The sequence below is a fragment of the Melanostigma gelatinosum genome (assembly GCF_949748355.1).
Source record: "Melanostigma gelatinosum genome assembly, chromosome: 13".
NCBI classification, from domain to species: Eukaryota; Metazoa; Chordata; class Actinopteri; order Perciformes; family Zoarcidae; genus Melanostigma; species Melanostigma gelatinosum.
In genome coordinates, this window is record NC_136646.1 from 1,495,965 (window position 1) to 1,568,053 (window position 72,089).

Consider the following 72,089-nt stretch of genomic DNA (forward strand, 5'->3'; position numbering starts at 1 on the left):
ATCAATGTCCCAGAGACCATGAATGAGTTCCTCGACATGTCCGACGATGAAGGTATGTGAAGAATGCTCAAATGACTGCTTCATTCTACGATGTTTCACACATTTAGTACTAAAGTTGCATTGATTAATACGTGCAAACCATTGCTGTGACTTCACGATTTGATTACAAAAAAGCAATGTCGATACCCTGCATGATTTCCGTACACTTGTGACTGTGCTATGTGATGTCGTTTTTCATTAACATGCGCATGTTTCACTGTATGTGTACTCAAATCACACAGTCCGGGCAAGACATTCTCAATGAGGAGTCTTTTTCAGATGTTGATGAAGGTATTTGTCACCAGTTTGCCTCCACAGCTCTGTTTGTTTGCTTCGCTTTAATAGAACACACTACAGCAGAACTCACCTGTCTCATTGAACAGCTATAGCCGCCAAGCCTTTGCTGTACTACGCTTCAGATTTTGCTGTTCATCGTCAATAGAAAGTCTCCGGGCAAAATCTGAATAGACTCAACCAACAGCCAGAGCACATACACTGTAACCGAATGCTGTGGTCATGCACTTTAGTTATTATGCACTTTATGAATACTGTTGATGTAAACATATTCTCATCCCACGAGCCAATAAGAGGGTCAGACAGCAGATATTCTACTTCTTTTGTTTTATTTACTGTCAGTGTTGCCATCGTCAGACAAAGAATGAATTCTCAGCTGTTTCAATTTGTTCAAGAAAACAGTCAACAAACTTCAACATGTTTTAGCTGTTTTAGCCTTGAATCTGTTCTTGGGTTCCTGGCAGGATTCAGTGTCCTGTTTCTTTTTCGCAAACTGACACTGCCAATGTTATTTTCGCTGCAACTTGAAAGCACATGTGTTATTTTTAACTACTCGCACATCATAGTCTCGTACTGCGTGATCGTCCTCATCGAAGACACTTTGTGAAGTGTCATCCGCTTGAAATCTCTTTGAAGGAGTTGCTGTGAAATAATGAAAACAAGGTCAATGTGACTCACTTTATGTTTTTATTCAGATGAGACAGACGATGAAAAAGGCCTGCATGCATTCAATGAAACTATCGTGTCTCACTTTATGTAAACCCTAATAAATTACATAACAATAATGATGTCAGACCGGAATATCTGCTGGACACAAGCCACAAGCCACATTGTAACAATCCACATTGTTACAAGCCACATTGTAACAAGCCACATTGTAACAAGCCACATTGTAACAAGCCACATTGTAACAAGCCACATTGTAACAAGCCACATTGTTACAAGCCACATTGTAACAAGCCACATTGTAACAAGCCACATTGTTACAAGCCACATTGTTACAAACCACATTGTTACAAGCCACATTGTTACAAGCCACATTGTTACAAGCCACATTGTAACAAGCCACATTGTAACAAGCCACATTGTTACAAGCCACATTGTAACAAGCCACATTGTAACAAGCCACATTGTTACAAGCCACATTGTAACAAGCCACATTGTAACAAGCCACATTGTAACAAGCCACATTGTTACAAGCCACATTGTAACAAGCCACATTGTAACAAGCCACATTGTAACAAGCCACATTGTTACAAGCCACATTGTTTCGGGCCGCCCACTTCAGTCGCCTGCCCTTTGTTCTGGAACCGCAGAGCCAACAGGCCTGTACAATTGATGAGCTTGTTCATGGGCTGTTGCTTAGGGGACAGTAGGAGGGGTGGGGGGGGGGGGTGTGGGGGGGGTGGAGTTTCTATGTCAGGTGATACAGCCAGAATCAACAAGTTACGTACTACACACGTATCAGGTGAAGAATGATGAGTTTGCGCCGTAGCTGCACGATGAAGATCCTCATTAGCGATACGATTCGATGTGTTATCGCTACCGCGCAGGAATTATAAATACGAGTCTCCACGGCCTCATGAACTCCACGTAAACTGTTTATACTGTGTGCATAATTCATCAGCATGGTAGTGGTGCAGCGCACACTTGGCTTTTCCACACTTGGCTAGTCCACTATCCCCAAGCTCCTGTGCTACCCACTGTTGCCAGGTCTAGATGGGACAAAGTGTGCATTCCAGGAATAGCAACACGACTCCAACCCCCAAACCCACCTGCTCCCCTCCCCCTCAGACAGGGTTTTTTGTTTTGTTTACCCATTCACCTCTGCACCTTTAACTGTGACTGTGAGGGTTCTCATGCAGTAACAGTTTTTACACAGGAAACTACATGACTCATTTACCTATGAAGCATCTTTATAACTTGTTTGCTCAGCTCAAAGATGTCCTTTTGTCTATTACCCTTGCTCATCTCTTTCCCTTCTTATGTAACAAGACAGATGCCAGAGGCGTGGCTCTGCCAGACAGACGGACATATTACAAATAATTAACACCAGCACGTTTCTCCTCCCAGTCTGGGGGCAGCACTGACACAGCTTGTCCGTCAAGCACCATTGAAGAGAGGGAATGAGCATCCAGTTGATCTCAATGCCTGAGAAAGGGGAATATTTGTGAATTATAAAATAAAGCCATCCTGAAGCTGGTAGGGGAGAAGCAAGGAGGAGCATTGGGGAGAGGATGAAGAGGGTCCTGTGCTCAGCCCCTTGGTGGACTGAACCCCTCTGTTTGCGCTTTTTTCGTCCTTGGCACACAGGGCTGCCTGTGAGGAGTGGGTCGGAAATAGGAAGTGGTTGTGTAAGGCGATCTGCAGATGCAGCACAGAGCCCCTTTTCTACGGCAGACCCCTTGGTCCTGTTCTGCACAGCGACACATCAGGTAGTCCTCCTGCTGCAGCCACAGCAAGACACAGGCCACACCCACATGGGACCAGTAGGCAGAGAGAGGCTAGAGATGAGAGGAAAAGATATGACAGGGGACAGGAAGAGGGGGGAACACAAATAATGGGAATAATGCAGAAAGGGGATGGAGTGCAAGGAGTGGGCTTCTGCTACTCTTGTCACTAATCAGATGGGAAAAGATGTTTTCAGGAGCGCTGCTGAGGTCTCTGCCAGAATTTGACATGAATCCATGAAATCCTCTACTACAAAGCAATGAATGATGAAAATGATAATGTGGTTATTATTGTGACATCAGAGAAGGAAGATACATCTACAGGTGTACAGAAGGTTGAACTGCATCTGTCTGTCACAGAAAAGCTGCTGTTTTAACGCATTCTTGATCTTAAGTAGATTGGCAGTCGGCACTCAAAGCCCCAGGAGCTGGAATCTGTCTCCTCTCTGCTTGACTTCCTTATATCTCTCCTCCCTCCCTCTTTTGGACTTTTGGATATCCCGGGTGACCGAACTGATGTAGGTGAATTGCTGATATATCTGATTTCAGATTCAGTAACTGCCCAAGGTCCCCCCCCCCCCCCCCCCCGCTATTTATAGATAGTTTTTGGAGCTGCACATAAAAAAGGGCCTCACTCACAAATGTGGCCCACTGATAAAACACTTTGTTTAATTAAACACTGAGCAGGATTATGAGGCACTCCAACTAGTCCATCACTTTCCCCTTCATTTAATTGTCTTGGTTATTTACAAATCATTACCATAAAGTGGTTTTGAGCAAGATGCATACCACCTCAACAGCTCAACTGGGCTTCACTTGGTATGAATGAGGCTTTTGTTTGAACACGCTTCATTGTTATTGTTTCAAGCACAAATTTAGGCAGAACTGAAGTGGACCAAAGATCCGGTGCCTCAAAATAGAAACTATTATTTCATGGTGTTTGTTCGGGCAGGGCTGCTTTTGTGTGCGCCCATCACTGCCCAGAGTAGGAACATCAGTATGTACTTTGACTGCACTCTAGTAATGTAGAATGTATTACTGAAACCGCAGTTGCCGTTTGTATTTGTATTGTGTTGTGATATAGATTATTAAAGTGTGATGAAGTGATCTGGTCAGATGTACGTCTCTGGCAAATCGTTTAGGTCCAGTGAACCTTTGAAGGTCTGCCCAGGCCAGGCAAAGCTTTGAGAACCAAGACACAACATAGAGGAACACAGACACAGACAGAATCCAGCTCCCTTACCATTACGCTAATAAAACCAAACAGATGAAAAGCACGCTTCCCTACCACCAAAGTCCTGCTGTTTTGTCGCTATGTATATTTTTGAACACACTGTCACGCGTTGATGCGTGCTACTTAGGAAAGCCTGAGTCGTAAGAAGGTCATTTGGACATTTCCTTGGACTATTTAAAGGGAGGCAGGCAGGGTGAATTTGGCAAATGCTGGCACTGACTCACGCACACTGTGCCTGGAATTCCCTCGTTACCATTGGCCAGGGGACTACTGATTTTGGCATTGGTGCAAATTCGACTGAAGAATTATAAAAAGGAGAGAAAAATATTGCTCAATGTTTTTATTTTCCTTTGCGACCTTTTCCACCCTTCTCTAACCGTACGTACTGGAATAGTGCTGGAGAAAGAAACTACTCGCCCCAAAACACTTAACTCCAAATAACCTCAGCTCCTGATCTTATTCTTTGAGTTAGCTGTGTTGCTCCTAGCATTACTCCATGACTGTCAATCATGCGCTCGCTCCGCTGAGGTTCATCTTAAATCTTCTACAAATGTTTTTACTTCCTCCCAGCGCTAACCCAATCCTGCCCCTCTGTTCCCGTGACCTAATGCCAAACTGAAGAGATTTCCTTTCATGCATGTGGGTTGGAGAAAGAAAAAAAGACGAAAATAACGAAAGAATGAAGGAAAAGAGTGAAGAGGCGGGATGATGCATCTGGCACTGAGGAACTTAAGAAGGTGTTGCTGATGAAGTTTTCAGGTCCTATTCTTTTCTCTGCCCCGCCCTTCTAGTTTTGTTATTGAGCTGTTTCTCTCGGCGTGCATCACATATTACCTGGTGCCAAGACTGTAGAAAATGACTCACTTCCTGTTACAAGTGTGCTCTTTGTTTGATTTAAATCTCTGTGTGCCAGAAAGACAGCAGTAAATTTGACTGGAACACTTTGATTCATCTACTCGGGTAACATTATACCCAGTACTCTATAAAAACCCACTACCAAACTGCAAGTCGGTCCCAAAATGTATGCTGAAATTCTACATGAAATCCTGCTGCACAAGCACACTCAAAACAGTTGCACGTATATACAATTATACCCAATTCAGTGTGCAAATGCATTCACGTGCACTCGTGAGTGCATTCGTGTAAAACCTGAGACTCTCTCCTCTCCTAACTCCAAACATTACTATGACTAAAGGTTCATTCAAATGTAGTGCTTTTGTATATCTGTCTGCTCTGTAGTCTCACAGGGAAATTTTGTTTCATGAAAATGAGTGAGCTTGTTACATTTGGCACTGTTATGCATTTATGTAGCCTACTTTCCTAAGGTTTAAGGAAAACCCCTTTCACAGTCACGTGTTAGAACTTGATTGTCTGGAGGTTTATGCATTGAAATCTCCCTCTAAATCTTACAAGCAAGGGTCTTACCTGAAGGTGGGAGGTTACAAGTCTAACATTCTGGTACGTTGAGTAGACTAATATTCTCTGATGCATTTTGGACACTCCCAAGCAGCCCGAGTGACACTTGTTGGGATCTAAAGGAGCGTGTTTGGGTTATCAGCATTTAAGAAACTGAATTCTTGACATCAATAGAATTATTGATGTATGTAACAATTATTAATGATTATTAATATAAACGGGGCACCACCCTGCGAACAGGGACCAATAACCAAACGATAAAACTAAGTCTCATAATTAGTAGTCACTCATAATGTCAATAGTCTGCGTATGACTATTCATTCAGTGACAGTGAAGGTTTTTGAGTTCGAGCACAGGCTACTACATACAGTCTTATCAAATACATATGCACAAGTAATCACAGACGACTGCTCCTGAAAGTATAACAGAGTTTATTGAATCAAAATAATAAATGATCAAATCAATTAATATTGCAACCAACAAACGTTATCATACAATTTTATATGCCTAAACTAAAGAATGAATAAAATGGATGAGGGTGTATGTCTGTGTGTGTATGTGTATGTGTGTGTGTGGGTCTGTGGGTGAACAGGAAGGAGTCTTACAGCTACGCTAAAGACTACAAAGATGGCGGCGTCGAGTGACGCTGGCCAAAGGGGAGGGGCCTTAAGAACTACAGCTAAAAACTACAAAGATGGCGGAGTCGAGTGACGCGGACCAAAATGGCAGTTAGGCTGCTGTATGTAATTCACGTGTGCCTGGGCAGCACGTGATGTGAGGCTCGTTTGAACGAGGTTCCCCAGGGGTAGAACTAGGAGCTGTGTGTGTGTGTGTTTCGTGAAAGGAGGAAAGAGAAAAAAGGAGCGAGAACTCGAAGTGAATCACGCTTCGGCGTGCGATGTGGTAGGGAGCCTGGTTGCTGGTTCTATCATGCATAAATATACCGCTGTCGTCTTTGAACTGCCGGTAACTTATGCCGTGATAAACCACGCACCTCAGCTCACTCACCGAGTCGAGTTAATGAAAAGAGAACTTCCACACGGAGGGGAAGACAATGAATGAAAATAATCCCAAAAGAAACAGTCATAGTTGATACACAAATACAGCGGAGCTTCTCTGCTCCGTAATGATTGCGTAATACCTCAATATCACGCGACAGTCTTAAACACACAAAAACACGGGAATATCAACATATAAATGAATGGCCTGAATTAAACTTAAGTTAATTTAAGCTAAGCTATGCCCAAATGCCAAGAATCTTACTTGTAGATGCTTCGTTGCAACGTTGAAGGGTTCGTGAGCAAAGTTGTCCTTTTTCTTCGAGAGGAAGGGGGGGGGGGTGCTTCTCAGCGCGGCGTTGAGCTGGCGCTGTTTCGGTCTGTCGTGGCGCAGCTCGCTCTGGAGCAAACGCAGACGTGATCTGTCCTCGCGGCAGGGAGGGTGATCTAACTTCGGCTGACGGCGTGGTCCGTGCGTCTTACCGGGAATCGTCGGTGAAGGAGGGAGGCGTTGTCGTCTTTCCTTCGCCGGAATGTGTGCACCAAAAGAAAAAGGAGCAAAAAGCGCTGAACTGATCGCTGAAGCAGATTCGTTATCGCGGGCTGTTTCATCCAGCGAAACGGCTTGTCAGGGTTTGAGTAGGGTTGAAGGGCCGTTGCTTCCTCGTGGCCAGCGTTGCGCTGGCGGGGAAAGTTGGTTCTTCTGTGGCCTGGACGGGGGTGTCCGAGCAAAGAGAGCGTGGTGTGCTCCCTGTTCGACGGAGGTCGACGGGAAAAAGCTGGATTCTCTGTGGCCTGGACAGGGGGGGGGGTCCGGGCGAAGAGAGCGGTGTGTGCCTCCTGTTAACCCCGGAGGGAGAGTTGGAAAAAGCATAGAAGTGGGGGCAGCAGATAGTTTTATAGAACAGAGGTCGAACCACAGGGGTCCTGGGGTCTCTTGGCTCTCGGCCAATGAGATTGCCGCGGTTACCATGGTTATTTGGGGGGGGGGAATTCACACCTGAGTGTGAAATCCCTTTGCTCTCCTCAAACTACAATTCAGGATGAGACCTTTGCTTGAAAAAGTTAAGGCCTGATTGTCTTTGTCCACAGCACATGTTTAAGCCATATGGCCAGAGCCCAACATCCCCCCTTTGTTCTGAAGAGCGAGATGTTGGCTTCGGTCTTTAGAGCAAACCAAGGGCTGGCATGTGCATCCATGTGGTGGGGAAACCTGAAGAGGTGAGACAGTCCAAGTGTTCCTGAGACCAAAAGCAGTGGTTAAAACAGGCAGTGTTCATTGTTCATAGAGTTCAAGGTTCATAGTGGTCAAGTTCATGGTGTTCAAGTTCAGAGTTCATTGGCATCTGGGCAGATGACTAAGGTGGCATCTGGGCAGATGACTTTAACTACTTCTACCTACATCTACTATCATACACAATTCAAATCACAGGTGAGCAAAACATTATTCCCAAATAATTCAATCGCTATTATGATGTTGTGATAATCTAGCATTGCGGCATAGTGTCAAAGAAAGTAACAACCCAAATAAACAAAACAAAACACAAAAGAGAGAGAAGGAAAGAATAGAAAGACAAGAAGCAGGTGAGGGGCAAACAGTGGTTACTGGTTCAACTCCTAGACAGGACTGGAGTCCGTCGGTGGAGCAGTCGTAGGTTGGCTACGTGGTGTTATGAATAGGAGGGAATCCAGTTAGTCTGTCGCTTCTGGATCTATTAGTACATGATATGTGCGTCTATCTCTCTCTCTAATCGGTAGATTTAGAGCGAGTCCTGTGTCTAAGTTTTGGAATCTATCGATATTGGAGTTGCGTTGCCAAGACTATAGGCCAGAGGTACCTGTGAGGGTTGCATAACAGTAGTGGTAGCAGATTTACAGATTTCATTAGCACGGCTAGTGTGACTAGCTAGGCTGGTCTCTCGCTGCTCCAGCTGTTGACAGCTGAGCCTTCTCGGATGAGGTCCTGGGTTAAATCTGACTGCTACGGCAGAGGTTATGTCTTCTCTGGTTACTTCTGGTAGAGTCTATAAAGCATGCAAAGGGTTCTCTATGAGAGTGGAGCATCAGTTTACAGTCGCAATGGTTTGTCAGGTCATGCAACTGTTCTGGTTGAAGTTGGATGTGTTAGCGGTTAGTGCATGTCTACAGGGTGAGTTGGAGCATGCAGTTAAACGTTAGTAGTCAATAGTAAGCGGCCATTCTGCCGGTTGGGTTCGGCACTGGCGAGATTAGAGTGTACTTCCTGTGAAGTACATCTCTCTAAGTTTCTGTTGTCAGAGATCCACCCCCCCTCGCGCTGTTCAAGTGGCGAGGGCGGATATCCCACGTTACCGTCAGCACTCAGGGAAACGTCGCGAACAGTTTCACTCTGGAGTGTGTCATGGCGGGCTGGTGATATCTCCCTCCCCCCACTCTCCTAATTAGAGATGGAGACACGTCCGGCGCACAGGTCAAGTTCAGTTACCTACGGCACTGGCGACTTGACAGGCCCGGGCGATGACTCGGCTGAAAGAAGGCGATGGCTTTGTTGAACAAGCTGGAGGTGGCTCATGATGACAGAGTAGGAGAACAAGGCTTAGTTGACGTAAGATTTTACGAGCTAGGGTGCTCGAAGGGCCTCTAAGGTTGTGGCACCCTAGAGGTGTATGCGAAAAGGTGGGGGAACACATGAGGCTCGTTTCTGACCCGGAGTTGGGTAGAGCAAGAGTGTTATGACCCCCCAGTAAGACTGACGAATATGTATAGATATATACATAACGGGCATTGCCTTTGCGAACAAGGTCGCCCAAGAAGGTTGAAGAACGAGGTGCGAGAATGGGAGTGGTCGTTTCCAGAAGTGTGCTGAGTTCTCTTCCCCCCCCCTACCACGTCGACTTGGCAGCAGGGGGAAAGGTCACTTGGCTTAGTCAGGTGGGCTGCGAGTCAGCGTTACCTGATATTGCCCTTGAGGGCGTCTTTCACCCCCCTGGTTCCGTTGGTCTTTCGACCGCCAGGGTCGTTTGTTCCTCGGGGGTGACCAGGGCTCGCTAGGCCAAGTCCTCTCGTCGTCTTCCGACGCTAGGTCGGAGTCGCTCGACTGTTGGATGCCTAAGACTATGGCGGTGTCTTCGTACCGATTTGTCGGCCGTCCGCGTGTCTCCCATGCAAGTTGCGCGTACTTCCTAATCTCTGGCATGGTGAGGTTACTCGTTCTGCAGTGCATAGTAACAGCGTATCTCACGTTGTCGTGGAGATTGTGCAGGAATAGCGACTTGAAGGCATGGTCTTCTTCTAGACCTGGGGCGTTACGTCCTTGGAAGTACGCAGATCTCAAGCGCCTGAAGTAGTCTCTCGGAGACTCTAGCCTTTCCTGGGAAATGGCAAAGGCGCCGAGGGTGGCAGAAGCTGGGTCGGTGTACAGGGAGTACTCCTCCCTAAGGGCGTGACAAAGGGATGAGTAGCAGTCGCGGATGCTCGGCTGGAGCGTTTCAATGAAAGCGTGGACGCTTCGCGCAGTGGTTTTCCACACTAGCTTTAGCTTTTCGCGCGATGAGGGGCGCGATAGGTCGAGGAGGCAGCGATCGATCTCCCTTAGGTAGTCATCGATGCTCGAGTCGTGATTATCGGGATTGAAGCGCTCTACGTCTTTTGCCAGAGACTCAATCTGTCGAGTACGCAGGCCTCCAAGGTTGATGGGGCCTGGGCCGTCCGAGTCGTCTGAGTCTCCATACTCGCGATGGTGGTAACGACTATCATCCTCCCTCCCTGAGGGGGATGGGGTCAGTTCTTGTTGTGCGCGTGAACTGCGTGGAGGATTGCGTTCGCCTGAGGTGGTTTTGAAGCCACCTGGGCTGTCTAGGACCTGGTGTTGGTCCTCTCTCCTCCTGGTTGGGGATGTCGCCTTCAAGAAATGCAAGGTGGTTCGGGTCTCGGGGAATGAGGGAGCCGAGACCAAAAAATGACTGGGCTGAAAGGCTCGGTAGGGGGTAGCAGTACCTACCGGGGTTGCTGGAACACCTTGAAGCGCTTTCAGTTTGTCATCACTCTCTGATGCTTTAGAGAGTTCTAGGTTGACCTCTCTGAGGTCACTGCGCAGGCTACTATTTTCTGACTGTAGGGCTCTACAGTCACGTGACAACTCCTGAACCTCTGTTCGGAGTGTCCAGATCTCGCGTTGCTGCTCGTCGCTCTGTGCCCGGGTTCGGGCAGCTTGCAGCTGCATTTTCTGATGGTAGATGAGCAGTATTTCGCCGATTACGTCCTGAATCAGGCGCTCTCTGTTACCTGCTGGGTTATTTACATAAGCCACCAGCTGCTCTAATTGCTCGTCGCATAGGACAGCAGTGTATTTTGCAAAGTACTCTCTTTCCTTTGCTGTGAGTCCGAGGACATCAGCCACCGCATCTCGTAATGCGGTGTCTTCTGGAGCTACAGCTCCAGGAATGGGGGATTTCTCGTCACTCATTCTCTCTAATGAGTGCTACTCCCAGTGGTTGTTAATTCCCTAGTGTTAGAACGGAAACTGTTAGTGTTTACGGTTCTCAGTGAAATGTCTAGTTCTGTAACTTAGGATTTCTACTGTTAGATGTTAATTACTGTTAGTGTTACGGTTCATGCAGGCGCACAGTGAAATGTCTAGCTCTGTGACTTACGTTTCTACTGTTGCTGCTCTGAGGTATCACTACTGCTTTGCAGCCAGAGGTGCGAAAATGCTAATGTGGTTTAGCACTTTGGGCCTGTGACAGCTGTGTGTAACTTCTTTGGAGGGATTTAAGAAAACAAGCAAGGTATTACAAATAAACGATCAAATCTACTACACAGCTGGCTGTTAGTTTAAGAAATGAAACGAATAATTAAACCTGGAAACGAAATAAAATTTCGAGAAGGGAATTAAAGATTAAGATTAAAAATCTGGATTTAAAATCAAAAATTTAATTACAATAAGACAAGATTTTGAAGATCAAAGCCTACCTATTTTGGGAAATAAGTTTCAGGAATTTGGATCATTCAAAAGAAGAAAAAAAATAATTTTTCGAAAAAAATATATTTTTGGAAAATTAATTATTCAAAAATAATTATGGATTAATGTGCATATATACTGTAACAAAACTGGAATAACGTACCCTCACACGGGGCACCATTATGTTGGGATCTAAAGGAGCGTGTTTGGGTTATCAGCATTTAAGAAACTGAATTCTTGACATCAATAGAATTATTGATGTATGTAACAATTATTAATGATTATTAATATAAACGGGGCACCACCCTGCGAACAGGGACCAATAACCAAACGATAAAACTAAGTCTCATAATTAGTAGTCACTCATAATGTCAATAGTCTGCGTATGACTATTCATTCAGTGACAGTGAAGGTTTTTGAGTTCGAGCACAGGCTACTACATACAGTCTTATCAAATACATATGCACAAGTAATCACAGACGACTGCTCCTGAAAGTATAACAGAGTTTATTGAATCAAAATAATAAATGATCAAATCAATTAATATTGCAACCAACAAACGTTATCATACAATTTTATATGCCTAAACTAAAGAATGAATAAAATGGATGAGGGTGTATGTCTGTGTGTGTATGTGTATGTGTGTGTGTGGGTCTGTGGGTGAACAGGAAGGAGTCTTACAGCTACGCTAAAGACTACAAAGATGGCGGCGTTGAGTGACGCTGGCCAAAGGGGAGGGGCCTTAAGAACTACAGCTAAAAACTACAAAGATGGCGGAGTCGAGTGACGCGGACCAAAATGGCAGTTAGGCTGCTGTATGTAATTCATGTGTGCCTGGGCAGCACGTGATGTGAGGCTCGTTTGAACGAGGTTCCCCAGGGGTAGAACTAGGAGCTGTGTGTGTGTGTGTTTCGTGAAAGGAGGAAAGAGAAAAAAGGAGCGAGAACTCGAAGTGAATCACGCTTCGGCGTGCGATGTGGTAGGGAGCCTGGTTGCTGGTTCTATCATGCATAAATATACCGCTGTCGTCTTTGAACTGCCGGTAACTTATGCCGTGATAAACCACGCACCTCAGCTCACTCACCGAGTCGAGTTAATGAAAAGAGAACTTCCACACGGAGGGGAAGACAATGAATGAAAATAATCCCAAAAGAAACAGTCATAGTTGATACACAAATACAGCGGAGCTTCTCTGCTCCGTAATGATTGCGTAATACCTCAATATCACGCGACAGTCTTAAACACACAAAAACACGGGAATATCAACATATAAATGAATGGCCTGAATTAAACTTAAGTTAATTTAAGCTAAGCTATGCCCAAATGCCAAGAATCTTACTTGTAGATGCTTCGTTGCAACGTTGAAGGGTTCGTGAGCAAAGTTGTCCTTTTTCTTCGAGAGGAAGGGGGGGGGGGGGGTGCTTCTCAGCGCGGCGTTGAGCTGGCGCTGTTTCGGTCTGTCGTGGCGCAGCTCGCTCTGGAGCAAACGCAGACGTGATCTGTCCTCGCGGCAGGGAGGGTGATCTAACTTCGGCTGACGGCGTGGTCCGTGCGTCTTACCGGGAATCGTCGGTGAAGGAGGGAGGCGTTGTCGTCTTTCCTTCGCCGGAATGTGTGCACCAAAAGAAAAAGGAGCAAAAAGCGCTGAACTGATCGCTGAAGCAGATTCGTTATCGCGGGCTGTTTCATCCAGCGAAACGGCTTGTCAGGGTTTGAGTAGGGTTGAAGGGCCGTTGCTTCCTCGTGGCCAGCGTTGCGCTGGCGGGGAAAGTTGGTTCTTCTGTGGCCTGGACGGGGGTGTCCGAGCAAAGAGAGCGTGGTGTGCTCCCTGTTCGACGGAGGTCGACGGGAAAAAGCTGGATTCTCTGTGGCCTGGACAGGGGGGGGGGTCCGGGCGAAGAGAGCGGTGTGTGCCTCCTGTTAACCCCGGAGGGAGAGTTGGAAAAAGCATAGAAGTGGGGGCAGCAGATAGTTTTATAGAACAGAGGTCGAACCACAGGGGTCCTGGGGTCTCTTGGCTCTCGGCCAATGAGATTGCCGCGGTTACCATGGTTATTTGGGGGGGGGGGAATTCACACCTGAGTGTGAAATCCCTTTGCTCTCCTCAAACTACAAGTCAGGATGAGACCTTTGCTTGAAAAAGTTAAGGCCTGATTGTCTTTGTCCACAGCACATGTTTAAGCCATATGGCCAGAGCCCAACATCCCCCCTTTGTTCTGAAGAGCGAGATGTTGGCTTCGGTCTTTAGAGCAAACCAAGGGCTGGCATGTGCATCCATGTGGTGGGGAAACCTGAAGAGGTGAGACAGTCCAAGTGTTCCTGAGACCAAAAGCAGTGGTTAAAACAGGCAGTGTTCATTGTTCATAGAGTTCAAGGTTCATAGTGGTCAAGTTCATGGTGTTCAAGTTCAGAGTTCATTGGCATCTGGGCAGATGACTAAGGTGGCATCTGGGCAGATGACTTTAACTACTTCTACCTACATCTACTATCATACACAATTCAAATCATAGGTGAGCAAAACATTATTCCCAAATAATTCAATCGCTATTATGATGTTGTGATAATCTAGCATTGCGGCATAGTGTCAAAGAAAGTAACAACCCAAATAAACAAAACAAAACACAAAAGAGAGAGAAGGAAAGAATAGAAAGACAAGAAGCAGGTGAGGGGCAAACAGTGGTTACTGGTTCAACTCCTAGACAGGACTGGAGTCCGTCGGTGGAGCAGTCGTAGGTTGGCTACGTGGTGTTATGAATAGGAGGGAATCCAGTTAGTCTGTCGCTTCTGGATCTATTAGTACATGATATGTGCGTCTATCTCTCTCTCTAATCGGTAGATTTAGAGCGAGTCCTGTGTCTAAGTTTTGGAATCTATCGATATTGGAGTTGCGTTGCCAAGACTATAGGCCAGAGGTACCTGTGAGGGTTGCATAACAGTAGTGGTAGCAGATTTACAGATTTCATTAGCACGGCTAGTGTGACTAGCTAGGCTGGTCTCTCGCTGCTCCAGCTGTTGACAGCTGAGCCTTCTCGGATGAGGTCCTGGGTTAAATCTGACTGCTACGGCAGAGGTTATGTCTTCTCTGGTTACTTCTGGTAGAGTCTATAAAGCATGCAAAGGGTTCTCTATGAGAGTGGAGCATCAGTTTACAGTCGCAATGGTTTGTCAGGTCATGCAACTGTTCTGGTTGAAGTTGGATGTGTTAGCGGTTAGTGCATGTCTACAGGGTGAGTTGGAGCATGCAGTTAAACGTTAGTAGTCAATAGTAAGCGGCCATTCTGCCGGTTGGGTTCGGCACTGGCGAGATTAGAGTGTACTTCCTGTGAAGTACATCTCTCTAAGTTTCTGTTGTCAGAGATCCACCCCCCCTCGCGCTGTTCAAGTGGCGAGGGCGGATATCCCACGTTACCGTCAGGACTCAGGGAAACGTCGCGAACAGTTTCACTCTGGAGTGTGTCATGGCGGGCTGGTGATATCTCCCTCCCCCCACTCTCCTAATTAGAGATGGAGACACGTCCGGCGCACAGGTCAAGTTCAGTTACCTACGGCACTGGCGACTTGACAGGCCCGGGCGATGACTCGGCTGAAAGAAGGCGATGGCTTTGTTGAACAAGCTGGAGGTGGCTCATGATGACAGAGCAGGAGAACAAGGCTTAGTTGACGTAAGATTTTACGAGCTAGGGTGCTCGAAGGGCCTCTAAGGTTGTGGCACCCTAGAGGTGTATGCGAAAAGGTGGGGGAACACATGAGGCTCGTTTCTGACCCGGAGTTGGGTAGAGCAAGAGTGTTATGACCCCCCAGTAAGACTGACGAATATGTATAGATATATACATAACGGGCATTGCCTTTGCGAACAAGGTCGCCCAAGAAGGTTGAAGAACGAGGTGCGAGAATGGGAGTGGTCGTTTCCAGAAGTGTGCTGAGTTCTCTTCCCCCCCCCTACCACGTCGACTTGGCAGCAGGGGGAAAGGTCACTTGGCTTAGTCAGGTGGGCTGCGAGTCAGCGTTACGTGATATTGCCCTTGAGGGCGTCTTTCACCCCCCTGGTTCCGTTGGTCTTTCGACCGCCAGGGTCGTTTGTTCCTCGGGGGTGACCAGGGCTCGCTAGGCCAAGTCCTCTCGTCGTCTTCCGACGCTAGGTCGGAGTCGCTCGACTGTTGGATGCCTAAGACTATGGCGGTGTCTTCGTACCGATTTGTCGGCCGTCCGCGTGTCTCCCATGCAAGTTGCGCGTACTTCCTAATCTCTGGCATGGTGAGGTTACTCGTTCTGCAGTGCATAGTAACAGCGTATCTCACGTTGTCGTGGAGATTGTGCAGGAATAGCGACTTGAAGGCATGGTCTTCTTCTAGACCTGGGGCGTTACGTCCTTGGAAGTACGCAGATCTCAAGCGCCTGAAGTAGTCTCTCGGAGACTCTAGCCTTTCCTGGGAAATGGCAAAGGCGCCGAGGGTGGCAGAAGCTGGGTCGGTGTACAGGGAGTACTCCTCCCTAAGGGCGTGACAAAGGGATGAGTAGCAGTCGCGGATGCTCGGCTGGAGCGTTTCAATGAAAGCGTGGACGCTTCGCGCAGTGGTTTTCCACACTAGCTTTAGCTTTTCGCGCGATGAGGGGCGCGATAGGTCGAGGAGGCAGCGATCGATCTCCCTTAGGTAGTCATCGATGCTCGAGTCGTGATTATCGGGATTGAAGCGCTCTACGTCTTTTGCCAGAGACTCAATCTGTCGAGTACGCAGGCCTCCAAGGTTGATGGGGCCTGGGCCGTCCGAGTCGTCTGAGTCTCCATACTCGCGATGGTGGTAACGACTATCATCCTCCCTCCCTGAGGGGGATGGGGTCAGTTCTTGTTGTGCGCGTGAACTGCGTGGAGGATTGCGTTCGCCTGAGGTGGTTTTGAAGCCACCTGGGCTGTCTAGGACCTGGTGTTGGTCCTCTCTCCTCCTGGTTGGGGATGTCGCCTTCAAGAAATGCAAGGTGGTTCGGGTCTCGGGGAATGAGGGAGCCGAGACCAAGAAATGACTGGGCTGAAAGGCTCGGTAGGGGGTAGCAGTACCTACCGGGGTTGCTGGAACACCTTGAAGCGCTTTCAGTTTGTCATCACTCTCTGATGCTTTAGAGAGTTCTAGGTTGACCTCTCTGAGGTCACTGCGCAGGCTACTATTTTCTGACTGTAGGGCTCTACAGTCACGTGACAACTCCTGAACCTCTGTTCGGAGTGTCCAGATCTCGCGTTGCTGCTCGTCGCTCTGTGCCCGGGTTCGGGCAGCTTGCAGCTGCATTTTCTGATGGTAGATGAGCAGTATTTCGCCGATTACGTCCTGAATCAGGCGCTCTCTGTTACCTGCTGGGTTATTTACATAAGCCACCAGCTGCTCTAATTGCTCGTCGCATAGGACAGCAGTGTATTTTGCAAAGTACTCTCTTTCCTTTGCTGTGAGTCCGAGGACATCAGCCACCGCATCTCGTAATGCGGTGTCTTCTGGAGCTACAGCTCCAGGAATGGGGGATTTCTCGTCACTCATTCTCTCTAATGAGTGCTACTCCCAGTGGTTGTTAATTCCCTAGTGTTAGAACGGAAACTGTTAGTGTTTACGGTTCTCAGTGAAATGTCTAGTTCTGTAACTTAAGATTTCTACTGTTAGATGTTAATTACTGTTAGTGTTACGGTTCATGCAGGCGCACAGTGAAATGTCTAGCTCTGTGACTTACGTTTCTACTGTTGCTGCTCTGAGGTATCACTACTGCTTTGCAGCCAGAGGTGCGAAAATGCTAATGTGGTTTAGCACTTTGGGCCTGTGACAGCTGTGTGTAACTTCTTTGGAGGGATTTAAGAAAACAAGCAAGGTATTACAAATAAACGATCAAATCTACTACACAGCTGGCTGTTAGTTTAAGAAATGAAACGAATAATTAAACCTGGAAACGAAATAAAATTTCGAGAAGGGAATTAAAGATTAAGATTAAAAATCTGGATTTAAAATCAAAAATTTAATTACAATAAGACAAGATTTTGAAGATCAAAGCCTACCTATTTTGGGAAATAAGTTTCAGGAATTTGGATCATTCAAAAGAAGAAAAAAAATAATTTTTCGAAAAAAATATTTTTTTGGAAAATTAATTATTCAAAAATAATTATGGATTAATGTGCATATATACTGTAACAAAACTGGACTAACGTACCCTCACACGGGGCACCATTATGTTGGGATCTAAAGGAGCGTGTTTGGGTTATCAGCATTTAAGAAACTGAATTCTTGACATCAATAGAATTATTGATGTATGTAACAATTATTAATGATTATTAATATAAACGGGGCACCACCCTGCGAACAGGGACCAATAACCAAACGATAAAACTAAGTCTCATAATTAGTAGTCACTCATAATGTCAATAGTCTGCGTATGACTATTCATTCAGTGACAGTGAAGGTTTTTGAGTTCGAGCACAGGCTACTACATACAGTCTTATCAAATACATATGCACAAGTAATCACAGACGACTGCTCCTGAAAGTATAACAGAGTTTATTGAATCAAAATAATAAATGATCAAATCAATTAATATTGCAACCAACAAACGTTATCATACAATTTTATATGCCTAAACTAAAGAATGAATAAAATGGATGAGGGTGTATGTCTGTGTGTGTATGTGTATGTGTGTGTGTGGGTCTGTGGGTGAACAGGAAGGAGTCTTACAGCTACGCTAAAGACTACAAAGATGGCGGCGTCGAGTGACGCTGGCCAAAGGGGAGGGGCCTTAAGAACTACAGCTAAAAACTACAAAGATGGCGGAGTCGAGTGACGCGGACCAAAATGGCAGTTCGGCTGCTGTATGTAATTCACGTGTGCCTGGGCAGCACGTGATGTGAGGCTCGTTTGAACGAGGTTCCCCAGGGGTAGAACTAGGAGCTGTGTGTGTGTGTTTCGTGAAAGGAGGAAAGAGAAAAAAGGAGCGAGAACTCGAAGTGAATCACGCTTCGGCGTGCGATGTGGTAGGGAGCCTGGTTGCTGGTTCTATCATGCATACATATACCGCTGTCGTCTTTGAACTGCCGGTAACTTATGCCGTGATAAACCACGCACCTCAGCTCACTCACCGAGTCGAGTTAATGAAAAGAGAACTTCCACACGGAGGGGAAGACAATGAATGAAAATAATCCCAAAAGAAACAGTCATAGTTGATACACAAATACAGCGGAGCTTCTCTGCTCCGTAATGATTGCGTAATACCTCAATATCACGCGACAGTCTTAAACACACAAAAACACGGGAATATCAACATATAAATGAATGGCCTGAATTAAACTTAAGTTAATTTAAGCTAAGCTATGCCCAAATGCCAAGAATCTTACTTGTAGATGCTTCGTTGCAACGTTGAAGGGTTCGTGAGCAAAGTTGTCCTTTTTCTTCGAGAGGAAGGGGGGGGGGGGTGCTTCTCAGCGCGGCGTTGAGCTGGCGCTGTTTCGGTCTGTCGTGGCGCAGCTCGCTCTGGAGCAAACGCAGACGTGATCTGTCCTCGCGGCAGGGAGGGTGATCTAACTTCGGCTGACGGCGTGGTCCGTGCGTCTTACCGGGAATCGTCGGTGAAGGAGGGAGGCGTTGTCGTCTTTCCTTCGCCGGAATGTGTGCACCAAAAGAAAAAGGAGCAAAAAGCGCTGAACTGATCGCTGAAGCAGATTCGTTATCGCGGGCTGTTTCATCCAGCGAAACGGCTTGTCAGGGTTTGAGTAGGGTTGAAGGGCCGTTGCTTCCTCGTGGCCAGCGTTGCGCTGGCGGGGAAAGTTGGTTCTTCTGTGGCCTGGACGGGGGTGTCCGAGCAAAGAGAGCGTGGTGTGCTCCCTGTTCGACGGAGGTCGACGGGAAAAAGCTGGATTCTCTGTGGCCTGGACAGGGGGGGGGGGTCCGGGCGAAGAGAGCGGTGTGTGCCTCCTGTTAACCCCGGAGGGAGAGTTGGAAAAAGCATAGAAGTGGGGGCAGCAGATAGTTTTATAGAACAGAGGTCGAACCACAGGGGTCCTGGGGTCTCTTGGCTCTCGGCCAATGAGATTGCCGCGGTTACCATGGTTATTTGGGGGGGGGGAATTCACACCTGAGTGTGAAATCCCTTTGCTCTCCTCAAACTACAAGTCAGGATGAGACCTTTGCTTGAAAAAGTTAAGGCCTGATTGTCTTTGTCCACAGCACATGTTTAAGCCATATGGCCAGAGCCCAACACACTTCATAATAATTATTTTTCAAATCACACCAGGGGCATACAGTATATATCACGAGCCTATCACTCTTTTTATTCCATACTTGCCGTAAAATAAAGTCCATCAAAAGGTGATGTTGTGGAGACTCATCAGCCCTAAAGCACAGAGTCACCGCTGTGTACATAAGAAACAAATCAAGCCAGGCTGTCACGTTTATTTGAACAATATTTTACTTTACATGGTCTGTTCTGTACTTGTAATTTATTTACAAACACATGAAATGCTTAAAATTACAAATGCTTGTAGGTTTGCATTACTATGCCGCCTTAAAAAAATCATTATCAAGCTTTTGTGACACTACGTCCTTCAGTCATGCTGTAGAAATAGGAGCATGTGTATTGCTGAATGAGTGTTTTGCCATGGATGCATTACGTATGATGATAAAGAAGCTTCTGTCAAGTGACAGGAAGACACAGTTATCTACTGCCCAGCCTGCCTCTGCATGTTTGTCTTAGGTGTGTTTGCTCATTGATTGATGGGTTTGAGTCCCCCCAGGCCACTGACACTCAGGTCTCTGAGACTCGGCCTCTGCAGGCCCAGTCTCCTCTCTAGACTTTCACCTATGTGGTAGTGGGCCTGAACTCCTCTCACTGCCTCTGGCTTCCGTGTGGTAAAGAATATGTGAATGTTAATGGAGCAAAACATGCAGTTTCTACATAAATAAAAGGCTTCCTCTGTAATGCAATCCTAAATTCATCAATGGGATCTTGTGAAGTAATGCTTGTTGAAACTACTGAATAACTGGCAAACTGTGGAACTACAACAAAACATTGATTTATTAGATGAATATGAAGTTCATACTGTATACAAAGCTAACATGCTATTGCAGCCCTTATGTGCATGAGCTCCAGGGTTGTAAAAATGAAGGTGAGAAAGGGAGAGAAAATGAAAAATAACATTCGTCATGTGCAGATAAAAATTAACTTTGTCCAGACTGTGTTTTTATGTGGCAGTAATGGCAGTAATATGCTGCTGTGTCCAGCTCATATGTGTGCGGTGCAGAGGAGCTCCCTCTTGTGTTCGCTGTCAGGTATTGCGATAACATTGTCAATTAAAGCTACACAATATCAGTTATTTCTTATCTTTTCCATTCCTTTTTTGTGGATTTCATGCTGAGACTGTTAAGTTGTTCACAGCCGATGTCGTCGAGAGCTGTGGATCTACAAGATGGCCGCCAGAGTGCATGTTACATCACCTGAGACGTGCACCTAGCACAGGATGCCCCTACCAGTGCGTTTCTACTGCGCAGCCATAATAAATGAGCAGGGAGTAGGGCGGGACACTGTTGAGGGATTAATAATGAATGAACAGAGACAGACAGAAAGACGGAAAAAGATCACTGGAATCTTTCGCACACACACACACACACAACCATATACAAGCCCAGTTTCCATAACCGATCGAAATGCAATTTACACCTGCTACACACTGCTGCTTGAAACAAAGTACTGTCAGATACCCAGTCACACCCACATTAATGGATCATATGTCACACCTGCGTTGAAATGATTTGCTGCTCAGCATTTAACTTATATTATTTTATTGCGTGTCAGGTAAAGTACCTGTCAGAAGATGAAATACCATTTGCATTCTTGTCGGCCTTTATATGAAAGATCAAAAGAGGAGTGTGTGTGTGTGTGTATGTGTGTGTGTGTGTGTGAGTGAGAGAACGCGAGCCTCAGTGCCATCTGGTCAGTCTCCAGGTGATGAAGCTCCCTAGAGCCAGGCCGGTGATAAAGATGACGATGAGGCCGTAGCTGTGGGAGCTCAGCGACGACCCACTCTGCACGGACGCCACCTCCAGCTCCGAAAAACTGTTGATCTGTGGAGAGACAGCTCCGATCACCTGGTGTGGAAAACATGCATCTGGAAAACATTCATGCCACTAAATGCCAGTGACCCCTAGAAGGTCAGATAGGCGGTTGAGGAGGATGGTATGGGAGACAGTGTCAAATGCTGCAGAGAGGTCCAGGAGGATGAGGATGCTGAGGCGGCCAGAGTCAGCAGCAATGAGGAGATCGTTGATGATCTTAATGAGGGCGGTCTCCGTGCTGTGTTGGAGTCTGAAGCCGGATTGGAGGGGCTCATAGAGCTCATGTTTGGACATGTGGAGATGGAGTTGGCCGGCGACTACTCTTTCCAGAGTCTTACTGAGGAAGGGAAGGTTGGAGATCGGCCGGTGGTTGTGGAGGTCATCAATGTCCAAGCCAGGCTTTTTGAGGATGGGGGTGACTGAGGCAGTTTTGAAGCTGGTAGGGACAATACCAGATGCCAAAGAAGCATTGATGATGTCCACCATGTAGGGGCAGAGGGTGGGTAGGCAGTCCTTGACCAGGGCTGTAGGCATGGGGTCCAGGGAGCAGGTGGACATCTTGGCCGAGCTGACCAACTTGGCCACTTGGGGAGCATCCACAGGGGAGAAGGAGGAGAGGTCACAAAGGGAGAGGTGCGGCGCTGAGGGGGCGTTGCCAGGTGGCTGAAGTGCGGGTGGAGGGGGAGGGGCTGGTGTCAGGAGCTGCTGGTGGATGGAGTCGACTTTCGCCTGGAAGAAGTCGAGGAATTTGGAGCAGAGATCGGGAGCACCAGAGGGATGGGGGTGTCAATGGGGCGGAGTAGGCGGTTGATGGTGGAGAACAGTGATCGAGGGTTGCTTTGCTGGGCACCGATCAAACGAGAGTAGTATACTAAAGTTAACGTTAAGTGAACTCTTCTTCCCTCAGAAACTCCGCCTCCTTTCCTTCACTGTCGGATAAACGCTCCTTTAAAAACTGTATCCGGTGATTAAACACGACTCATATGATGCGTGTGTAATTACAACAAACACACATAGAAAGTGATGTTCTGTCGAAGTAAACCTCTGAGCGCTATGCGCGGAGCGAGCCAACTGTCCAAACCTAACATTTGATAGGCATAGCAACAGTAACCAAGGGGGGCCCTTTGCTAAGCTACATGTAAGCACAATACATAATTATAATACTAACAGAGTAAACACGCATTTCTCTTCGACAGAATCATCCATAATTCAATGCTGTGTGTCTGAATGGCCTCAGGCCCACTTCCCCTTGTGTCAGCCTGCTCACCACAAACTCAAACCCAAGCCCACCAACCCAGAACACAACTTATTTGCATAATGACATTTCTTCCTTCTTTTATTTATTTATTTATTTTGGCAGTACATAAAATAACCCAGCAGCATATCCTCGGCTCTCCATCAGTCTCACACATGCTGCAGAGTCAAACAGGGATTGAGGAGATACTGGATTATATTTAAACTTCAGGCAGTGAGAACGTCTGTGACCCGGCCGCCCTGCTGGAAACAGTGGAGCCAAAACTAACCAACCAACGTCGGGATCTTGTTATGTCATTAGTGGCACTGAAAAGAGGCAGAGGAAGCAGATTGTTCCACAGGTTATCTGTCTCTACTGCCAGGATAGAGTGACAGTTTGAGCAATGATGACAAAAAGTTATTTTTTATAAACTGCCGCTCTAACAGGCTCCATATAGGAACAGGAACCAACACATCCAGCTGTTGAACCAACACATCCAGGTGTTGAACCAACACATCCAGGTCATTGTCCATCTATCAGGCCATGGCAGGCTACATGTTAAAGCATTGACTGGAACTTCTTTTAATTGTATTAATAAGTAGTGCTTGTATTAAGTGATGTGTTGAAATAATGAGAAATATATTTTAAAAAAAAGAAATGAGTATGTTATCACACTATAAAACATTTTAAGAAGGTAAAACATAAAATTGTTAAATTCCCCTTCTGCCTTGAAAATGTAAAGTAAATGAGGTGAACCTGGACCTGCAGCTGGAGGCCCCTATGCACCAACGCTGGTAGAAAGACAGCACGAGGCTGCTCCAGTGACCTTGCAGTAATGATTCTTTTCAGTGATGAAATTACAGTAAGTTATCACAGTAACCGGCAGATGGAGGGCGGCCACTGGTGAGCATTCATTCAGGGTTCGACCGCGTTGGATTTGGTGTGTGAACCCTGCGGGGAGATATGCTGACATGCTGATGTTTCTCTTGGAACATCATTTCATGAGTAAAGTGAAAACACAGCGTGTCATTCGAAGGCAAAAGATTCACATCAGAAGAACTCCTAAGTTCTCAAATCGACTGATGCCATGTGACAAACACATGACAAACAAAACGGACGTAGCTGTACATTCCTGTGAACAGCAGCAACAAAAACAAGTCTAATATGACCGACATCTTAACATTAAAAATCCAACCTGAGGAAAACATTGTCCCTCAACTTTGACTGTGTGAGCACCAAGCATGATGGTGTAAACACAGAGCCCACCTCCTCTCGTCCCACCAGAGTCCTGAGCTCTGTCCTGATGTCCACCTGAGTGCAGCTTGATCCGGGATGGACGATGGATCCAGGTCCCTGTGAAGATGTGGGCTCAACAGTCACTGATCTCCCGCTGCTTTCATCCATCTTATTGTTCTGCGACCGAACACCAGACAGCCAGCAGTAGGCTGGGTAGTGGAACGGCCTCTGGTCCTAGCTGGGTTAGCTTAGCTTCCATCTCGGCTCTCCTCCTGGGGCAGTTTTGTGGCGTTTGGTCTGATATAAGTTAATGTCAGTGAATTCCTGTATGGTGTTTCACAGTGTTAACGTATTTATCATAATGAGAAAAGGCGTACGTTAATACAAGAAAATATTCTTGTTATTATGAAAATAACTTGATATTGGTGGCAGTAATATGCTGCTGTGTCCAGCTCATATGTGTGCGGTGCAGAGGAGCTCCCTCTTGTGTTCGCTGTCAGGTATTGCGGTAACATTGTCAATTAAAGCTACACAATATCAGTTATTTCTTATCTTTTCCATTCCTTTCTTGTGGATTTCATGCTGAGACTGTTAAGTTGTTCACAGCCGATGTCGTCGAGAGCTGTGGATCTACAAGATGGCCGCCAGAGTGCATGTTACATCACCTGAGACGTGCACCTAGCACAGGATGCCCCTACCAGTGCGTTTCTACTGCGCAGCCATAATAAATGAGCAGGGAGTAGGGCGGGACACTGTTGAGGGATTAATAATGAATGAACAGAGACAGACAGAAAGACGGAAAAAGATCACTGGCATCTTTCTCACACACACACACACACACACACACATACACACACACACAACCATATACAAGCCCAGTTTCCATAACCGATCGAAATGCAATTTAAACCTGCTACACACTGCTGCTTGAAACAAAGTACTGTCAGATACCCAGTCACACCCACATTAATGGATCATATGTCACACCTGCGTTGAAATGATTTGCTGCTCAGCATTTAACTTATATTATTTTATTGCGTGTCAGGTAAAGTACCTGTCAGAAGATGAAATACCATTTGCATTCTTGTCGGCCTTTATATGAAAGATCAAAAGAGGAGTGTGAGAGTGTGTGTGAGAGAGAATGCGAGCCTCAGTGCCATCTGGTCAGTCTCCAGGTGATGAAGCTCCCTAGAGCCAGGCCGGTGATAAAGATGACGATGAGGCCGTAGCTGTGGGAGCTCAGCGACGACACACTCTGCACGGACGCCACCTCCAGCTCCGAAAAACTGTTGATCTGTGGAGAGACAGCTCCGATCACCTGGTGTGGAAAACATGCATCTGGAAAACATTCATGCCACTAAATGCCGATTACTTTTTTACAAATGTGATTGACTATCTGTCGTCCATGTGGCTCCGGAATGTTTTATTGTCGGTGCAGGAAGTGACAACAAACATGAGAAATATCCATCCGCCTTGCTATGCTGCTGTGCACTTGACGGTGAGCAGAACTGTGAATAAAGCTTCACAAGCTGAAGCAGCAGCTGGGTCAGCGATGTTCAGCCCCTCAAACTCCTTTGAAAACTTTTCCACCACCGGAACTTAACCCCTAACGTACTGCGCAGCCACTGTGTTGTCTGATGTGTGAACACTACCATAGTTTGTCAATCCCGTATCAGACTAATGCCGCGTCTCCACGGTACAGCTCTGTTCTCAGCTCTTCTCTATTTGTTTTCCACTGCGCACCCACCCCCAAGATCTGGGTCCAGTGAATACAAAACATATTGCGGTCGCTGTTGATGCTTGGCAATTTAAAAACAGCAGGTTTGTGCAGGAAGTGCCGTGTCGAGGTGGTGAAGGTTCTCTCTCATTGGCTGGTCTGCAGTGTTGTAAATCCACCTTCCAGTACAACGTACTAGTAGGGCTGGGCGATGTGGCCTAAAAAAAAAATCTCTGATTTTTTTACAAAAAATCCGATTCACGATTTAAATCGATTTTTTTCCCCCAAAAAAATTTGCAGATGACAGAAGCTGTTGAAAACAATTTTTTTATTTTATTTTGTGATGATTTTCCCTCGTAGGTTGATAAAAATAAAGTGCAAACAAAACCTGAACATTGTAGAAAGGTGCCTGTAGTATACAAAAAGTATTTGGTCACTCTTTTGTTTCCCTGAATCATTTAAATATACAATTTAATTAAACATAACATTAAATGGCATTAAATAGTAGCCTTCTATTGTAAACAACTGTGCAAATGTAACTTTTTACAGTAAGCTTTTCTAACTGAATACACTGATACAAACACAGCATGAAATAAAATGTATGTGACCCTTTAACATTCACATTTTCAAAAGTGCAACATCTGTTCTAACATAACATATTTTGCACAGTAAATAAGTGCATGTAAACAAAATCAAGTACATTCACAACATAACCAACAGTATTAAACAGTAGTGCATGTTTTTTCTAAATATTTTTTGCCAGGAAGACAAGCCTGTCTACTACCTCTGGCTTCAGGCATGCACGGTGGCATGTAACAATGCCCCCCCACACACTGAAAAGACTCTCAGAGGGGGCACTTGTAGCTGGCACAGAGAGGTATTTCTTTGCTAAAGTACTTAGCCTTGGAAAGTTACGTTGGTGACGCTTCCACCAGTCAAGTGGATCGGTGTCTGGGTCAACCTGCTGGACCACAGGTCAGTTGTTGCGGAGTAGAATGACATCCCCTCCAGCTCCGCAGAGATCCTTTGGCGTGTACTATTGTACAGCCGAGGCAAGGCAACGTCAGAAAAATGTTTACGGCTTGGTAGCACGTACCTGGGGTCCAAAGCTTTGAGAAGGTGAATAAACCCCGGCTTTTCCACGGTGTATATGGGCACCATATCTTTTGCGATATACATCGTGACTGCATCCGTGATGGCTTTCCACCGGGCACTGTTCTTCTCATGCGGAGTACAGTTGGTGAATGTCTCCAAAATGCTGGGTTGTTGTTGTGAGGTGGCGGCGGCGGCGGCGGCGGTGGCGGCGGCGCTTGTGCTCCCGCGGTCCTGCTCCTTCCTCAGGGCAACAACACTTCTCCCTGCATTAAACTTCTCCGTGCTGCATTAAATTTGTTGTGCTGCTTGATTTTGTAGCAATAGCTTTTAGACAGACCTTACATCGTGGTGCTGTTTGTTCTGTGTCAGATGACACGAACCCGAACCATTTCCAGACCACCGAAGACACATTCTTGCCTCTCTTAAGAACGAGAGCTTCACTGCTAGCTGTGAAGCACTCTACTACGGGAACCCAACGGGGGGAGGGGTGGGGGCGATTTTCTCGATTTTCAATAAAACACATCGCCTTAAAGCACACATTCGAATTAATCGATTAAATCGATTTATCGCCCAGCCCTAATATATACATATATATATATATATATATACATACATACATACATACATACATACATACATACATACACATATATATATATATACGTATGTATATATATATACAATGAAATAAAAGATTGTGTTTTTTATTGATTAAAACAAACCTTGTCATTAGTAGTTTGAATGATGTATTATAAGCTGTTCAGAGGTTTTGTAAACAGGTCATGATTCCCCTTTTAATATCTATTTAATATTAATGTAAAAAATCTCCTTCAAACAACTGGATTGTCAATGGAAACTACATTTTACGAGATCACACGTGAACACATCATGGTAACGTTATAATTCACTTTGGCCTCAAGGTCGAACCAGTTCTCCCCACTGGTTCTACCAACTCTCCCCTCTGGTAGGCTTCTCTTGAAGTTCTGAGTCGGAATAAGCAAATACTAGCGATTGATGGGCATTTTTTTTTTTTTAATGGCATGAATTGAATATTTTAGGAACTATTTACTTCGCTTCACTCTTAAAACACCAGAACAAAGTCTGAGGACATGGCAACACATCGCCTGTCGAATGTAAGCGTGTGAGTGTGGAGGCAATGTCAGACTGAGAATGGAAAGAGCAAGAGTGTGACAAAATGACAATTCTGTCTGATATCAGGCAATCGTTTTGTTTATTATGTTAAACATTCTGCAAAGGCTTTCACTTGGTCTTGTGGAGTGAACTCTTGAGGCAATCCAACCTTCCATGACATCATGAAGATGGCTCTGCTACATAATCAACTGATAGAGAATGGACATCAATTGTTGTGTGCGTCACATTTTGTTTTTAAAGTGAAGATTCTAGAGGGGTGTGTTATTTTAAATGGCTGGTCTGATGTTTTACCTCTTTGGTCGGCTGGTTATTTGCTTTCCGCATACCCGGCTTCTGGCGCCTGAAGTCTTTAGCACATTCTTCTTGTGAACCAAAAGCATTATAGGGAGGAGCCTCCTGTAGATGGATTCATAATAGAAATACAAATTGTAGCATATCAAATATTTTCAACACCCGTTCAAGAATACTACACTCGAAGGCCAATTCTTATGGGAGCCAGCCTACTGTTCAACACAGCGCTGGGCTGTAGACAGTGTGAGATATAGAGGTGGACAGAATAGATAATAAAACGTCACAGCAGCTACAGACACATCAGTACACAACAGTAAAACACACACATATTCAAAAATAAGTTCAATATTTAGCTGGTCAATATGTACAATAAATGTACAATGAATAAACATGTAAACATGGACAGATGAGGGTAATGAAGGACAAAACATCATCATCTATCGCGACAAAAAGTCACCTATCCTCAGGCAATAGAGATGATAGAGTTTCAGATGAAAAATACATTTCCGGTTCTTACCGTCTTCTTCTCCTGAAGCAGGTCAGTTTTTTTTGGTACCTCTAAGGCAGGCATGTCAAACATACGGCCCGCGGGCCGGACCCGGCCCGTTGGATGATTTAATCCGGCCCGGCATAAATTTCTGAGAATGTCAAAAAACAAAGCGAGTCTCTAGCTCATTTCTATCAAAAGTTGTGATTTTTTTAAATAATAAATACAAATCAAATGCTCCCCCCGGCCACTAGAGGGCAGCAAATGTAAAGGAGCTCACGTCCAGCATGCGGCACCGCCCCCTGATGTGTCCAGGTAAAAACTAACCGGCAATCTTGCTTCACCATTCACCACTAACACACTTGTCAACACACCCTTCCCAAAATGGCACTGTCAAAAAAAAGAAAAGTGGACACGGAGTGCAGAGTTTTCCAGGAAAAATGGACTGAGAATTACTTATTCACAGAAGTGAATGCAACACCGGTGTGCCTGGTATGTAATCAGCCTATTGCAGTGTTCAAAGAGTTTAATATTAAGCGCCACTATGAGACTCTTCATAAAGAAAAGTATGACCACTTGAAAGGACAAATAAGGAAAGACGAGATAAACAAATTGGTCGCTGGTCTGAAGAAACAGCAGTCTACTTTTACGCGCAGCCGCGATATCTCTGATGGGGCTGTAAGAGCCAGCTACATTATTGCCAACGAGCTGGTGCAGGCATCCAAGCCGTTTTCTGATGGGGAGTTTGTAAAAACATGCATGCTGAAGGCTGCAGAAGTCGTGTGCCCTGAAAAGCGACCTGCCTTTGCCAATATCAGTCTAACGAGGAACACTGTCGCAGATCGGGTGACAGCTCTCTCAAGTGACTTGAGCAGCCAACTGAAAGAGAAAATCAAGTCATTTATCGCATTTTCAATTGCAATAGATGAGAGCACCGATGTCACAGATATTGCTCAACTGGCCATATTCATTAGAGGTGTTGATGAAACTTTGACCATCACCGAGGAGCTGCTTGAATTGGTGCCCATGAATGACACCACAACAGCAGATGACATTTTCAGCGCTCTCGTTGGAGCGCTGGACAAGGTGGGAGCGGACTGGTCCCGTGCCGTGAGCCTGGCTACCGACGGTGCGCCATCAATGGTCGGGAGAAAGGCAGGTGTTGCCACAAAATTCCGTGACAAAGTACAGTCAAATGGAGGACAAGAGTTTTGGGCATTTCACTGCATTTTGCATCAGGAGGCGTTATGTTGCAAAACACTGAAAATGGACCATGTTATGAGTGTGGTTGTGAAAACTGTCAATTTCATCAGAGCGCGTGGTCTAAATCACCATCAGTTTGACACATTTCTCAGTGATAATGACATTCATGCTGGCCTCCCATACCACACTGAGGTGCGGTGGTTAAGCAGAGGTGCAGTACTCAAGCGCTTCTTTGAGCTGCGAGGGGAAATAGGACAATTTATGGAGAAGAAGGGACGCCCAGTAAAGGAACTTAAATGCAAGGAATGGGTGCAGGATCTTGCGTTTATGGTTGATATTACACAACACACTTAACACTACATTGCAGGGCCGTAACAGGGTTGTCACTCAATATTACGACAGCATAAGTGCGTTCAAGATGAAACTGTCACTGTGGGAGACGCAGCTATCCAACGGCGACACCGCGCATTTCTCTTGTCTCACAGCTGTGCGTCCGAAGGCACCGGACCGTCCCGATAATGATTTGGATAAATATAAAGACAATATAACAGATTTGCTGCGAGAGTTTGAGCAGAGGTTTCAGGCATTCAGTGAACTTGAGAACAAACTTGGCTTTTTTCGCTCGCCATTTACAGTGAAGCCTTCTGATATGCCAGCTGACATTCAACTCGAGCTTATTGACTTGCAGTGCGATTCTGCTATGAAGGATAAATTTGGGTCTGTGGGATTGGATACGTTTTATCAATATCTTGTGCCACTTAAAAGTCTGCTTTGAAGTGTCATGATAAACAGCTCTCAGGTGGCTGGTGCAGACTCCAAGGTCCTGAACTAACTCTCTGCTGCTGCTGCTGCTGTTGTTGTTGGGAAGTGCAGGCAGCAGAGCAAAAAGCTCTCAAAAGACTTGTTTCTGTGTTTTCCCTACCATTACACTGGATGTAATTATATCCCTGTTGCATAATCTAATGTGCAGTATATTCTCATCTTCAGAGCCTACTAGTTTGATCTGATGTAATCTTATTGCCCATGCACTGCTATAACTTTTATTTTGTATTTTATTTATTTCAAAGCAGTATGACATAAGGCAAAAATATTTTTTTCATAGCTCCCACTTGAGTTTGTTTAGTGTGGTGAGTTGGTTCAGGTGTAAAACTGCATTCACTCAACTGTCAAATAAACCAGTTGTTAACACATTCACAGCCAAACATGAAAATCATTTTTTTCTCCATTGTTTGTGAATACATGTGTTGTGCTTAGAAAAGATCCCTTGTCATCCGTGATTATAATATGTAGGGTGGGCTACAAATGTAGGCTGAATGATAAAGCATAGTACTGAAAAACAAAGCTAAATATTTGGAGTTGACATTCTTTTACTGATCCGGCCCACCTGAGAACAGAAAGTCTGGATCCGGCCCCCGAGCCAAACTGAGTTTGACATGCCTGCTCTAAGGGTTTCATCTCCAGGTCAGGGTGATTCTTTTGGTAATACTCTTTAGTGAAGCCGTCGCAGTCATACAGCAGGAAGCGACGGCTCAGCAGCTCTATCCTTTCTCCCACCTGGAAGTCTTTGGGGGAGTAGTACTCGTCTACCTCCGCTGCTGAAACCTCCAGCACACAGCTGGGAAAGAGCTCTGGATGGAAATACGAGTATCGTCATTGCTGTTAATTCGCTTAGAAATCTTTTTACGTTGTCTCTTTAAAAAAAAATACAATTGTGGTTTTTTTTTCTGCACTGCAAACAATATTTGACAACAATATATATAACCAAAAGTCAATTAAGAGCAGTTTGATGTAAATTGTGTTCATGTGATGCTGGTTTTAAGATGAGAGACACTTTCTAGGGTCATTCGCTCTGATGACGTGACTGGATACAAAGAGGCTCCTGAACCAAAGCACCGCGTCAGATCCAATTATATACAAAGCTGAACGTGACAGAATCACAACGTTGCATTTTACCAGGCGGTTTCCTTGTCTTGGGCAACTTCAGTCTGCGCATCAGGACAGGGAAGGGTAATCGTCCACAGTTGCGTACGTAGACCTCATTGATCTCCACCGTGTCATCCACAAGGTAATACTGGATGGTAACAGGCCTGGTCTCCCCGAACAGATTATCCGTATCCTCCCACAGAGCAAAGAAACGCAGCACCTGACCAAGAAGAGGTTAAAAGCCTGGATTAGAATTAGAAAGTCAAATGCAAAATGTCACGGTACAAACACCCGGTTAACGATGCAAGATCACTTCAAAACATCACTTATATTTGAAAAATGTCAGTGGTTTAGTACAAAACTTATCCTGAGTTTTACTTTGCTTTTGTAGATGATTTATACTGTAAGGTTAAATTAACTTAAAATTGGCTTCACTATTACTGTATATATTGGCCCGATCCTAACTAGAAGAAACGCAAACTTCACAAATTTCCTTTACCATACAATCCATGGTCAGAAACTTGTGCAAGTTGTCAAATCCAGAGGCTTTTGTGAAGGCAGGCTGAGGGTTTTTGCCACGTTTGCTGTAGGGATCCACAGGGATTGGCTCAGGCTCGTTTAAAACAATGCCCTCACTTTCCATGAAGTCCTACATGTGATGAATGAGACACAGCATATATATACATACATGAACATATTGTTTTGTAAGACATGCATAGAAGATAACGAATATGCATGACACACTTCAAGAGCTTTCCTATAAGTGAATGTTGTACCTTTGTAAAAGTGTCACACTGTGTGATGTGGTACTTGACCCCGTACACCTCCAAGTCCATGCCAATATTGAGGTCTTTCCATTGGTAATGCTCTCCACGTTCATTCTTGGGCAGCCGCTGGCGTTTGAGCCGTTTTCCCTGAGATAATCCAGAATTCTCCACTATGGGCTCAAAGATGGACATGCAGTCATCCTCGAGGTAGTAGTTAATGACCACGGGACGCACCCAGCACTCCTCTTCAGGGGAATAATGGATATTTTCCTGAAAGTATGCATTGTAGCGCAGCACCTACAAGACAAGAGGGTGGTACAAAACAAACAAACAAGCAATTAATTGGATGGTTTATTGGACAGCAACAACAATCCAAATAAAATGAATGAATAGATAATATTATTGTACCTTTTTGTCAAGGGCCACGTGAGCTGGGATGAAGACTTTGACTGTGCTCTGGTCAGAGGAGCCATAAGTAATGTCTGGCGTCTCAATAGACAAATTACTGATCTCCTGCTGAAGCAACTGTTCAGATAAAAGAGGGTCCTGTCCAATACCCACAGTGGGGCGAGGGGCCAGAGCATAGCCTTTGTTGTACTTCAGTGTCTGGGGACGATGGAAGGTTGACTTCTGCACAGAAAGACATTAAAGGTCCCATGTTGTAAAAAGTGAGTTTTCTTTGTCTCTTTTTATTAAAAAGCAGGTGCTATGTAAATACTGTGAAAGGCCATGAATAAATACGTATACATATATATATACTAGGGCTGGGCGATATGGCCTAAAAAAAAAACTCCGATTCTTTTACAAAAAATCCGATTCACGATTTAAATCGATTTTTTTCCCAAAAAAATTTGCAGATGACAGAAGCTGTTGAAAACAATTTTTTATTTCATTTTGTGATGATTTTCCCTCGTAGGTTGATAAAAATAAAGTGCAAACAAAACCTGAACATTGTAGAAAGGTGCCTGTAGTATACAAAAAGTATTTGGTCACTCTTTTGTTTCCCTGAATCATTTAAATATACAATTTAATTAAACATAACATTAAATGGCATTAAATAGTAGCCTTCCATTGTAAACAACTGTGCAAATGTAACTTTTTACAGTAAGCTTTTCTAACTGAATACACTGATACAAACACAGCATGAAATAAAATGTATGTGACCCTTTAACATTCACATTTTCAAAAGTGCAACATCTGTTCTAACATCAACATAACATATTTTGCACAGTAAATAAGTGCATGTAAACAAAATCAAGTGCATTCACAACATAACCAACAGTATTAAACAGTAGTGCATGTTTTTTCTAAATATTTTTTGCCAGGAAGACAAGCCTGTCTACTACCTCTGGCTTCAGGCATGCACGGTGGCATGTAACAATGCCCCCCCACACACTGAAAAGACTCTCAGAGGGGGCACTTGTAGCTGGCACAGAGAGGTATTTCTTTGCTAAAGTACTTAGCCTTGGAAAGTTACGTTGGTGACGCTTCCACCAGTCAAGTGGATCGGTGTCTGGGTCAACCTGCTGGACCACAGGTCAGTTGTTGCGGAGTAGAATGACATCCCCTCCAGCTCCGCAGAGATCCTTTGGCGTGTACAGCCGAGGCAAGGCAACGTCAGAAAAATGTTTACGGCTTGGTAGCACGTACCTGGGGTCCAAAGCTTTGAGAAGGTGAATAAACCCCGGCTTTTCCACGGTGTATATGGGCACCATATCTTTTGCGATATACATCGCGACTGCATCCGTGATGGCTTTCCACCGGGCACTCTTCTTCTCATGCGGAGTACAGTTGGTGAATGTCTCCAAAATGCTGGGTTGTTGTTGTGAGGTGGCGGCGGCGGCGGCGGCGGCGCTTGTGCTCCCGCGGTCCTGCTCCCTCCTCAGGGCAACAACACTTCTCCCTGCATTAAACTTCTCCGTGCTGCATTAAATTTGTTGTGCTGCTTGATTTTGTAGCAATAGCTTTTAGACAGACCTTACATCGTGGTGCTGTTTGTTCTGTGTCAGATGACACGAACCCGAACCATTTCCAGACCACCGAAGACACATTCTTGCCTCTCTTAAGAACGAGAGCTTCACTGCTAGCCGCCATTGTTTTCGTTTGTAAACAATGCGCGCACACTCTACTACGGGAACCCAACGGGGGGAGGGGTGGGGGCGATTTTCTCGATTTTCAATAAAACACATCGCCTTAAAGCACACATTCGAATTAATCGATTAAATCGATTTATCGCCCAGCCCTACGTACTAGCTACACGTGGAACTAATTTACATTTTCAATTGTGCCTGGTGATGCTAGTCAATGTCGTTTAGCCGGGTGCATTCAATTTCTGTGTATCAGAATGTAGCATCAATAAGACAACAGTTAGGACTACAGTATGTTATGGAGGGACACACACACACACACACACACACACAGGTAACTTCTGCTGGGGTGTCAGACTTTGTGTATATCCAAGTAAATGACAAATACTAAAGTTACGTTGGCACGGCAGGTAGAGATAATATTAGCAAAGGAACGTTAGCGTGAGCTTTTCTGGCTAACGATAATTCATCTTAATAATCTCTCTCACGTTACCACAGAGATCAGAGGAAGCTAACATGTCTGAATCTCACATTAACAGATCAACTTAGCTTTAGCCCTACATTAGCTAGTTAGCTAGCATTTCGCTAACATTAGCCAACTTAAGATGTGTCTACATACACAGTGAGCGCGTATAATAAAACTTCAGTTCCATAGTAATGCTACCTTTGAGCAGACGTAGCATATCGAAGTACAACAGGAAATGGGGAAATTGATTGGAGCACTGAGCAAACGGGTGGGACTAAAACACAGAAATGATTCAGCATTTTTGCACTTCCTGTTCAGTCGTCTCAAAGTCAATGGTTGTTTTGATGTGTTTTTGGTAGGATGCCTGAAATAAGGTCTGTGGTTAACACAAGCTTATGATAGTTTACGCTTTGTTCTACAATATAAAATACATCAGCAGATACCCTTCTCGTGAATTTTGAGGCTTTTAGGTGTCTTAAGCCGGTTGCTAACATGTGGGTAAATGAGACTAAACGTGGATGGGAAAATCATGTAGGCTGTCTTTGGTCAAGAGAACCACTGCTAAGCTAACTTTGCTCTACAAAATGACGTCATCCCTGCAGCACTCTATGGAGGAGGGTCCCCCCCTATTTATTTTAAAAGAGCAACGGCCAACGGGGAAACTCCAAAACTATACTCCGTACATCAGGGCCAGACGTTGGCATTTATAGGGCTGGCCCCGCCTTGTTGCAGTCCCACCAAGAAGGAAACGCAGAGAGCTTCATCTATACAGCTGTATCATCTCATACAGAGAGGCTAACTGAACAAAGGTCGCAGAGTCGCTGCGTTCCGCAGAACCACAGAACCAACATGGTAGAGAGGAAAGTGCTCTGAGAGTAAGCACATGGAAGAAATGAAGGCCCAACATACCCATCCTCCATGATCCACAATCCAGCCCAGCAGATTGTTCGTGAAAAACTCCACGGTCCACTTCAGGATGTCCGTCACTAACTGAGGGAGGCGAGCCTCCACCATCTGATGGACAGCAGAAACACAAAGAGGTCCATACACAAAGAGACGATGCTGCCAAATTAAATAACATGGCTGGATCAGTGAACATCAGACTGTTGTCTGATATGAGATATATATGTTCATATATATATTCATATATATATATATATCTATATATATTCATATATAGATATATATATTCATATATAGATATATATATTCATATATATATATTCATATATATATATATATTCATATATATATATATATTCATATATATATATATATATTCATATATATATATTCATATATATATTCATATATATATATATATATATATATATATATATATGTATGTATATATATATATATATATATATATATATATGTATGTATATGTGACATACACACAGAAGCGCAAACAATCACTTTTTATCAATATTTGTTTGGAAAAGCCCCCAAATGAAGACATTTCAAATTAAAACAATACACTTTTGAGGTGATGAGTAAAGCTTTGAATGGAAAATACAAAGTGAAACGCGCCAAAAGTTGGCTGAGCGATCCGATGGACGCCTGATAAATCACTAGCAGCTGCAGTAGGTCATGCAAAGACAGATGCATTCCAAGGAACAAGAATCATTCTGGTAGTGAGCATCAGCGCTGATCGCCTCTCCAGCTGGAACACAACCCTCCTCATCGAGGCAGGTCACAGCACTGCCAGACCTTCTGATGGACAGGCAAGCTCTGAGAAGAAAAGAAGCTAACCCACCTTGACGGCTAGCTTGGCGGCAACGTAAAAGAACAGAGCGATCCTCTCCCAGGTGATCCCCTCCTCAATCACTCTGGCCGCCACTTGCTTAAAGTGGTCCCACTTCGAGCTGGAGGAACAAGCCACTCCGTCAATCGCTCTGAAAGAGAGACAGGATGCAGTTTAAGTAGATGTTGTAAGAAATTTGAGCGTAGAACTGTGTGTTTAGTAGATATAATAAAAGTGTTTAATAATTCATATTTAAGAATTCATAATTAGTCATCATAAGTGTTTTGGAAATGCATAATTAAGATAAGCATAAAGTGTTTTAGGATTAGTAGCTAACAGTAGAATTTGAGACATGAAGCTTATGCCAAAGTTGCAAAGCCTTATCTATTATATGGAATGTTTATCATAGAAGGGATTAAGCAATAACTGACCGACATTGAATGTGTTAGTAAACGCAGGGACAGAAAGCCAGACAGGCGAATACACTCCTGGAAGTTAGCCAATAGGAATTGGGATAAACGGAAGGGGAGGAGTTGCGAACGGATATGAGGGCGGGAATAGAAAAGCATTTTTCTCGTTCTCTTTAGCGTGTGGTGCCACGGGACGGCTGTGTCTCATGGGACCAGGGACGAGTTTTTTCCAAAGTGGGGTAATATTGTAATATTTCATAGGAGTATGTACTCCATTGTTTAACTGTAATCATACTTGCATCGGTGGGATTAAAATCCTTTTAATTGTAAACCAGTTTTGGTAGATTTATTATTGCAGCGTGTGAACTGTAGGAAGCAGCTGGACACACGTGCTTCCGGCCTCCTCTTTGTGAAGCAGGCTAAAACTTCACAATGTTAAGAAACTACGGAGCGCGTATTACACATCTACCCCGGTTCTATTTTCCGTATTGCATCACAAGCGCTGAGACACAGCGGGCGAGAGACTCACTCTTGTAACTCCTCGTCGGCTCGGATAGTGTCGCAGATGCTGTGGATACGGTTGATCAGCTGGGTCACCATCTTCTGCTCCTGCTCAGTCAGTCGACCTTTGACCGATGACCATGTGGTATGAAACTCAAGGGGAAATTCCAAAGACTTTTCCCATAGTGAATTATGGATTTCTCACCGAACTCGGCCCACATTCCCATAGAAAGCAATGGGCTAGGACCCTGAAAATTGAACGGTCAGTCGACCTTTGGCCAATGACCATGTGGTATGAAAATCAAGGGGAAATTCCAAACACTTTTCCCATAGTGAATTATGGATTTCTCACCGAACTCGGCCAGAATTCCCATAGAAAGCAATGGGCTAGGACCCTGAAAGTTTAACAGTCAGTCGACCTTTGGCCAAAGACCATGTGGTATGAAAATCAAGGGGAAATTCCATACACTTTCTGCGATGGTACACTTTCTGCTATGGTAAACTCCGTACACGTAGAAATTACGGCCTTTTGACTCAATTCTGCCTAAAGACACCTAGAAAACAATGGGCTAGGAGGCTGAAATTGTCACATTAAGTCAACCTCTGCCCCAAGATGAAATGGTCTGAATATCAACGGGAAATTCTGTACAGTTTTCCCATAGTGATTCATGGCATTTAGCATTTATTTGGCTTAAATAGACGTTCAGTTAATATACCTAGAAAGCAATGGGCTAGCATGCTGAAATTTTCACAGTCAGTCGGCCCTTGGCCACAAACCACGTGGTATGAAAACCAATAGGAAATTCGGTACACTTTTCCCGTAGTAATATATGGCATTTTTCTTCATTTTAAAGTTATTTGGCCTAATTACCCCATAAAACAATGGGCTAGGACCGTGAAATTTTCACAGTCATTCCATCTTTGCCCCATCGTTAAATGGTATGTAATTCCAACTGATTCTTAAAGACTGTCCTCTGTTGGAAAATACAGCTTTGATTCAAACTATACCTGGTGTCTGTCATACTGCTCCTGGGTCCTTACCACACCCGTTACAAAAATAATGTTTTAAGAGGTGATTTAAAAGCACTGACATATCCCAATTGACAATTTTAACTTGGATTTACAGCTTAACAAGAACAATAAAAGTGTAAAAGCCACAGCAAGCTAATGTTTTCTGGCGCCAGCTCCAGTCGCCAGCTCCTGCCGCTGCCGCCTCTACGCTGCAGCCCACTCCAGTTCCTGCCGCCTCAGCGCCGCAGCCAGCTCCAGTTCCTGCCGCCGCAGTGCCCGCTGCTGTCTCTGAGCAGCAGCGACCTCCCGTTCCCGCTGCCGTCGCGGGGCAGCAGAGACCTCCCGTGCCCGCTGCCGTCGCGGGGCAGCAGAGACCTCCAGTACCTGCCACTGCTGCACCAGCATCCTATTCTCCAGAGCCCTTCCGCCCGCCCGGCCGTCCGCCGGAGCACCCGTGTCCGGAGCCCTTCCGCCCACCCGGCCGTCCGCCGGAGCACCTGTGGCCGAGGCTCTTCTGCAGCCCCGTGGCCGGTCAGAACCAGTCACCCAACATACCCATCCTCCATGATCCACAATCCAGCCCAGCAGATTGTTCGTGAAAAACTGCACGGTCCACTTCAGGATGTCCGTCACTAACTGAGGGAGGCGAGCCTCCACCATCTGATGGACAGCAGAAACACAAAGAGGTCCATACACAAAGAGACGATGCTGCCAAATTCAATAACATGGCTGGATCAGTGAACATCAGACTGTTGTCTGATATGAGATATATATGTTCATATATATATTCATATATATATATATCTATATATATTCATATATATCTATATATATTCATATATAGATATATATATTCATATATAGATATATATATTCATATATATATATTCATATATATATATATATATATATTCATATATATATATATATATTCATATATATATATATATATATATATTCATATATATATATTCATATATATATTCATATATATATATATATATATATATATATATATGTATATATATATATATATATATATGTATGTATATGTGACATACACACAGAAGCGCAAACAATCACTTTTTATCAATATTTGTTTGGAAAAGCCCCCAAATGAAGACATTTCAAATTAAAACAATACACTTTTGAGGTGATGAGTAAAGCTTTGAATGGAAAATACAAAGTGAAACGCGCCAAAAGTTGGCTGAGCGATCCGATGGACGCCTGATAAATCACTAGCAGCTGCAGTAGGTCATGCAAAGACAGATGCATTCCAAGGAACAAGAATCATTCTGGTAGTGAGCATCAGCGCTGATCGCCTCTCCAGCTGGAACACAACCCTCCTCATCGAGGCAGGTCACAGCACTGCCAGACCTTCTGATGGACAGGCAAGCTCTGAGAAGAAAAGAAGCTAACCCACCTTGACGGCTAGCTTGGCGGCAACGTAAAAGAACAGAGCGATCCTCTCCCAGGTGATCCCCTCCTCAATCACTCTGGCCGCCACTTGCTTAAAGTGGTCCCACTTCGAGCTGGAGGAACAAGCCACTCCGTCAATCGCTCTGAAAGAGAGACAGGATGCAGTTTAAGTAGATGTTGTAAGAAATTTGAGCGTAGAACTGTGTGTTTAGTAGATATAATAAAAGTGTTTAATAATTCATATTTAAGAATTCATAATTAGTCATCATAAGTGTTTTGGAAATGCATAATTAAGATAAGCATAAAGTGTTTTAGGATTAGTAGCTAACAGTAGAATTTGAGACATGAAGCTTATGCCAAAGTTGCAAAGCCTTATCTATTATATGGAATGTTTATCATAGAAGGGATTAAGCAATAACTGACCGACATTGAATGTGTTAGTAAACGCAGGGACAGAAAGCCAGACAGGCGAATACACTCCTGGAAGTTAGCCAATAGGAATTGGGATAAACGGAAGGGGAGGAGTTGCGAACGGATATGAGGGCGGGAATAGAAAAGCATTTTTCTCGTTCTCTTTAGCGTGTGGTGCCACGGGACGGCTGTGTCTCATGGGACCAGGGACGAGTTTTTTCCAAAGTGGGGTAATATTGTAATATTTCATAGGAGTATGTACTCCATTGTTTAACTGTAATCATACTTGCATCGGTGGGATTAAAATCCTTTTAATTGTAAACCAGTTTTGGTAGATTTATTATTGCAGCGTGTGAACTGTAGGAAGCAGCTGGACACACGTGCTTCCGGCCTCCTCTTTGTGAAGCAGGCTAAAACTTCACAATGTTAAGAAACTACGGAGCGCGTATTACACATCTACCCCAGTTCTATTTTCCGTATTGCATCACAAGCGCTGAGACACAGCGGGCGAGAGACTCACTCTTGTAACTCCTCGTCGGCTCGGATAGTGTCGCAGATGCTGTGGATACGGTTGATCAGCTGGGTCACCATCTTCTGCTCCTGCTCAGTCAGTCGACCTTTGACCGATGACCATGTGGTATGAAACTCAAGGGGAAATTCCAAAGACTTTTCCCATAGTGAATTATGGATTTCTCACCGAACTCGGCCCACATTCCCATAGAAAGCAATGGGCTAGGACCCTGAAAATTGAACGGTCAGTCGACCTTTGGCCAATGACCATTTGTTGAGAAAATTAGCTTATATACAGCTTAATCAGCAGCTAGTTTATATGCAGCTTTAAGTAGCAACTAGCTTATATACAGTTTAATTAACAGCTAGCTTATATACAGCTTTAAGTAGCAATTGACTTATATACAGTTTAATTAATCACTAGCATATTTGTAAGTTTTAATAACCATTAGCTTATGCAGCTCTATTAACCACTTATACAGTGCTCACAGCATACAGCAAGGCCAGAGAGAAGCAGGTGAAAGGTTACTTATTTAACTGCGTCACAAGGAACAGGCAGCCATCTTTAGAGAAGATAAGGAAGACACAATAGACAGTGAGATTCAAGCGAGGGCCAACGCCCCAGCTGAGCCCGGCTTCTTCACACACTCCTTCTTAGGACCTCTCGCATGGAACTCCTCACTCACACTGATGGAAACCAACGCCTATTGGGAGGGGCCAAGGTGAATGGACATTCACGGCCTCCATCCAGGCGCCATAACGTACAAACGTGCCACGCCTGCATCTTTGACTTTGGCCAATGTGTAACAAGGGGTGGAACCCCTATATTAAGTTTCACGCTGATGTGTTTAAGCGTGTCTCATGGTGAATCTCTGCGAAGTTCATCCATTAGCACCCAAGCTTGTTTTTGATAGCTGGGCTGAATAACTCCTCTGTTGATAAATAAATCTATTGCTTTGATTTAACTATACGCCTCTGAGAGCTTCTGTTTCATTCTTAAACCTGCTCTAAGTGTGAAAGACAGCTACAACAACATTTTTTTTCACAACAATTTGGTGACCCTGACGTGATAGATATGATACGGAGCTTCGGGTTGGAATGTTAACAGACCTCTCTATCTGTGTTTCAGAAAACAAACTGCGAGTCTCCCTGGAGGCTGGGAGCCCTGGTATTTGCCACCAGGTCGTGCCTGCAGTTCGGGAACAGTCTGATAGTGTCGACACAACTAACAAGGTGAGCAGAAGCCTATTTGACTGAATTCTGCATATTGTATTATAGACATACTCCAAATTTTATCCGACTGTCCGAACTGTAAGTATGACATAGTCATTAAAAGTATTGTAAAGATTAAAAACAGAGCAGCAGGGTTGTTCAGCCCAGCATTTGGGGGTTTTTTTTGTACATATGCGTGTTTGTACATATGCGTGAATGAGTCCAGCAGAAGACGTTAGATAAAAGGCGAAAAATGATGTTTTTTTGTGGCAGCGTAGAGTGAAGTAGTGTGAGACGCGGTCGCGCGCCTCTTCTTTCGCGGTCACGCGCCTCGCTTGAAGCGCTCAAATTCCTGCCACAAATAAAGCGTAATCTTTAACGTAATTATAAGACGTCTTGGACTACGAAGAAATTGCATAACATGACGGGGATATATGTATATGTTATTGATGTCATTGATAAACTGTATTGAGAAAAAGTGACTGCGGAATTCCCGTATTAAGAGCATCGAGTCTTCGGACATTAACTCGTGAGTAGCGATCCAGTGAAAAATAATGTTACTCTGTTTAGAGTTTCCTCGACGGAGTTTCTGGACGAGAGCACAGAAGTTGATTATATCGGTGTGTTGTTAATGACGGACGAGATTAATGAAAATGGCCAGAACGTGTACAGGTCCAGAGATGACCTAGGATAAAAAGCAGTTAAATTGTATTGTAGACGTGCTACCCTGATGGAGTAGTGGTTAAAATAACGGTCTTCGACGCGGTAGGTCTGGGATCGGATCCCGGCTGTAACATTGTTTTTGACAATAAGCAGCGGCCGTGTGATGTATTAAAGAGCAGAGCTCTTTGATATGTGTGAAATTGGTTATTATTTGACTGTGCTGTTGAAATACGCTGAATGTGAACGTAGTGTGTCTGGAGACTGCAAAAACGCCATTTCCTTAGGGACCACGAACGTGCATATTGCAGAAGTGGCTGTGTATGGGTTTGCATGCAGCATAAATGTCCTCTGTGAAGACATCGACTCAATTGTAGCACAAGATATCGCCATTTCCTTAGGGACCGTGTTTGCACAACGCATATTATATGTAGAATCACGGCTGTGTATGGTCGATTGAGTGTTTGAGTATGATATCCATTTCCTTAGAGACCGTGTTCGCACAAGGATTACTTGTGGAACCACGGCTGTGTATGGATTCAATTTTGTTTGAATGAGAGTGTATGTTTGGAGCGTACATGTAAAAAGGGAGAGACATGAGAAGAGCTGACAGCTGCTGCTGAAATATACGTTTTAACTTGTGTTTATTTGTTTGACTGTATACTGTATTTGTAATTTGTGCGCACTTCAAAGACAGCAGTGTATGTTCTAATTTGTGGTCATTGTTTCACTGCATTTGTAAAGATATTAATTTCCTTCTAGACCGTATTTGTGAATTGTGCGCATTTCAGATTTGATTTTAATTTGTGTTTATCATCTGACTGTTTTTGATTGCTGAGAAGCAGTTTGTCATTTGTGCGGGCCAAGAGGTGTCTGTTTGTTTAGTTTGAGAAAAAAGAAACTTGCTGATGGAATGTGATGAGTGTGTAAAAAGAGCTTGTGACTGATTTATGCTTAAAGAGACGGCAGCGTGTGACTTTGATTATTTAGTATGAATGCGGGTGACTATTTGCTGAGCTGTACGTTTTAACCTTTGTTTATTTGTTTGATATTCCTTTACCGTATTTGTGATCTGTGCGCATTTAAAAATGGCAGTGTGTTGCAATTTTGTTTGAATGAAAGCGAATGTTTGAAGCGTACATATGAGAGAGAGAGAGCTGAAAGCTACAGTCAAGTAGTTTCAGATGTCCGTGTGCTTATCACATCATATGCTGAGGTTTTGAGATGTGTGGCAACATGTTCGTGCGTTGTTTCAAAGTTTGGTGTCTAGAGCAGGAAAAACACACATTATACACGGGTGTTGCATTCACACACACACATAAATCACTAGAATATGCTGAGAGACAGCTGAGGGTTAATATAAGTGTCAGTTTTACTGGCGTAGTTAAATTTATTGGAAAATTGGGTTCCCCAGGGACTGTTAGCAAAGTCTAATGCGGAAACACAGCAGCCACTATATTCAGCCAGACAGACGCTAAAAATTAGGAATGTCCAAGGTTTAAAGCTGAAACAAAGCTTCTATTCATTCAGTCAAACAGACGCTGAGAAAATAAGGGAGGAAAAAGCTTTCCTGATAAGAAAGAACAGTGCGGCCTTAGATTGTGTCCACTGCAAGGACAGAGAGAAGACATTTAAAAAGGTGGGGGCTTGGTGCACACTAGAGGCCTTATAAAACATTTAGTTACATCCATTGCATGTGTAATTAAAACATAGCATTTCACACCTAGCAGGGGTATATAGGGAGATTTGTAAATAACATATATTCATACACTGTTAAATAATATGCGTTATACTTGTAAAGCTATATTGCGGAGTTGTGAGGTCACTGTATGAAGGTTTAAAACGCCGAGAGGAGCACTCCGTCATCCTTTCGTACGACAGGAACAGATAACAGTAACCCTGAAAGTAACGCTTGCTTAAACCCATCAGATTAGGGCAGAAAACTGCCATCTTAACGCAGGAACAGAGTGTTCTGCTTATCTATCCACACAGAGACTTCGAAATAAATCTATGACTATACTGTTTTCGTCATCTTCACCATATGTGTTAATAATAAAATAGATCAACTTTTCACACACACACATTCCAGAGAAAGCACGGTTGTGAACGAGGGCCAGTGTGAATTCAGAGAGCAAACATGTCAATTGAAGGCATAAGAGGAGGTTTGGCTCCCTCTGCTGGCACTTCACAACCTGGGAAGAAAAAAAATAAAAGAAAAAACATTTGACATGAGTTTTGGCTTTTCTGTGGCCACTCCAAGAACTGCAACAGGAACAGTGGATAGGAGCTTTGGCTCCATCATGTGGACATTTGGGAATACTGATTTCAGACTTTTTATTGATTATTGCAGAGGGGGACATCATGGCTGCGAAATACACCTCTTGTCTGTGCAACTTGGAGAATGATGTCCAGGATCAGAGCAGGATGAATGGAAGAATCAAACATTGGCCGGTGGAACAACAAGCGTACAAAAGAATGATAAAGAGATGGAAAGATAAAGACATTTGGGATGGAGAACTGCTGAACTGTCCTCTCACTGAAGAGAAGCTGCAACAAATGAGCGAAGAACACACTTATGATGAATACAGAGCTGCTGTGGAAAGAACAGATATGGAGCTTGAAGCACTAAAAGTGTCAATACAGCTGGCAAAGCTTGCCGTGGCTCCAAAACCTGCTAAAAAGAAAAAGAAACAGCACGGACGAAATTTCTACTGCTACAACTGTGGAAAACCTGGTCACTATTCACGTAACTGCCGCACGCGTGGTCAACAACAACAAGGCTCACCACATGGAAGAAGAGGAACTTATCAGAGAGGGACAGGCAATCAGCATCCAAGAAGCCAGAATCACGCTGAACAGCAATATCTTTCACATACCTGGCAACAACAGAGACACTGCTGCAACTATTAGCCACAATACCTGCGTCATATCCAGTCCAGATCCACATATTCCCTTAACAACCCGCAGCCCACAGCCCACAGACAAAGCATCCTCCATCATGAAACACCTCAGCCCCTTTACTTTGAACACAAGAAACAGAAGATGTGTTCACCATTCTCACGTAGACTCTGTCACATGCATCGGCACTTCAACAATTGACTATTCATTCCCTTTACACCTAGATGTTTCTGAACAAAAAAGAGGGATGTTAATGCAGTTTTGTATCAGAAAAAAGGGGGAGAAAGAGACTCATCAAAGAATCCTCCTAAGAGAAATTCACGTTTGGAGCTGCAAGAAAATCGAAAAGAGAAGGAGCTGCATCAAAGAATCCTCCTAAGCAAAGAAATTCACATTTGGAGCTGCAAGAAAATCGAAAAGAGAAGGAGCTGCATCAAAGAATCCTCCTAAGAAAAATTCACGTTCATATTGTCTATGAAACAGGAGGAATCAATATGGCGTCATCACTACAACAAGGACCAGAATAGCTGCAGGAAACGACATGGCAGATGAAGCTGCTAAAGAAGAAGAGGATACAGACCAAAACAGATGGTTCTGAAAACAGCCATACAAGAACCAGAAATCACTGAAGAAACACTGATTGAGATACAGAAGAAGGCTGGACCATACGAATGGTCCGAATGGTAAAGAAGAGGAGCAACAACAGGAGAAAGTGGACTTTGTAGATCCCATGATGGCAGAGTGGTAGCACCAGCAGAATTGTGTGTCTCACTGATATCAGAGGCACGCACGAAGGAAAGAAAGGAACATTACAAAGGATGCAAGCACTGTGCCTCTTCTGCGACGAATGCACCACCTGTGGAGATCACAATGTGAAGAAACCGTACAAAACACCTATGGGCTCTTATCCTGTACCATCAGCCTGCTTCCAAGACATCAGCATGGACTTTACTCATCTTGGTAATGGTGGACAGATTCTCAAAGTGGGTGGAGACAATCCCAACTAAAAAAAAGAAGACGCACAGACAGTAATGAAGTGGCTGCAGACAGAGCTGATACTCCGATAATGGTTCACATTTCAGTAATAAGCATTTGCAGGTAGTAGATCTGGATCAGTGTATCATTCACAGTCACAAGGACTGGTAGAGAGGGCAAATCAGACGCTAAAATCGAAAAATAGCGAAGACATGTGTAGCATCAAAGCTGACATGGGTTGAAATTTTACCATTAGCTCTAATGGCAGTGAGGAGCGCAAAAGGAAATAAGACGCATCCTTCACCACATGAGTTAATGACAAGGAGGCAAATGCCTGGTCCTCCAAGAGACGGTAGTCATATACATAGATATACATAGATACATAGATGTACATATACTTAGATGTGCAGCAAGTTGAAATGAAGGCATATGTGACTGCATTAATCATTCTCACGGAGGCTCTCTCCAAACAGGTCCAGCGAACCAGTGCAGCTGACCAGGAAAAGGTAAAAATCTCATCCGAGAGGGTGACTGGGTCAGGGTCAAAGTTCATAAGAAAAGTGGACTGACCCCAGGTGGACAGGGCCGTACGAAGTGAAGGAGGTTACTTCACACTCGGTCCAAGTCATAGGTAAAGCAGGAGCACCTTGGCACCACCTGTCACACTGTGCCCCAGCATCTGAGCCGTCCAGACCTCTAGCAGAGGTCCGAGGTAATCTGACGCAAAATGCATAATTTGTTTTGTAATTTGTAATTTGACTTTTCAGCAACCACCAACAGGTGATCCAATTAGCTACAGGACATGGAAACGACAATGTTTGGTTAAATTGAATTGTTGATAATGCTATCAAAACAAAATGGGTGGCTGTATAGCTTGTGCTGCAGCTAGACCAGCTAGGTTCACCGAACCAGCACCACTATATCCTGAATCTGACCCAACAGGATACGCATGCATGACAAATATGACTAAAATGGCTACTCCACCAAATTGCACTACTCTGGCATCCATATTTAAAGTACAAAACCTGACCCAACGCAGACGCAGACATATCTTAGCTAAAAGAGCAACTGCAGTAGGATAGTTCAGTCTGGACAAAGGTCCAACCTACATAGATACAATCAGAGTGAACCAGAGGAGTGCCTAATCAATACAAATTGGTATATCAAATTGCAGTAGGTTTTGAGAGTGTCGCAAGTATTATTCCATGGATAACTGTGAATAAAAATGTTGATCGTATCAATTATGTGCATTACAATGTTCTTCGTTTGGCTAATCATACTAGGGATGCAATAGAGGGTCTGGCTGAGCAGCTGGCCCCAACTTCTTTGATTTCTATGCAAAACAAAATGGCTTTGGAGCTTTTGCTCAATGTTTGGAGATCTGTGTTGCACTAACATCCCCAACAATACTGCGCCGGACGGTTCAGTCACAAAAGCACTGAATAGTCTGAAGGCACTGTCAAAAAGAAATGCAGGAAGCATCAGGTGTGAATAATCCATTTGGAGATTGGATGGAAAACATGTTTGGAAAATGGAAGCACCTGATCTTGTCAATAGCAGTGTCAGCGGGAGTGTTCATTGCAATACTGGTCTCATGTGGATGTTGTATAATACCCTGTATTCGTTCTTTGGTTGGCCGTCCTATCACCACTGCCCTCTCCAAGGAACCATTACCACCCCCTCCTTATGGAGCTTACCCAGTATGGGAAGAGCAGAACAGCCTGGTAGGGTCAGGAGAGGCAGAGGCAGACACCAGCGTGTGAACAGGGCAGAAAGGTAAAGAAAGTGACGTCCTTCAGACGTCAAGAGAGGGATTTGTTGAGAAAATTAGCTTATATACAGCTTAATCAGCAGCTAGTTTATATGCAGCTTTAAGTAGCAACTAGCTTATATACAGTTTAATTAACAGCTAGCTTATATACAGCTTTAAGTAGCAATTGACTTATATACAGTTTAATTAATCACTAGCATATTTGTAAGTTTTAATAACCATTAGCTTATGCAGCTCTATTAACCACTTATACAGTGCTCACAGCATACAGCAAGGCCAGAGAGAAGCAGGTGAAAGGTTACTTATTTAACTGCGTCACAAGGAACAGGCAGCCATCTTTAGAGAAGATAAGGAAGACACAATAGACAGTGAGATTCAAGCGAGGGCCAACGCCCCAGCTGAGCCCGGCTTCTTCACACACTCCTTCTTAGGACCTCTCGCATGGAACTCCTCACTCACACTGATGGAAACCAACGCCTATTGGGAGGGGCCAAGGTGAATGGACATTCACGGCCTCCATCCAGGCGCCATAACGTACAAACGTGCCACGCCTGCATCTTTGACTTTGGCCAATGTGTAACAAGGGGTGGAACCCCTATATTAAGTTTCACGCTGATGTGTTTAAGCGTGTCTCATGGTGAATCTCTGCGAAGTTCATCCATTAGCACCCAAGCTTGTTTTTGATAGCTGGGCTGAATAACTCCTCTGTTGATAAATAAATCTATTGCTTTGATTTAACTATACGCCTCTGAGAGCTTCTGTTTCATTCTTAAACCTGCTCTAAGTGTGAAAGACAGCTACAACAACATTTTTTTTCACAACACATGTGGTATGAAAATCAAGGGGAAATTCCAAACACTTTTCCCATAGTGAATTATGGATTTCTCACCGAACTCGGCCAGAATTCCCATAGAGAGCAATGGGCTAGGACCCTGAAAGTTTAACAGTCAGTCGACCTTTGGCCAAAGACCATGTGGTATGAAAATCAAGGGGAAATTCCATACACTTTCTGCGATGGTACACTTTCTGCTATGGTAAACTCCGTACACGTAGAAATTACGGCCTTTTGACTCAATTCTGCCTAAAGACACCTAGAAAACAATGGGCTAGGAGGCTGAAATTGTCACATTAAGTCAACCTCTGCCCCAAGATGAAATGGTCTGAATATCAACGGGAAATTCTGTACAGTTTTCCCATAGTGATTCATGGCATTTAGCATTTATTTGGCTTAAATAGACGTTCAGTTAATATACCTAGAAAGCAATGGGCTAGCATGCTGAAATTTTCACAGTCAGTCGGCCCTTGGCCACAAACCACGTGGTATGAAAACCAATAGGAAATTCGGTACACTTTTCCCGTAGTAATATATGGCATTTTTCTTCATTTTAAAGTTATTTGGCCTAATTACCCCATAAAACAATGGGCTAGGACCGTGAAATTTTCACAGTCATTCCATCTTTGCCCCATCGTTAAATGGTATGTCATTCCAACTGATTCTTAAAGACTGTCCTCTGTTGGAAAATACAGCTTTGATTCAAACTATACCTGGTGTCTGTCATACTGCTCCTGGGTCCTTACCACACCCGTTACAAAAATAATGTTTTAAGAGGTGATTTAAAAGCACTGACATATCCCAATTGACAATTTTAACTTGGATTTACAGCTTAACAAGAACAATAAAAGTGTAAAAGCCACAGCAAGCTAATGTTTTCTGGCGCCAGCTCCAGTCGCCAGCTCCTGCCGCTGCCGCCTCTACGCTGCAGCCCACTCCAGTTCCTGCCGCCTCAGCGCCGCAGCCAGCTCCAGTTCCTGCCGCCGCAGTGCCCGCTGCTGTCTCTGAGCAGCAGCGACCTCCCGTTCCCGCTGCCGTCGCGGGGCAGCAGAGACCTCCCGTGCCCGCTGCCGTCGCGGGGCAGCAGAGACCTCCAGTACCTGCCACTGCTGCACCAGCATCCTATTCTCCAGAGCCCTTCCGCCCGCCCGGCCGTCCGCCGGAGCACCCGTGTCCGGAGCCCTTCCGCCCACCCGGCCGTCCGCCGGAGCACCTGTGGCCGAGGCTCTTCTGCAGCCCCGTGGCCGGTCAGAACCAGTCACCCAACATACCCATCCTCCATGATCCACAATCCAGCCCAGCAGATTGTTCGTGAAAAACTGCACGGTCCACTTCAGGATGTCCGTCACTAACTGAGGGAGGCGAGCCTCCACCATCTGATGGACAGCAGAAACACAAAGAGGTCCATACACAAAGAGACGATGCTGCCAAATTCAATAACATGGCTGGATCAGTGAACATCAGACTGTTGTCTGATATGAGATATATATGTTCATATATATATTCATATATATATATATATATATATCTATATATATTCATATATATCTATATATATTCATATATAGATATATATATTCATATATAGATATATATATTCATATATATATATTCATATATATATATATATATATTCATATATATATATATATATTCATATATATATATATATATATTCATATATATATATTCATATATATATTCATATATATATATATATATATATATATATATATATATATGTATGTATATATATATATATATATATATGTATGTATATGTGACATACACACAGAAGCGCAAACAATCACTTTTTATCAATATTTGTTTGGAAAAGCCCCCAAATGAAGACATTTCAAATTAAAACAATACACTTTTGAGGTGATGAGTAAAGCTTTGAATGGAAAATACAAAGTGAAACGCGCCAAAAGTTGGCTGAGCGATCCGATGGACGCCTGATAAATCACTAGCAGCTGCAGTAGGTCATGCAAAGACAGATGCATTCCAAGGAACAAGAATCATTCTGGTAGTGAGCATCAGCGCTGATCGCCTCTCCAGCTGGAACACAACCCTCCTCATCGAGGCAGGTCACAGCACTGCCAGACCTTCTGATGGACAGGCAAGCTCTGAGAAGAAAAGAAGCTAACCCACCTTGACGGCTAGCTTGGCGGCAACGTAAAAGAACAGAGCGATCCTCTCCCAGGTGATCCCCTCCTCAATCACTCTGGCCCCCACTTGCTTAAAGTGGTCCCACTTCGAGCTGGAGGAACAAGCCACTCCGTCAATCGCTCTGAAAGAGAGACAGGATGCAGTTTAAGTAGATGTTGTAAGAAATTTGAGCGTAGAACTGTGTGTTTAGTAGATATAATAAAAGTGTTTAATAATTCATATTTAAGAATTCATAATTAGTCATCATAAGTGTTTTGGAAATGCATAATTAAGATAAGCATAAAGTGTTTTAGGATTAGTAGCTAACAGTAGAATTTGAGACATGAAGCTTATGCCAAAGTTGCAAAGCCTTATCTATTATATGGAATGTTTATCATAGAAGGGATTAAGCAATAACTGACCGACATTGAATGTGTTAGTAAACGCAGGGACAGAAAGCCAGACAGGCGAATACACTCCTGGAAGTTAGCCAATAGGAATTGGGATAAACGGAAGGGGAGGAGTTGCGAACGGATATGAGGGCGGGAATAGAAAAGCATTTTTCTCGTTCTCTTTAGCGTGTGGTGCCACGGGACGGCTGTGTCTCATGGGACCAGGGACGAGTTTTTTCCAAAGTGGGGTAATATTGTAATATTTCATAGGAGTATGTACTCCATTGTTTAACTGTAATCATACTTGCATCGGTGGGATTAAAATCCTTTTAATTGTAAACCAGTTTTGGTAGATTTATTATTGCAGCGTGTGAACTGTAGGAAGCAGCTGGACACACGTGCTTCCGGCCTCCTCTTTGTGAAGCAGGCTAAAACTTCACAATGTTAAGAAACTACGGAGCGCGTATTACACATCTACCCCGGTTCTATTTTCCGTATTGCATCACAAGCGCTGAGACACAGCGGGCGAGAGACTCACTCTTGTAACTCCTCGTCGGCTCGGATAGTGTCGCAGATGCTGTGGATACGGTTGATCAGCTGGGTCACCATCTTCTGCTCCTGCTCAGTCAGTCGACCTTTGACCGATGACCATGTGGTATGAAACTCAAGGGGAAATTCCAAAGACTTTTCCCATAGTGAATTATGGATTTCTCACCGAACTCGGCCCACATTCCCATAGAAAGCAATGGGCTAGGACCCTGAAAATTGAACGGTCAGTCGACCTTTGGCCAATGACCATGTGGTATGAAAATCAAGGGGAAATTCCAAACACTTTTCCCATAGTGAATTATGGATTTCTCACCGAACTCGGCCAGAATTCCCATAGAAAGCAATGGGCTAGGACCCTGAAAGTTTAACAGTCAGTCGACCTTTGGCCAAAGACCATGTGGTATGAAAATCAAGGGGAAATTCCATACACTTTCTGCGATGGTACACTTTCTGCTATGGTAAACTCCGTACACGTAGAAATTACGGCCTTTTGACTCAATTCTGCCTAAAGACACCTAGAAAACAATGGGCTAGGAGGCTGAAATTGTCACATTAAGTCAACCTCTGCCCCAAGATGAAATGGTCTGAATATCAACGGGAAATTCTGTACAGTTTTCCCATAGTGATTCATGGCATTTAGCATTTATTTGGCTTAAATAGACGTTCAGTTAATATACCTAGAAAGCAATGGGCTAGTATGCTGAAATTTTCACAGTCAGTCGGCCCTTGGCCACAAACCACGTGGTATGAAAACCAATAGGAAATTCGGTACACTTTTCCCGTAGTAATATATGGCATTTTTCTTCATTTTAAAGTTATTTGGCCTAATTACCCCATAAAACAATGGGGTAGGACCGTGCAATTTTCACAGTCATTCCATCTTTGCCCCATCGTTAAATGGTATGTCATTCCAACTGATTCTTAAAGACTGTCCTCTGTTGGAAAATACAGCTTTGATTCAAACTATACCTGGTGTCTGTCATACTGCTCCTGGGTCCTTACCACACCCGTTACAAAAATAATGTTTTAAGAGGTGATTTAAAAGCACTGACATATCCCAATTGACAATTTTAACTTGGATTTACAGCTTAACAAGAACAATAAAAGTGTAAAAGCCACAGCAAGCTAATGTTTTCTGGCGCCAGCTCCAGTCGCCAGCTCCTGCCGCTGCCGCCTCTACGCTGCAGCCCACTCCAGTTCCTGCCGCCTCAGCGCCGCAGCCAGCTCCAGTTCCTGCCGCCGCAGTGCCCGCTGCTGTCTCTGAGCAGCAGCGACCTCCCGTTCCCGCTGCCGTCGCGGGGCAGCAGAGACCTCCCGTGCCCGCTGCCGTCGCGGGGCAGCAGAGACCTCCAGTACCTGCCACTGCTGCACCAGCATCCTATTCTCCAGAGCCCTTCCGCCCGCCCGGCCGTCCGCCGGAGCACCCGTGTCCGGAGCCCTTCCGCCCACCCGGCCGTCTGCCGGAGCACCTGTGGCCGAGGCTCTTCTGCAGCCCCGTGGCCGGTCAGAACCAGTCACCCCTCCTCCGGACCCCCTCCGCCCACCCTGGCCGACCTTCTAGCTGGGGGGCCATCCCTCCTCCGGACCCCCTCCGGCCGCCCTTTTTTGTGTCGGGTTGTACGTCTGGAATCCGTACCTTAAGGGGGGGGTACTGTCAGGATCCAGGATCCCTGTCTGACCTGACGCCTCCCATGGCCACACCCTTGAGTGTGCACAGCTGAGGACACTCCAGGGTGTGGCCATGGGAGGCGTCAGGTCAGACAGGGATCCTGGATCCTGACATTTTTAGAACCCAGGCAAAGCCAGATCGAATATAAAAACATCCTAAAAGTGAGGATTCAGCATCCTCAGTTATGCGTGTTTCATTACATTAACGTATCTCATACTTTGCATACATTTACTCATTCAAACATATTAAAGTAGTTCACTTTTTTAATTGATTTCCTATACTTTTCCGACAGCAACGGATTTTTATTCATTTCTAAACTGTATTAAAATCAACTTGAAACTATTAGAAAATCAATCTCAGCAACCACCAAAAAGCATTGCAATCAGGAGTTAGACGGCAAAATAAACAAACTAAAACTTGGACGATCTGTGATAAATAGTACCTTCGAATATGCTTTAGAAAACGGTCTGGAGTATTTGTCCCTGTTGGACTAAAACATGTAAAACCGCTATAGTGCTCCTTATTGAGCAGCTGTAGTGAACTGAGCTGGCAACAAACTGTAAATGCAGTGATCGAATGAAACCTGCAAATAGTCACGCTGTGTCACATGTGGGAAGTTGTCCTGATTAAGAGAGAAAGAGGGCTTAGATTGGAGCTTAAAGTTTCTCCTCAAATAGCTCAGGTCACTAACAGCGATCTGTCCCACACACGTGTCTGGGAGAAGGGGGTTGGGGGGTGGGGAGAGGCAGTAGGATGACGGCGAGGTGACAGGAGTGAAAGTGGGGGGGTGAGTGAAGAGACGGACAAAGAGGTCACTGAGAGGATTCTGCACAATCAGCAGCAAAGTGTATTAGTCGTAACTGTTTCTATGCACAGTGAAGTAACTTAAAGATCAAGGGTGATTACATCATTGTAACTCATATTTTCCTTCTGGAACAGGTTTAAAGTTTCAGGGATTTATCCAGAAAAATGTAATATGTTTGAGAAAAAAATTATTTATTTTGGCAAAACTGAATGTTTCAGTTGTCCATATTTTTTCCACATTTACAGAGTGCATCAGAAAAACACAAAATCAATGTCCCAGAGACCATGAATGAGTTCCTCGACATGTCCGACGATGAAGGTATGTGAAGAATGCTCAAATGACTGCTTCATTCTACGATGTTTCACACATTTAGCACTAAAATTGCATTGATTAATATGTGCAAACCATTGCTGTGACTTCACGATTTTATTACAAAAAAGCAATTGTAACAAGCCACAGGCTCCGTTGTTTGGGCAGGGCTGCTTTTGTGTGTGAATGAAATGCGAGCCTCAGTGCCATCTGGTCAGTCTCCAGGTGATGAAGCTCCCTAGAGCCAGGCCGGTGATAAAGATGACGATGAGGCCGTAGCTGTGGGAGCTCAGCGACGACACACTCTGCACGGACGCCACCTCCAGCTCCGAAAAACTGTTGATCTGTGGAGAGACAGCTCCGATCACCTGGTGTGGAAAACATGCATCTGGAAAACATTCATGCCACTAAATGCCGATTACTTTTTTACAAATGTGATTGACTATCTGTCGTCCATGTGGCTCCGGAATGTTTTATTGTCGGTGCAGGAAGTGACAACAAACATGAGAAATATCCATCCGCCTTGCTATGCTGCTGTGCACTTCACGGTGAGCAGAACTGTGAATAAAGCTTCACAAGCTGAAGCAGCAGCTGGGTCAGCGATGTTCAGCCCCTCAAACTCCTTTGAAAACTTTTCCACCACCGGAACTTAACCCCTAACGTACTGCGCAGCCAGTGTGTTGTCTCATGTGTGAACACTACCATCGTTTGTCAATCCCGTATCAGACTAATGCCGCGTCTCCACGGTACAGCTCTGTTCTCAGCTCTTCTCTATTCGTTTTCCACTGTGCACCCACCCCCAAGATCTGGGTCCAGTGAATACAAAACATATTGCGGTCGCTGTTGATGCTTGGCTATTTAAAAACAGCAGGTTTGTGCAGGAAGTGCCGTGTCGAGGTGGTGAAGGTTCTCTCTCATTGGCTGGTCTGCAGTGTTGTAAATCCACCTTCCAGTACAACGTACTAGCTACACGTGGAACTAATTTACATTTTCAATTGTGCCTGGTGATGCTAGTCAATGTCGTTTAGCCGGGTGCATTCAATTTCTGTGTATCAGAATGTAGCATCAATAAGACAACAGTTAGGACTACAGTATGTGATGGAGGGACACACACACACACACACACACACACACAGGTAACTTCTGCTGGGGTGTCAGACTTTGTGTATATCCAAATAAATGACAAATACTAAAGTTACGTTGGCACGGCAGGTAGAGATAATATTAGCAAAGGAACGTTAGCGTGATCTTTTCTGGCTAACGATAATTTATCTTAATAATCTCTCACGTTACCACAGAGATCAGAGGAAGCTAACATGTCTGAATCTCACATTAACAGATCAACTTAGCTTTAGCCCTACATTAGCTAGTTAGCTAGCATTTCGCTAACATTAGCCAACTTAAGATGTGTCTACATACACAGTGAGCGCGTATAATAAAACTTCAGTTCCATAGTAATGCTACCTTTGAGCAACCGTAGCATATCGAAGTACAACAGGAAATGGGGAAATTGATTGGAGCACTGAGCAAACGGGCGGGACTAAAACACAGAAATGATTCAGCATTTTTGCACTTCCTGTTCAGTCGTCTCAAAGTCAATGGTTGTTTTGATGTGTTTTTGGTAGGATGCCTGAAATAAGGTCTGTGGTTAACACAAGCTTATGATAGTTTACGCTTTGTTCTACAATATAAAATACATCAGCAGATACCCTTCTCGTGAATTTTGAGGCTTTTAGGTGTCTTAAGCCGGTTGCTAACATGTGGGTAAATGAGACTAAACGTGGATGGGAAAATCATGTAGGCTGTCTTTGGTCAAGAGAACCACTGCTAAGCTAACTTTGCTCTACAAAATGACGTCATCCCTGCGGCACTCTATGGAGGAGGGTCCCCCCCTATTTATTTTAAAAGAGCAACGGCCAACGGGGAAACTCCAAAACTATACTCCGTACATCAGGGCCAGACGTTGGCATTTATAGGGCTGGCCCCGCCTTGTTGCAGTCCCACCAAGAAGGAAACGCAGAGAGCTTCATCTATACAGCTGTATCATCTCATACAGAGAGGCTAACTGAACAAAGGTCGCAGAGTCGCTGCGTTCCGCAGAACCACAGAACCAACATGGTAGAGAGGAAAGTGCTCTGAGAGTAAGCACATGGAAGAAATGAAGGCCCAACATACCCATCCTCCATGATCCACAATCCAGCCCAGCAGATTGTTCGTGAAAAACTCCACGGTCCACTTCAGGATGTCCGTCACTAACTGAGGGAGGCGAGCCTCCACCATCTGATGGACAGCAGAAACACAAAGAGGTCCATACACAAAGAGACGATGCTGCCAAATTAAATAACATGGCTGGATCAGTGAACATCAGACTGTTGTCTGATATGAGATATATATGTTCATATATATATTCATATATATATATATCTATATATATTCATATATAGATATATATATTCATATATATATATTCATATATATATATATATATTCATATATATATATTCATATATATATATTCATATATATATATATATATATTCATATATATATATATATTCATATATATATATATATATTCATATATATATATATTCATATATATATATTCATATATATATATATATATATATTCATATATATATATTCATATATAGATATATATATTCATATATATATATTCATATATATATATTCATATATATATATATATATTCATATATATATATATATTCATATATATATATATATATATTCATATATATATATTCATATATAGATATATATATTCATATATATATATTCATATATATATATTCATATATAGATATATATATTCATATATATATATTCATATATATATATTCATATATATATATATATTCATATATATATATATATTCATATATATATATATATTCATATATATATATATATATTCATATATATATATTCATATATATATTCATATATATATATGTATATGTGACATACACACAGAAGCGCAAACAATCACTTTTTATCAATATTTGTTTGGAAAAGCCCCCAAATGAAGACATTTCAAATTAAAACAATACACTTTTGAGGTGATGAGTAAAGCTTTGAATGGAAAATACAAAGTGAAACGCGCCAAAAGTTGGCTGAGCGATCCGATGGACGCCTGATAAATCACTAGCAGCTGCAGTAGGTCATGCAAAGACAGATGCATTCCAAGGAACAAGAATCATTCTGGTAGTGAGCATCAGCGCTGATCGCCTCTCCAGCTGGAACACAACCCTCCTCATCGAGGCAGGTCACAGCACTGCCAGACCTTCTGATGGACAGGCAAGCTCTGAGAAGAAAAGAAGCTAACCCACCTTGACGGCTAGCTTGGCGGCAACGTAAAAGAACAGAGCGATCCTCTCCCAGGTGATCCCCTCCTCAATCACTCTGGCCCCCACTTGCTTAAAGTGGTCCCACTTCGAGCTGGAGGAACAAGCCACTCCGTCAATCGCTCTGAAAGAGAGACAGGATGCAGTTTAAGTAGATGTTGTAAGAAATTTGAGCGTAGAACTGTGTGTTTAGTAGATATAATAAAAGTGTTTAATAATTCATATTTAAGAATTCATAATTAGTCATCATAAGTGTTTTGGAAATGCATAATTAAGATAAGCATAAAGTGTTTTAGGATTAGTAGCTAACAGTAGAATTTGAGACATGAAGCTTATGCCAAAGTTGCAAAGCCTTATCTATTATATGGAATGTTTATCATAGAAGGGATTAAGCAATAACTGACCGACATTGAATGTGTTAGTAAACGCAGGGACAGAAAGCCAGACAGGCGAATACACTCCTGGAAGTTAGCCAATAGGAATTGGGATAAACGGAAGGGGAGGAGTTGCGAACGGATATGAGGGCGGGAATAGAAAAGCATTTTTCTCGTTCTCTTTAGCGTGTGGTGCCACGGGACGGCTGTGTCTCATGGGACCAGGGACGAGTTTTTTCCAAAGTGGGGTAATATTGTAATATTTCATAGGAGTATGTACTCCATTGTTTAACTGTAATCATACTTGCATCGGTGGGATTAAAATCCTTTTAATTGTAAACCAGTTTTGGTAGATTTATTATTGCAGCGTGTGAACTGTAGGAAGCAGCTGGACACACGTGCTTCCGGCCTCCTCTTTGTGAAGCAGGCTAAAACTTCACAATGTTAAGAAACTACGGAGCGCGTATTACACATCTACCCCGGTTCTATTTTCCGTATTGCATCACAAGCGCTGAGACACAGCGGGCGAGAGACTCACTCTTGTAACTCCTCGTCGGCTCGGATAGTGTCGCAGATGCTGTGGATACGGTTGATCAGCTGGGTCACCATCTTCTGCTCCTGCTCAGTCAGTCGACCTTTGACCGATGACCATGTGGTATGAAACTCAAGGGGAAATTCCAAAGACTTTTCCCATAGTGAATTATGGATTTCTCACCGAACTCGGCCCACATTCCCATAGAAAGCAATGGGCTAGGACCCTGAAAATTGAACGGTCAGTCGACCTTTGGCCAATGACCATGTGGTATGAAAATCAAGGGGAAATTCCATACACTTTCTGCGATGGTACACTTTCTGCTATGGTAAACTCCGTACACGTAGAAATTACGGCCTTTTGACTCAATTCTGCCTAAAGACACCTAGAAAACAATGGGCTAGGAGGCTGAAATTGTCACATTAAGTCAACCTCTGCCCCAAGATGAAATGGTCTGAATATCAACGGGAAATTCTGTACAGTTTTCCCATAGTGATTCATGGCATTTAGCATTTATTTGGCTTAAATAGACGTTCAGTTAATATACCTAGAAAGCAATGGGCTAGCATGCTGAAATTTTCACAGTCAGTCGGCCCTTGGCCACAAACCACGTGGTATGAAAACCAATAGGAAATTCGGTACACTTTTCCCGTAGTAATATATGGCATTTTTCTTCATTTTAAAGTTATTTGGCCTAATTACCCCATAAAACAATGGGCTAGTACCGTGAAATTTTCACAGTCATTCCATCTTTGCCCCATCGTTAAATGGTATGAAACTCAATGGGACATTCCAAACACTTTTCCCATAGTGAACTATGGATGTCTCTACCCAGATGACACTTATGTTCCGACATGGCCTTCAACAGTCTTTTCTCTCAAAATGTCCACTTTAATTTAAAGTAGAGATTTGATTAATTTTCTCCTTCAAAGAGGGGCTCGTCACCATTACACACCTATAATCGGGGCCTCGTAGCTGCAAGTTAAGGTCCCCAAAAACAGCCCCAAAGGTCAAAATTGAGGCATATGACCTCATCTTTCGGCCTGTTTTGGCAAGTGAGAAACGGGCCATTAAATCGTAGTGAAAGGTTGGAACTGCCTGATTTTTGCATAAATCAGTCACCTGTGATAAGGTGATGCAGGATCTAAAGCGAGATATCTGTAGAACCTTGGGAAAGCTAACTTCCGGTAGCAGCATGCTAATGACTTGAATCCAATTGAACCTTGAAGAGGGTCCTGTTTTGGCCATCATATGTGAATTTCATCAAAGAAGGCCATTGACAAGTGTTTTAAAATTGATCAATATTAAAAAGTGGTCAAAATCCAGATTTTACCAGTCTTTTCTCAAACTGTTTATACTTTAAAAAGGGGTAGGGTTTTAAATCCTTTTCTGCCTCAAAGAGGGGCTCGTCACCATTACACACCTATAATCTGGGCCTCATAGCTGCAAGGTAAGGTCCCCAAAAACAGCCACAAAGGGTTTAATTGGGCTTAATTGGGGCCTTAGTCACTTATATTTTGGCATATGCAAGAATGGCCATAATTTCTCAAATATGGGTCCTAGAACCCCCAGATTGTGCACACACATTGTGGACAAGGCCTACAATAGGACCACCTGGAAAAATCCCTCTAGATTATCTAGAACTGATTTTTGCCTGTATCAAACTCAGACTTCAGCATGGGGTACATGTCCCTGTCGTACTCTTGATGAGATCAGACCATCTTTTACTTCTGAAGATGTCAGAGCCCTGTTTTTTTAATATGTTGTAGACAGGCCCCAATGAGGCACATTCAAGTTTCAGTTGTCCATCTTTTTTCCACATTTACAGAGTGCATCAGAAAAACACAAAATCAATGTCCCAGAGACCATGAATGAGTTCCTCGACATGTCCGACGATGAAGGTATGTGAAGAATGCTCAAATGACTGCTTCATTCTACGATGTTTCACACATTTAGCACTAAAATTGCATTGATTAATACGTGCAAACCATTGCTGTGACTTCACGATTTTATTACAAAAAAGCAATTGTAACAAGCCACAGGCTCCGTTGTTTGGGCAGGGCTGCTTTTGTGTGTGAATGAAATGCGAGCCTCAGTGCCATCTGGTCAGTCTCCAGGTGATGAAGCTCCCTAGAGCCAGGCCGGTGATAAAGATGACGATGAGGCCGTAGCTGTGGGAGCTCAGCGACGACCCACTCTGCACGGACGCCACCTCCAGCTCCGAAAAACTGTTGATCTGTGGAGAGACAGCTCCGATCACCTGGTGTGGAAAACATGCATCTGGAAAACATTCATGCCACTAAATGCCAGTGACCCCTAGAAGGTCAGATAGGCGGTTGAGGAGGATGGTATGGGAGACAGTGTCAAATGCTGCAGAGAGGTCCAGGAGGATGAGGATGCTGAGGCGGCCAGAGTCAGCAGCAATGAGGAGATCGTTGATGATCTTAATGAGGGCGGTCTCCGTGCTGTGTTGGAGTCTGAAGCCGGATTGGAGGGGCTCATAGAGCTCATGTTTGGACATGTGGAGATGGAGTTGGCCGGCGACTACTCTTTCCAGAGTCTTACTGAGGAAGGGAAGGTTGGAGATCGGCCGGTGGTTGTGGAGGTCATCAATGTCCAGGCCAGGCTTTTTGAGGATGGGGGTGACTGAGGCAGTTTTGAAGCTGGTAGGGACAATACCAGATGCCAAAGAAGCATTGATGATGTCCACCATGTAGGGGCAGAGGGTGGGTAGGCAGTCCTTGACCAGGGCTGTAGGCATGGGGTCCAGGGAGCAGGTGGACATCTTGGCCGAGCTGACCAACTTGGCCACTTGGGGAGCATCCACAGGGGAGAAGGAGGAGAGGTCACAAAGGGAGAGGTGCGGCGCTGAGGGGGCGTTGCCAGGTGGCTGAAGTGCGGGTGGAGGGGGAGGGGCTGGTGTCAGGAGCTGCTGGTGGATGGAGTCGACTTTCGCCTGGAAGAAGTCGAGGAATTTGGAGCAGAGATCGGGAGCACCAGAGGGATGGGGGTGTCAATGGGGCGGAGTAGGCGGTTGATGGTGGAGAACAGTGATCGAGGGTTGCTTTGCTGGGCACCGATCAAACGAGAGTAGTATACTAAAGTTAACGTTAAGTGAACTCTTCTTCCCTCAGAAACTCCGCCTCCTTTCCTTCACTGTCGGATAAACGCTCCTTTAAAAACTGTATCCGGTGATTAAACACGACTCATATGATGCGTGTGTAATTACAACAAACACACATAGAAAGTGATGTTCTGTCGAAGTAAACCTCTGAGCGCTATGCGCGGAGCGAGCCAACTGTCCAAACCTAACATTTGATAGGCATAGCAACAGTAACCAAGGGGGGCCCTTTGCTAAGCTACATGTAAGCACAATACATAATTATAATACTAACAGAGTAAACACGCATTTCTCTTCGACAGAATCATCCATAATTCAATGCTGTGTGTCTGAATGGCCTCAGGCCCACTTCCCCTTGTGTCAGCCTGCTCACCACAAACTCAAACCCAAGCCCACCAACCCAGAACACAACTTATTTGCATAATGACATTTCTTCCTTCTTTTATTTATTTATTTATTTTGGCAGTACATAAAATAACCCAGCAGCATATCCTCGGCTCTCCATCAGTCTCACACATGCTGCAGAGTCAAACAGGGATTGAGGAGATACTGGATTATATTTAAACTTCAGGCAGTGAGAACGTCTGTGACCCGGCCGCCCTGCTGGAAACAGTGGAGCCAAAACTAACCAACCAACGTCGGGATCTTGTTATGTCATTAGTGGCACTGAAAAGAGGCAGAGGAAGCAGATTGTTCCACAGGTTATCTGTCTCTACTGCCAGGATAGAGTGACAGTTTGAGCAATGATGACAAAAAGTTATTTTTTATAAACTGCCGCTCTAACAGGCTCCATATAGGAACAGGAACCAACACATCCAGCTGTTGAACCAACACATCCAGGTGTTGAACCAACACATCCAGGTCATTGTCCATCTATCAGGCCATGGCAGGCTACATGTTAAAGCATTGACTGGAACTTCTTTTAATTGTATTAATAAGTAGTGCTTGTATTAAGTGATGTGTTGAAATAATGAGAAATATATTTTAAAAAAAAGAAATGAGTATGTTATCACACTATAAAACATTTTAAGAAGGTAAAACATAAAATTGTTAAATTCCCCTTCTGCCTTGAAAATGTAAAGTAAATGAGGTGAACCTGGACCTGCAGCTGGAGGCCCCTATGCACCAACGCTGGTAGAAAGACAGCACGAGGCTGCTCCAGTGACCTTGCAGTAATGATTCTTTTCAGTGATGAAATTACAGTAAGTTATCACAGTAACCGGCAGATGGAGGGCGGCCACTGGTGAGCATTCATTCAGGGTTCGACCGCGTTGGATTTGGTGTGTGAACCCTGCGGGGAGATATGCTGACATGCTGATGTTTCTCTTGGAACATCATTTCATGAGTAAAGTGAAAACACAGCGTGTCATTCGAAGGCAAAAGATTCACATCAGAAGAACTCCTAAGTTCTCAAATCGACTGATGCCATGTGACAAACACATGACAAACAAAACGGACGTAGCTGTACATTCCTGTGAACAGCAGCAACAAAAACAAGTCTAATATGACCGACATCTTAACATTAAAAATCCAACCTGAGGAAAACATTGTCCCTCAACTTTGACTGTGTGAGCACCAAGCATGATGGTGTAAACACAGAGCCCACCTCCTCTCGTCCCACCAGAGTCCTGAGCTCTGTCCTGATGTCCACCTGAGTGCAGCTTGATCCGGGATGGACGATGGATCCAGGTCCCTGTGAAGATGTGGGCTCAACAGTCACTGATCTCCCGCTGCTTTCATCCATCTTATTGTTCTGCGACCGAACACCAGACAGCCAGCAGTAGGCTGGGTAGTGGAACGGCCTCTGGTCCTAGCTGGGTTAGCTTAGCTTCCATCTCGGCTCTCCTCCTGGGGCAGTTTTGTGGCGTTTGGTCTGATATAAGTTAATGTCAGTGAATTCCTGTATGGTGTTTCACAGTGTTAACGTATTTATCATAATGAGAAAAGGCGTACGTTAATACAAGAAAATATTCTTGTTATTATGAAAATAACTTGATATTGGTGGCAGTAATATGCTGCTGTGTCCAGCTCATATGTGTGCGGTGCAGAGGAGCTCCCTCTTGTGTTCGCTGTCAGGTATTGCGGTAACATTGTCAATTAAAGCTACACAATATCAGTTATTTCTTATCTTTTCCATTCCTTTCTTGTGGATTTCATGCTGAGACTGTTAAGTTGTTCACAGCCGATGTCGTCGAGAGCTGTGGATCTACAAGATGGCCGCCAGAGTGCATGTTACATCACCTGAGACGTGCACCTAGCACAGGATGCCCCTACCAGTGCGTTTCTACTGCGCAGCCATAATAAATGAGCAGGGAGTAGGGCGGGACACTGTTGAGGGATTAATAATGAATGAACAGAGACAGACAGAAAGACGGAAAAAGATCACTGGCATCTTTCTCACACACACACACACACACACACACATACACACACACACAACCATATACAAGCCCAGTTTCCATAACCGATCGAAATGCAATTTAAACCTGCTACACACTGCTGCTTGAAACAAAGTACTGTCAGATACCCAGTCACACCCACATTAATGGATCATATGTCACACCTGCGTTGAAATGATTTGCTGCTCAGCATTTAACTTATATTATTTTATTGCGTGTCAGGTAAAGTACCTGTCAGAAGATGAAATACCATTTGCATTCTTGTCGGCCTTTATATGAAAGATCAAAAGAGGAGTGTGAGAGTGTGTGTGAGAGAGAATGCGAGCCTCAGTGCCATCTGGTCAGTCTCCAGGTGATGAAGCTCCCTAGAGCCAGGCCGGTGATAAAGATGACGATGAGGCCGTAGCTGTGGGAGCTCAGCGACGACACACTCTGCACGGACGCCACCTCCAGCTCCGAAAAACTGTTGATCTGTGGAGAGACAGCTCCGATCACCTGGTGTGGAAAACATGCATCTGGAAAACATTCATGCCACTAAATGCCGATTACTTTTTTACAAATGTGATTGACTATCTGTCGTCCATGTGGCTCCGGAATGTTTTATTGTCGGTGCAGGAAGTGACAACAAACATGAGAAATATCCATCCGCCTTGCTATGCTGCTGTGCACTTGACGGTGAGCAGAACTGTGAATAAAGCTTCACAAGCTGAAGCAGCAGCTGGGTCAGCGATGTTCAGCCCCTCAAACTCCTTTGAAAACTTTTCCACCACCGGAACTTAACCCCTAACGTACTGCGCAGCCACTGTGTTGTCTGATGTGTGAACACTACCATCGTTTGTCAATCCCGTATCAGACTAATGCCGCGTCTCCACGGTACAGCTCTGTTCTCAGCTCTTCTCTATTTGTTTTCCACTGCGCACCCACCCCCAAGATCTGGGTCCAGTGAATACAAAACATATTGCGGTCGCTGTTGATGCTTGGCAATTTAAAAACAGCAGGTTTGTGCAGGAAGTGCCGTGTCGAGGTGGTGAAGGTTCTCTCTCATTGGCTGGTCTGCAGTGTTGTAAATCCACCTTCCAGTACAACGTACTAGTAGGGCTGGGCGATGTGGCCTAAAAAAAAAATCTCTGATTTTTTTACAAAAAATCCGATTCACGATTTAAATCGATTTTTTTCCCCCAAAAAAATTTGCAGATGACAGAAGCTGTTGAAAACAATTTTTTTATTTTATTTTGTGATGATTTTCCCTCGTAGGTTGATAAAAATAAAGTGCAAACAAAACCTGAACATTGTAGAAAGGTGCCTGTAGTATACAAAAAGTATTTGGTCACTCTTTTGTTTCCCTGAATCATTTAAATATACAATTTAATTAAACATAACATTAAATGGCATTAAATAGTAGCCTTCTATTGTAAACAACTGTGCAAATGTAACTTTTTACAGTAAGCTTTTCTAACTGAATACACTGATACAAACACAGCATGAAATAAAATGTATGTGACCCTTTAACATTCACATTTTCAAAAGTGCAACATCTGTTCTAACATAACATATTTTGCACAGTAAATAAGTGCATGTAAACAAAATCAAGTACATTCACAACATAACCAACAGTATTAAACAGTAGTGCATGTTTTTTCTAAATATTTTTTGCCAGGAAGACAAGCCTGTCTACTACCTCTGGCTTCAGGCATGCACGGTGGCATGTAACAATGCCCCCCCACACACTGAAAAGACTCTCAGAGGGGGCACTTGTAGCTGGCACAGAGAGGTATTTCTTTGCTAAAGTACTTAGCCTTGGAAAGTTACGTTGGTGACGCTTCCACCAGTCAAGTGGATCGGTGTCTGGGTCAACCTGCTGGACCACAGGTCAGTTGTTGCGGAGTAGAATGACATCCCCTCCAGCTCCGCAGAGATCCTTTGGCGTGTACTATTGTACAGCCGAGGCAAGGCAACGTCAGAAAAATGTTTACGGCTTGGTAGCACGTACCTGGGGTCCAAAGCTTTGAGAAGGTGAATAAACCCCGGCTTTTCCACGGTGTATATGGGCACCATATCTTTTGCGATATACATCGTGACTGCATCCGTGATGGCTTTCCACCGGGCACTGTTCTTCTCATGCGGAGTACAGTTGGTGAATGTCTCCAAAATGCTGGGTTGTTGTTGTGAGGTGGCGGCGGCGGCGGCGGCGGTGGCGGCGGCGCTTGTGCTCCCGCGGTCCTGCTCCTTCCTCAGGGCAACAACACTTCTCCCTGCATTAAACTTCTCCGTGCTGCATTAAATTTGTTGTGCTGCTTGATTTTGTAGCAATAGCTTTTAGACAGACCTTACATCGTGGTGCTGTTTGTTCTGTGTCAGATGACACGAACCCGAACCATTTCCAGACCACCGAAGACACATTCTTGCCTCTCTTAAGAACGAGAGCTTCACTGCTAGCTGTGAAGCACTCTACTACGGGAACCCAACGGGGGGAGGGGTGGGGGCGATTTTCTCGATTTTCAATAAAACACATCGCCTTAAAGCACACATTCGAATTAATCGATTAAATCGATTTATCGCCCAGCCCTAATATATACATATATATATATATATATATACATACATACATACATACATACATACATACATACATACATACATACATACATACACATATATATATATATATACGTATGTATATATATATACAATGAAATAAAAGATTGTGTTTTTTATTGATTAAAACAAACCTTGTCATTAGTAGTTTGAATGATGTATTATAAGCTGTTCAGAGGTTTTGTAAACAGGTCATGATTCCCCTTTTAATATCTATTTAATATTAATGTAAAAAATCTCCTTCAAACAACTGGATTGTCAATGGAAACTACATTTTACGAGATCACACGTGAACACATCATGGTAACGTTATAATTCACTTTGGCCTCAAGGTCGAACCAGTTCTCCCCACTGGTTCTACCAACTCTCCCCTCTGGTAGGCTTCTCTTGAAGTTCTGAGTCGGAATAAGCAAATACTAGCGATTGATGGGCATTTTTTTTTTTTTAATGGCATGAATTGAATATTTTAGGAACTATTTACTTCGCTTCACTCTTAAAACACCAGAACAAAGTCTGAGGACATGGCAACACATCGCCTGTCGAATGTAAGCGTGTGAGTGTGGAGGCAATGTCAGACTGAGAATGGAAAGAGCAAGAGTGTGACAAAATGACAATTCTGTCTGATATCAGGCAATCGTTTTGTTTATTATGTTAAACATTCTGCAAAGGCTTTCACTTGGTCTTGTGGAGTGAACTCTTGAGGCAATCCAACCTTCCATGACATCATGAAGATGGCTCTGCTACATAATCAACTGATAGAGAATGGACATCAATTGTTGTGTGCGTCACATTTTGTTTTTAAAGTGAAGATTCTAGAGGGGTGTGTTATTTTAAATGGCTGGTCTGATGTTTTACCTCTTTGGTCGGCTGGTTATTTGCTTTCCGCATACCCGGCTTCTGGCGCCTGAAGTCTTTAGCACATTCTTCTTGTGAACCAAAAGCATTATAGGGAGGAGCCTCCTGTAGATGGATTCATAATAGAAATACAAATTGTAGCATATCAAATATTTTCAACACCCGTTCAAGAATACTACACTCGAAGGCCAATTCTTATGGGAGCCAGCCTACTGTTCAACACAGCGCTGGGCTGTAGACAGTGTGAGATATAGAGGTGGACAGAATAGATAATAAAACGTCACAGCAGCTACAGACACATCAGTACACAACAGTAAAACACACACATATTCAAAAATAAGTTCAATATTTAGCTGGTCAATATGTACAATAAATGTACAATGAATAAACATGTAAACATGGACAGATGAGGGTAATGAAGGACAAAACATCATCATCTATCGCGACAAAAAGTCACCTATCCTCAGGCAATAGAGATGATAGAGTTTCAGATGAAAAATACATTTCCGGTTCTTACCGTCTTCTTCTCCTGAAGCAGGTCAGTTTTTTTTGGTACCTCTAAGGCAGGCATGTCAAACATACGGCCCGCGGGCCGGACCCGGCCCGTTGGATGATTTAATCCGGCCCGGCATAAATTTCTGAGAATGTCAAAAAAAAAAGCGAGTCTCTAGCTCATTTCTATCAAAAGTTGTGATTTTTTAAAATAATAAATACAAATCAAATGCTCCCCCCGGCCACTAGAGGGCAGCAAATGTAAAGGAGCTCACGTCCAGCATGCGGCACCGCCCCCTGATGTGTCCAGGTAAAAACTAACCGGCAATCTTGCTTCACCATTCACCACTAACACACTTGTCAACACACCCTTCCCAAAATGGCACTGTCAAAAAAAAGAAAAGTGGACACGGAGTGCAGAGTTTTCCAGGAAAAATGGACTGAGAATTACTTATTCACAGAAGTGAATGCAACACCGGTGTGCCTGGTATGTAATCAGCCTATTGCAGTGTTCAAAGAGTTTAATATTAAGCGCCACTATGAGACTCTTCATAAAGAAAAGTATGACCACTTGAAAGGACAAATAAGGAAAGACGAGATAAACAAATTGGTCGCTGGTCTGAAGAAACAGCAGTCTACTTTTACGCGCAGCCGCGATATCTCTGATGGGGCTGTAAGAGCCAGCTACATTATTGCCAACGAGCTGGTGCAGGCATCCAAGCCGTTTTCTGATGGGGAGTTTGTAAAAACATGCATGCTGAAGGCTGCAGAAGTCGTGTGCCCTGAAAAGCGACCTGCCTTTGCCAATATCAGTCTAACGAGGAACACTGTCGCAGATCGGGTGACAGCTCTCTCAAGTGACTTGAGCAGCCAACTGAAAGAGAAAATCAAGTCATTTATCGCATTTTCAATTGCAATAGATGAGAGCACCGATGTCACAGATATTGCTCAACTGGCCATATTCATTAGAGGTGTTGATGAAACTTTGACCATCACCGAGGAGCTGCTTGAATTGGTGCCCATGAATGACACCACAACAGCAGATGACATTTTCAGCGCTCTCGTTGGAGCGCTGGACAAGGTGGGAGCGGACTGGTCCCGTGCCGTGAGCCTGGCTACCGACGGTGCGCCATCAATGGTCGGGAGAAAGGCAGGTGTTGCCACAAAATTCCGTGACAAAGTACAGTCAAATGGAGGACAAGAGTTTTGGGCATTTCACTGCATTTTGCATCAGGAGGCGTTATGTTGCAAAACACTGAAAATGGACCATGTTATGAGTGTGGTTGTGAAAACTGTCAATTTCATCAGAGCGCGTGGTCTAAATCACCATCAGTTTGACACATTTCTCAGTGATAATGACATTCATGCTGGCCTCCCATACCACACTGAGGTGCGGTGGTTAAGCAGAGGTGCAGTACTCAAGCGCTTCTTTGAGCTGCGAGGGGAAATAGGACAATTTATGGAGAAGAAGGGACGCCCAGTAAAGGAACTTAAATGCAAGGAATGGGTGCAGGATCTTGCGTTTATGGTTGATATTACACAACACACTTAACACTACATTGCAGGGCCGTAACAGGGTTGTCACTCAATATTACGACAGCATAAGTGCGTTCAAGATGAAACTGTCACTGTGGGAGACGCAGCTATCCAACGGCGACACCGCGCATTTCTCTTGTCTCACAGCTGTGCGTCCGAAGGCACCGGACCGTCCCGATAATGATTTGGATAAATATAAAGACAATATAACAGATTTGCTGCGAGAGTTTGAGCAGAGGTTTCAGGCATTCAGTGAACTTGAGAACAAACTTGGCTTTTTTCGCTCGCCATTTACAGTGAAGCCTTCTGATATGCCAGCTGACATTCAACTCGAGCTTATTGACTTGCAGTGCGATTCTGCTATGAAGGATAAATTTGGGTCTGTGGGATTGGATACGTTTTATCAATATCTTGTGCCACTTAAAAGTCTGCTTTGAAGTGTCATGATAAACAGCTCTCAGGTGGCTGGTGCAGACTCCAAGGTCCTGAACTAACTCTCTGCTGCTGCTGCTGCTGTTGTTGTTGGGAAGTGCAGGCAGCAGAGCAAAAAGCTCTCAAAAGACTTGTTTCTGTGTTTTCCCTACCATTACACTGGATGTAATTATATCCCTGTTGCATAATCTAATGTGCAGTATATTCTCATCTTCAGAGCCTACTAGTTTGATCTGATGTAATCTTATTGCCCATGCACTGCTATAACTTTTATTTTGTATTTTATTTATTTCAAAGCAGTATGACATAAGGCAAAAATATTTTTTTCATAGCTCCCACTTGAGTTTGTTTAGTGTGGTGAGTTGGTTCAGGTGTAAAACTGCATTCACTCAACTGTCAAATAAACCAGTTGTTAACACATTCACAGCCAAACATGAAAATCATTTTTTTCTCCATTGTTTGTGAATACATGTGTTGTGCTTAGAAAAGATCCCTTGTCATCCGTGATTATAATATGTAGGGTGGGCTACAAATGTAGGCTGAATGATAAAGCATAGTACTGAAAAACAAAGCTAAATATTTGGAGTTGACATTCTTTTACTGATCCGGCCCACCTGAGAACAGAAAGTCTGGATCCGGCCCCCGAGCCAAACTGAGTTTGACATGCCTGCTCTAAGGGTTTCATCTCCAGGTCAGGGTGATTCTTTTGGTAATACTCTTTAGTGAAGCCGTCGCAGTCATACAGCAGGAAGCGACGGCTCAGCAGCTCTATCCTTTCTCCCACCTGGAAGTCTTTGGGGGAGTAGTACTCGTCTACCTCCGCTGCTGAAACCTCCAGCACACAGCTGGGAAAGAGCTCTGGATGGAAATACGAGTATCGTCATTGCTGTTAATTCGCTTAGAAATCTTTTTACGTTGTCTCTTTAAAAAAAAATACAATTGTGGTTTTTTTTTCTGCACTGCAAACAATATTTGACAACAATATATATAACCAAAAGTCAATTAAGAGCAGTTTGATGTAAATTGTGTTCATGTGATGCTGGTTTTAAGATGAGAGACAC

At 44.0% G+C, this 72,089-nt stretch overlaps 2 protein-coding genes across 2 annotated transcripts in view; both read right to left on the bottom strand.

Moving 5' to 3' along the window:
• Nucleotides 1-2,508: 2,508 nt before the first annotated feature.
• On the bottom strand, nucleotides 2,509-38,846 carry LOC306787317 (EF-hand domain-containing protein 1-like; the record flags this gene model as incomplete). The annotated part of the gene is made up of 8 exons (XM_079282435.1): nucleotides 2,509-2,652; nucleotides 2,736-2,837; nucleotides 31,290-31,480; nucleotides 31,806-31,995; nucleotides 32,275-32,424; nucleotides 32,552-32,839; nucleotides 32,951-33,172; nucleotides 38,841-38,846. The coding sequence occupies 8 exons, from the start codon at nucleotides 38,844-38,846 to the stop codon at nucleotides 2,509-2,511; spliced, it is 1,293 nt and encodes a 430-aa protein (XP_079138561.1).
• A 31,576-nt stretch (nucleotides 38,847-70,422) lies between these two features.
• LOC306787318 (EF-hand domain-containing protein 1-like) overlaps nucleotides 70,423-72,089 on the bottom strand; it is a gene marked incomplete at both ends in the record, with an annotated part of 8,838 nt that continues 7,171 nt past the window's right edge. Inside the window, 2 exons of the mRNA XM_079282436.1 lie at nucleotides 70,423-70,495; nucleotides 71,643-71,886. Coding sequence (XP_079138562.1) covers nucleotides 70,423-70,495; nucleotides 71,643-71,886 — 317 coding nt within the window. The remainder of the gene's footprint in view (nucleotides 70,496-71,642; nucleotides 71,887-72,089) is intronic.